Source organism: Rosa rugosa, chromosome 6 (assembly GCF_958449725.1).
Source record: "Rosa rugosa chromosome 6, drRosRugo1.1, whole genome shotgun sequence".
NCBI lineage: Eukaryota > Viridiplantae > Streptophyta > Magnoliopsida > Rosales > Rosaceae > Rosa > Rosa rugosa.
In genome coordinates, this window is record NC_084825.1 from 35,399,112 (window position 1) to 35,457,086 (window position 57,975).

Genomic DNA, 57,975 nt, shown 5'->3' on the forward strand with positions numbered 1-57,975 from the left:
CCATTATTCTTTTGGTCATGCATGCAGCATTTGGTAGGTCGGTTCATGATCTTAGCTAATATTTTTGAAAGAATAGATGAAGATACTTGAAGATTTTCTGGCTTTATACTCCAAACAAAATCAAATAAAAAATACGGATTAGGATATATCATATATACCTGTAGCCAGCTGGATCTTCAGCCAATCAAATTCTATGATTAATTTTAAATGGTGCAGAACTTTGCAGTTTTGCTCATCATTTTCATTTGAAATGTAAATGTAGTTTCTATAAGAGAAAAATTGCACCCTTTTTTTTTTTTTTTGAGGGGAAGGCAGGGGAACTCACTCCCCTAACCAGAATTATTATTCATGAGCATAGAATTATTATATTCCGGAAGGGACAAATTGCACCCTTTGACGAAGAACCAAACAAGAAAAGAACATTATCTTCGCCTGCTTGCCAAGGAAGAAAGCACCTACCAGCAAAACAGGACAAAGTGTGATCTGTTTAGAAAAAAAAAACCCAGAAATTATAGGAATACGGCCCTACATAGAAACAGAGTGGAATTATATATTCAGAGGCCTGGTTCATACAAGAATCAGATAAAGCAAGCTTTTAGAAAGCCTATCAACAATGGAAGAATCAAGAAAGAGGTAGTTCGTAATGTTTCACTTTTGTTTCTGATGAAGCTTCATACATATACTTTCCCTGCATACAGCCCCACTCTCATCTTCAATCCCTCATCATGTGACCTATTTGTCCGATTAATTTTGTGTAATCAAGGTCTGTATCCAATAATTTCTGCACGATCAGGTACGCGGTTGTTACAGGTTCAAATCAGGGGATTGGATTTGGAACAGTTAAGCAGTTGGCCTCAAATGGGATCATGACAGTGTTAACAGCTTTAGATGAGAAGAAGGGCATTGAAGCGGTTGAAGAATTAAAAGACTCCGGCCTCTCTGACCTTGTTGTTTATCATCAGCTTGATGTAACAGACCCTGCTAGCATTGCTTCCCTTGCAGATTTTGTCAAAACCCGATTTGGGAAACTAGATATCTTGGTATGCATACAAAGAAAACATACATAAGAAGTCGATTTCTCTATATGTAGTTCTATACAAGCTTATGCTGAAAATTTCTTATAAATATAAGCACATAACCTGAAGTAATAATCTATACTTGTATTGGTTCAAACTCCACAGGTAAACAATGCAGGTGTTAGTGGAACCATTACAGATCCTGACGCTTTCAGAAATGCTGTTGCAGCCGCAGGTATGGCTAAGGTGAGTTTAATTATCAATAAGTAATAAAATGTCATTTAGGATGAACAGTTTTGGATATGTGGACTGTGGAGGTGAAATGAAAATTTTTGATACAAATGATGAAAGAATATATGTATATCTCATATTCAAATTTTGAAATGCAAGTCCATTATCGAAATACATCCAAAACCAAGAGAATAAAAGTTCCGTTTCTTTGAGGTAGGATGGTGGAGGAGTCAACTGGAGTGAACTAATGAACCAAACATATGATCTAGCTGAAGTATGTGTCGAAACAAACTACTATGGTGCAAAGCAAGTTACCAAAGCATTCCTTCCTCTCCTCCGTCTATCTGATTCACCAAGAATTGTCAGTCTTACTTCGGGCATGGGGACATTACAGGTATATATGAAGAGTTTTCTTGAAGCTATCTTATTCACCAATAGTTGCCAGTGTTACAATCTATCACTGTAGCCTTAAGCCTTGCAACCAAAGCTACAATGTATACCATGTTAAGGCACTTAATTAAGCAATCACCCAAAAAATTTAAACAGTAGGGAAATGGATGACCAAACATGTACATCAGGTTTACAACTTTTAACCAACTCATGCCATCACCACGGTGGTGCCACTGCAATTTTGTATAATAAATCTTAGCAACTGACTTAATTTCTGCAGGATTACTTTTTTGTTGCATTTGATTTTTTACTTTCCATAATGTCAAGCTGAAGTTATACTGTCATACCTGTTGTTTGATCAGCATATACCAAATGAATGGGCCAAAGCAGTGTTAAGTGATGCCGAAATCGTTACAGAAGAGAAAGTAGAGGAGGTCTTAAGTGAGTTTCTAAAGGACTTCAAAGAAGATATGCTTGAAACCAAAGGCTGGCCTCCTACCCCCTCTGCCTATACACTCTCAAAGGCAGCCTTGAATGCATACACCAGAATTGTGGCCAAGAAGTACCCGAAGGTATGCGTCAATTGTGTTGATCCTGGATTTGTTAAAACAGATATGACCTGCAATGCCGGCATCTTATCCATCGATGAGGGTGCTACAAGTGTTGTGAGGTTGGCAATGGCTCCAAATGGCAGTCCTTCAGGTCTATACTTCTATGTACAAGAAGTCTCACCCTTTTAATTAAGTAACATCAACAGACCCATTTTCAGTTTCATGAATATGATCCTAGAATATATAGTTCATAAGCAAACGGTGTATCAGATTCTGAGTGTAACTAGAAAGGCTCTCTGCTAGTGCTGATGATGCTGGAAACTTGTGCCAAACCATTGTTTCAGTCAGTGAGCCTCTTTTTGTTTTATTTTTTTGGTACAAGAATCCCACGACAACGGTATTTCTTTTTTATGAGAAAATTTGGCGACGGACAAGGCGTTGGCACAGTATCCTCTGCCCGACGAAATTTCATTGCCAATTTCTTTTTATTTCAATTTGGAGAGAAAATATCCCGCATTGGAAAAATGAAAAAAGAAAACATAACTTATAAGTGGGTGGTTCTTACCTAATTGTAGTGAGGTTTTTTGTAATTAAAACTCAACACCTTAACGAGTGGTTAGGTTGAGACATTATCGATACAATAGTGAGCCAGGAGGCACACTTATCGTTGTTTAACAAATTCTCCTAATTTGTTGTCAATGTTGTACCTACGTCAAGTTTCTGTCACGGCTCCGTCAATTTTGACCACGTGTGAGGCACGTGAGGCTGAAAATGAGGGCAAAAAGGACATTTTCACTCCATCAAATTTTAAATGAATAAATTAAAAATTGAAAATAAAAGAAGAATAAATTATTATATTGAAAATAAAACTTAAATAACAAAATCCCCCCCCCCCTCCCTCCGCCGCCGCCGTCACTTCAGTAACAACAGTAGCAGAAGCATCAGCAACTGGCGCCGTCTCTCGTTCTCTCCTCCGACGCCCCTATATACACCATTGATCGGAAACTCAGACCCCGCCATCCCCTACTCTCAGATCACAGCTCCAATCCCACCCAGCCATCCCTCTCCGTCGTTTCCAAACACCAGCCCCAATTCAATTTCAAAGAACCAAAAAGAATGAGAAAAGCAAAGTTCCTCCCTTGTTCGATTCACTTCTAAAACACAGAACCAAGTCCAACTTGTTTCTGCAAAATCATTCAACCCATTTCAAGTCCTCTCGATAATGTGTGGAGGTGCTATTATTTCCGATTTCATCCCGCCAACTCGGTCCCGACGAGTCACCGCCGACTTGAGAGCATAAGGATTGAACGCAGAGAAGCCATGCAAGTGTAAATTGGGTTTTGAATTTGTGATCAGAAGTGGTGGTGGTGTTCTGCTGATGGGTTTGAAACCCACAGTTTATGTTTGGTTTCTGCTGCTATCAGTCTCTCCCGTTCTTTCGGTTTCATCATATTTTGGATCTCCCCTCGACTTTCTCACGACCCCCGTCTCCTCCTCCTCTCTTACCAACTTCATCATTGATCTATTCGCTATCCACCATGCCTCCATATCCCTAGTACTTATCTTTTTCAAACCATTCAATTTCTTTTCTCAGCAATACATCGAGCAATTTTCAAAGATTATAAATTTTCACAATTTCGAATTTTTTTTTTAATACTTTGGATTACGGATTTCTTTCTCTGTTCTTAGGATATCAAATCTCATATGGGTCTTGTTCGAATCGATTCATATTCTTGCAAACTTTGTTTTTTGGATTTGTGGGTTTTGTCTCAAAACATGGCAGCGAAGCTGGGAATGCTCCATTATGTACTGGACTATGTGTATGGCGCATTCATACACAGAACCAAGATTAGTCCTCAGTTTTCTTCAAGAGGGTGGGCTGGTAAACAGAGGGCGAGGCAATGTCATGAACAGTACCCGTTGGTTCAATCAGTTGGGCGAGTCAGTTTCCAGCTTGACTCAGTTAACCACCATTTTAGAATGGGGAAGGAGAGAAGAAGAACTGGTCGATGATGAATGAGGAGGAAGAAGAAATTCTTTTTAATTCTTCCAAATATTTCTCTTTCCTTCTTAATTATAGAATTAAGTTAATTATTTATTCATATTAAATCATGGTTAAGATAAAAAAACAATTTGCATTTCAAAAAAAAAAAAAGGAAAAAAAAAAAGCAAGTTGAGGGCATATCGGTCATTTAGCTCTCATTTTCGACCTCACGTGCGTCACACATGGTCAACTTAACGGCGCTATGACGGAAAGTTGACTTAGGTACTATGTTGACAACAAATTATAAGTCCAGGTATCACATTGATACGTTTGAAAGTTTATGTATTATTTTGACAGTCCTCAAAGTCTCCAGACACTGTCTGTGCATTTTTCCCATATATCTTTGATGATTGTTGACCATTGCAATGTGAAGAAAATTTGTGCGAAGAAACTAGATATTCAAAATTTGTGTGCTATAGTAAAGAAGTTTCTGGACGAAAATCATGCTTCAAAACTGACATTCATCTCCCAACGTTGTGAGTCTTAATTGGGATCTCGATGAATGCATTCTAGCAGTTGGGAATTGCCTCTAGTTCTCTATTTACTCAAAAATTACAAAACAATATAATATTAATAGATGGACTCTCATTTCCCAGAAATTATTCGTCGACAAATATCTCATCCTATTTTTTTTTCCTTTTTCTTCTTCTAGATCTTCACTGCTCGATGGACATCGCAGTATGGTTTCTATAGGCTAATGAAACACCGATTCTCACCCGCTCCAGGTGGTTCGAAAAGTTTACAAAATAAATTAATAATAACAAAAAAAAAAAAATTTGAGCGAGAACACACAGTATTTTTAAAAGTTTTCTAAGTCCAAAGACTAATCCATACCAATGGATCTGTTTGGTTTAATCATTTTCCTTTCTCAAAGTGATGTCTTATCTTCTTCTTCTTTCTTTTTTTCCTTACCTAATGATAAAGCTTTGTGTAATATGAACATTGTGCTCAATGATACCTACAATACGGGATCTACTTCGGTACAACATTGGACTATGCTTCGTTACAACATTGATGATAGTCATAGACCACCCTCATGTAATGGTAGACTTACTAGCAGACTAAATCATTGCCGGGTACATTAAGGAGAGATGGCCTATATATCAATATAACTGTTGCAATTTATCAATTGATACATCGGTACAATATCGTACGGTTTATGCTCAAAACTATATTTTTGGAAGGAAGTTGCGAGTATGTTTGTAACTTACTACACAAGATAATAATGAAGTGAGGTCTGCTTCTCGGAAGCTACCTTTCAATAGGTTCATACTTCATACTATGTACAAACTACAAAGAAAGGAAGAAGTTTCCCACCAAGACTAAACAGATAGTACTGAAAGTGATAAAATGCTTAAATGCTGCATGTAACATGACTGCCATCTAACAGATAGTGCTGAAAGTGATCAAATGCTGCATGCACCATGACTGCTATCTTCACTTTTCTTGTTCATTTCGAAGGGTGAGCAAGTTGGAACATTAATTATCAATAAAATGATAACTTAATTATATTCTCCACCACTATAGTATCCTGAGGAAATTAAAACATGTTAATGAAAATTCAATATAAATACTCATAATCATGCACGAAATATATTTAAAGGTTAAACGAACAATGATGTATAATACAATCTAACGGTTAAGAAGGCTCATGTTCTAACCAAACAAACAAATTCCTCTGAAGAACACAAAACCGAATAATCTTATGCGCCACCAGATTACATGACTTATGAGTAGTGACTTCGGGCCCAGACTTGTAACTACACCATCAAAGTCATTCTCTTCTAAAATAATATATTTTGCCGCAAAGATATGTGAATAAATAAGACAACTCTTAATCAGATTCCACTCCTAACAAATGTAGGCAAGCATCAAACGTTAACTCCTAACCCGCTTTAACAGGAAGAAGCTCAATGGCAACACAGTGATATTACTAGTTTCTTATTTCAAATGAATCAGGATTGAAATATGTCGACTATTCAATCGTGTTACCATTGTGTTATTGTTTTCGATGGCCGAGGCATGCAGTCATGCACACCATCATTCATGCATGTAGGCTAATCTTTAGGTTAAACTAAAGAGTTGGACCACTAGCATTTAAATTTGGTAATGAGGAATTTTTCTACAAAATGTAAGAAGAGTATCCTAATTAAGTTCAACCCTCCCATCCTCCAATTATAGAACAAAATCGGAAAAATAAAAGCTATTTATTGATTTTCATAATAGATTTCCATGTCAGATTCTATAGCATATTCCCTGCTAAATAAACACACCCTATAATATCTTCTTCTCTTCTGCTTAGATCTGAAACCAGATCCAGTGCACCCTTTGACCAGTCTACCTTCAACTCTCGAGTTACCTCTCAAAAAAGAAGAGGGAAGAGTAATTCTCCATCAAAGGACACGTGTCCAGCCATCACTGGCCCTCTTCATTTGTTCAGTCCAATTGGGTTACTGCATGATCCTCTATATAAACAACTCTCACAAGTGATTCCAGCACTGCAAAGGATCTGCTTCACATTCTCTTTCGCATTGACCCAATTACAAGGTGAATCCCAACATCCTTTGAACTTTTAAATCTCATTAAGTCTGAATCTTAAAGTTCAAATCTTTTTTGTTTTTCTCATTGGGTTTGATATAAAGTTGGGTTCTTTGGTTTCTTCAGTTTATGGTGGTTGATGGGTTTAAGGGTGCTCTAGTTCACGGTGTAGGCCTCAATGCAGTGTTAAATCTTTAGTAAAATCTTACTGGGTTTGGGGTTTTAATGCTTAATTCATCGGTTTTCAACATCTGGGTGGATAATTGTTTGCTGTTTTCTTGCTTAGTTTTCTGGGCATTGGTTCTTCATAATTGCATAATGTTGTTTTCCAAAGTCAAATTCTAGTTTTCGATTCAAAGGGTTCATTTTGGACAAGCTGAAGCTCAGTTCTTTGATCAAAAGATCTAAACTTTAAGTTGAGCATTGTGTTATTCTGAATTTGGTTTGCAGGAAAAGTAGCAGACTGTAAATGGCTGTTATGAAGCCTGGAGTGATTGCCTTGTTTGATGTTGATGGGACTCTCACTGCTCCCCGAAAGGTACGATATCTCTGGTTTTAGTTTCCTCTAAGTCTCTTTTGTTTTTAAGTAGGGATCTTAAACAATAATTTACTGATTCAATATGGATGTACTCATATGTATGTTCACACACTTTAAAACATCTCTAATTCATACATTTCGTTGGAATGCTAGGATGTTACTCCGCAAATGTTAGGATTCATGCGAGAACTCAGGAAGGTACATAACTTATTCGTCTGGAAGTTTACATATATGCAGGGGCTCTTTTTTCATGAGGGGTTGGGCGGTGCGTGTCTCAGTGGATGATTATATCCTTGTTGGATTTCAGGTTGTTACAGTGGGCATTGTGGGAGGATCCAACCTTTCTAAGATAACAGAGCAGCTTGGAAAGACAGGTATATATTTCTTCATTTTTAATGTAATCAACAACTTTAGATGTATTATAATTTATTTGTATGTAATGGAGAACTGACTTCAAACTATAGTAGCAGTCAAGTATGGATATATAGTACTTGTTCATTGTTTGAATTCTGATCTTTGTTTTTACTGGACCTTGATGATCAAAAAGTTTCAATGGTTGTAGCTTTCCTCCCCATACCTAAGGATCTATGCAAAACTTATATCTCTGTGTCTTTTAAGTACAATTGCAATTGTTTTGTTCCATATATGATTAGCGTTTAGAATGTCTTACAACACAATTTGCTATAGGTTGGTACTCTTTTCCTTTTCCTCTTACTCTTAAACATCTTATTGATATTAGATTTGAGGGCTATTGTGGCTAAATAAATAGCTATGTTTTTACTGTTTTCAAATTCCATTGACTATATATCTAGTAACTGTACCGTTGTCTTTGCAGTTATGGGTGACTATGATTATGTATTTTCCGAGAATGGTCTTGTGGCTCACAAAGATGGGAAGCTCATTGGCACCCAGGTATGACAAAACTTAGTGGTGATAATAGAACACAAGTTCTCACATTCATGGTGTGTGCTGTTTAAGTGATTTTTCTTTGAAATATAAATCAACTATGTGAAAGTTGGTTGATATTCTTAAGCATCATGTGTCAAAAAAGATGTTTTAATTGTAACTCATGATCCTTTGCTAGATAAATGTATGGCTGAGAACAGAAAGAAACAAAATCTACTGATCTGATACCCCAAATTTGAGCAATGTATGTATTGTTAACATAAAAACCTTTTCTCAGAGAAAAAAGAACAAAAAGAAAGTGGATACCCTTCTAGCAAAGATAAATATATCCATGTTACAATCTTATTGTATGGATTCTTTTGAGTTTCATTAAGAGAGGAAATGTGATTATCTATGGCCAATAGAAGGTCAGGTAGCCTATTAGATTGAAGTAATCATGTGCTGTAACCTGTAGGTTCTTTATGGTCCATACTTATGTTTCACTTCTTCATTGTCCTCGTCAATTTTGTTTCTATTTGTCAGAAATTCTGCACTTTCCGAGACGGAAAAGCCTTTAGCTAGGTTTAGATGCTCATTAATGATTATTGGTTTATGATAGGATCCACGACAGTGTTGTATTCTTTTTCCATTTCCTCCATGTATTTGATAAATACCAGACTGATGGGTTTTGCGTTTTTCATTTTTAGAGCTTGAAGTCACATCTTGGAGATGATAAGCTCAAGGTAAAGCATATCCTCTGTTGTATTGTACTGGTTTCTGTACTTGGAAGAGACCTAAGGAAGTCTGAAGCACTGTTTTGAAATAGATTTGTTTACAATTGTGCAGGAATTTATCAATTTTACACTTCACTATATTGCTGACTTGGACATACCGATAAAGAGGTTAGTGGAGTGGGGAACCTTTGCTAATGCTTAACCTGTGTATGGCAAAACTTATACTTATTTTTAATTACAACTGTAGGGGTACATTTATTGAGTTCCGAAGTGGGATGATTAATGTATCACCGATTGGGCGAAACTGTAGTCAAGAGGAAAGAGATGAATTTGAAAGATATGACAAGGTTAGATACTTATGCAACAAAATAGTTAAACTGTTATTTCATTTAATTCTTTATAAATCATCTTATTTAATAAATCATCATATTGGTTTGCAGGTTCACAACGTACGCCCCAAAATGATTTCTATCCTTCGTGAGAAGTTTGCTCACTTTAACCTGACATTTTCCATTGGAGGACAGATAAGCTTTGATGTCAGTGATAGTTGATATTCATTTATGCTTTGATGAATCTTGGAATAAGTGCTTAGCTAATTGCTTATGTATTTTTTACTTGGCAATCCTTAGAATAGACTAGTAAGTAGTAACAGGTGGTTGACGTTTTTGTTGAAACTGAATTTGTATGGTTAACATTTAACAATGCTTGCTACAGGTTTTTCCTCAAGGTTGGGACAAGACATACTGCTTGAGATACCTAGAGGAATTTCAAGAAATCCATTTCTTCGGTGACAAAACTTACAAGGTTAGTCCATACTCCATAGTTCTTAGGGTCCATTCTTCTTCCACCACAGTTGCTCGTTACCATTTTGACACCTTCTCTATAAATTCCTAAGTTCCAGCCTCATGTTTTATCCTTTACATTTGAACCTTCCTTTGTTCGGGTGCTAAGAATTGCGAGTTGCATTTCTGCAGGGAGGAAATGACCATGAAATTTATGAATCTGAACGAACTGTGGGTCATACAGGTAAAGTCTACATCTCAAGTTTTGGCTACTTACAGCCGTCTCCTCATTGATTAGCTATATTTAATTAGGGCTAAGCTCGTAGCCGTCTACCCTTTTGCAGTTACCAGCCCTGAGGATACAGTCGAGCAGTGTAAAGCTCTCTTCTTCAGTCACTGATACGAAACCAGTCTTTCAGTTTTCAATCATATGCCATTTTTTAAAACAAGAAGCAAAAGTTGTATGTCATTTGTAATTCTATATTTTATGAGAGTAAATGTTGAGCAGAAGTCGGAAATGTGTAATATTTATTGACACAAATATGTTGGTTGAGACATGCCTTTCTGCATTGTATTTTTTGTACCATTTGTTTCCATATATCAATCTAAGAAGGTATTTTCTTCTTTGCATCTACATTGCTTCCGCTAAGGTTTGTTGCCTAATGCCCTGTGTAGATTTGTTCTCGCCTCCAACAAGTCATTTGAGCGATTTGGAATTTTTTGACAAAAATGAGGTCATGACTCATGAGTCGATCAGCTCTATCCACTGACAATTAGGTAAACTAAAGGTCGGCTCTATACACTAACCCAAAAAAAGCACCCTTAAACTATAAGAATGAACTCAATCAATCAAACAAACATCATGTATACAACATTATAGGTAATTATTCGCGTGATTGAAAGTCGGATGTGTCATGTGACATACAGAGCCATACTAGACACCAGGTTTGTTCTATTGATGGACCGGCTTTGGATTATATATATATATATATATATATATATATATATATATATATATATATATCTAATCCAGAGCGGAGCTCCGCTTTGAAATTAACGTGTGAAGTTCGAGTTTTCGGTCACTTTTCGGTCGCATATCCACATCTCGACCGTTCAGTGTTTAGGTACTACTGTATAGATCATCTCTGCAAATTTTCAGCCAAATTGATGATCATTAAGGCATCTAACTCGTTTAAACTAATGGACAGACTGAATCTGTCAACTTGAACCGTACTAGCTTTAAAGCACTTATTAATGCCTTAACGATCATCATTTTGGCTGAAAATTTGCAGAGACGATCTATACACTAGTACCTAAAAGGGTCCTTGACCAAAAGCCCCAAAATGAGCCAAAGTTATCCCACTTACCCCAGCAAGAGATTTTTATTCCCACTTACCTAATTTAAAGCGAAATAACAATTTTATCCTTCGTATAATTAACAAATTGCATCCATGCCACTCTACTCTCTCTCTGTCTCCCCAATCTCCACGCTGCCGGCCGACTCTCTCTCTCTCTCCCCGATCTGCAATCTCCACGCCTGAAGACGACGAAGAAACTCCGGTCGGAGCTACCTCGCCGGTGTCGAACTGCATCCAGAATGCAGAACTCAAACTCCGATCGAAGCTACCTCGCCGGAGTCCTCGATGTCGTCCGATTGATTGCCGATCTTGAGGGCCTTCTCCGCCTCTGGAAGCAGCAATGAACATCTCAGCCGGTGCTTTCTCTCTCTCTCTCTGAGTTCGACGACGACGTCGGCGGTGTGCTGCGACGTGATTTCTCTCTCCTCCCTCTCTCTCTCCCCTCGTCTCCGACTTCAAACTTGGTGACAGATTTCGATCCAGAAAGGATTGGCGAAGGTGAGGACCTTGGAGTTGGGGGCGGCGTCGTTGTTGGCGGCGCCGGAGACGAGTTTGCAGCAACGCAATCCACGTTCACTCTGTATCTCCCGGACACCCAAGTTCCTACCTTCCACCTTAGTCGTCCGAGCACTTAGAGATTCAAAACCAATCTCCCAGCCGTCTGATCACGACCCACTTCATAACCGAAAGAGGGAGCCACCGGCAAACCATTTCCAATCAAAGAAGCCGTCAAGACATTGCTGTCTTCGTGTCCTTGGTAGAAAGGAGGCAGAGATGTGTAAACTGTGATCTGTTGGCCTTTGTATTGAGCATAGATTTGAAGCTCGTCGTAGTAAATGCCAACTTTTTGATTGGGATTCTTGGAAAGCAAGGTGAGTTGGACGGAGGAGTTGAGGAGGTTATTGGTTCCTGAGAGGTTGAGCTGGTAGATATCAGCTTCTTTGAGAGAGAACTGAGGCTTGGTGGGGTGTAGTATAAGCCAAACAAGTAATATTAAACAGAGGATTGTGGTGAAAAGTGTAGAGAATACTGCGAATAGAAATCTCTGAGATTGGTGATTGGGTGCCCAGATGAGTTTTTTTTTTTTTTTTTGTGGTAAAATGTGGCAGAAGCCCAGAAAGAAAGAAAAAAGAAAGGAAAAAAAGTTTTATTAAGGGACAATAGACGTCTATTGTTGGGGGGCAATAGACGTCTATTGTAGATATTTTAAATTAATGTAATCTCCTCTTTTTTTTCTTTAATTAAAGTTATATTTGTGTAATTTTGGAAAAATTAGTTCTCATTTCGGTAATCGAAACGTCTATTGGGGGGCAATAGACGTTTTAAAATTGATATAATTTCTTCGTTTTTTTCTTTAATCAAAGTTTTATCTGTCAAATTTTAGGAAGATTAGTTCCTATTTCGGCTACCGAAAGTTCTATTGGGGGGCAATAGACGTCTATTGAGGGGCAATACATGACTGATAGTCGTCTATTGGGGGGCAATAGACGTCTATTAGGGGGCAATAGGAGGCAATAGAGGTCTATTGGGGGGCAATAGATGTCTATTGGGGGCCAAAAAATCTTTCCGGTGAGATTTTCAACAAATTCCGGTGACCGGATTCCGGCCGCCGGTGATCGGAATCCGGCGAAAGTTGGCCGGAATCCGGCCGCCGGTGACCGGATTCCGGCGACCGGTGACGGGCTCCGGCGAAGTCTCCTATGGTTTCTCTCTCTTCTATTTTCTCTCTCTCTCTCTTCTATTTTCTCTCTCTCTCTCTAAGTAAATAAGGGGTGAGGGGTAAAATGGTATTAAAAAAAAATTAAAAACACAAAAAAAATCTTAATGGGGTATTAGGGAAGACTCCCTTAGAGTGTATTGGGTAAAGAGAGAATTAAAAAAACTCAATGGGGTTAGTGGGAAAAAAATCCCTAGAAATGGGGTAAATGGACAAAAACCCTACCTAAAAACTGAACGGTCGAGATGTGGATATGCGACCGAAAAGTGACCGAAAACTCGAACTTCACACATTAATTTTCAAAGCGGAGCTCCGCTCTGGATAGGATCTTTATATATAATTCAAAGCGGAGCTCCGCTCCGTTCAGTTTTTAGGTACTAGTGTATAGATCGTCTCTGCAAATTTTCAGCCAAATTGATGATCGTTAAGGCATCTAACTCGTTTAAACCAATGGACGGACTGAATCTGTCAACCTGAACCGTACTAGCTTTAAGACACTTATCAATGCCTTAATGATCATCAATTTGGCTGAAAATTTGCAGAGACGATCTATACACTAATATCTAAAAACTGAACGGTCGAGATGTGGATATGCGACCGAAAAGTGACCGAAAACTCGAACTTCACACATTAATTTTCAAAGCGGAGCTCCGCTCTGGATAGAATCTGTATATATATATATATATATATCAATAAAAAAAATTAAAAAAAAAAAAAAAAAAAAAACAAAGTGCCACGAAGTCTTGAACTCAAGAAGTACAAAAGCATAAGAAGAGTGGAGTAAACGAAAGGAAGCAGTGAAGCAGTTGAGACTTGAGACACATGGCTGCTGCGGCTAAACAAGTACAACAGCAACTACTAGAAGATGAAAACGACAGATTCTTCGTCGCCGTTCATGTCGGCGCTGGATACCACGCGCCTTCCAACGAGAAGGCCCTCAGGTCCGCCATGAAACGCGCTTGCCTCGCCGCCGCTTCAATTCTCCGCCAGGTCTCCCTTGATCAATTCCCATTTTAGAATTTGAGTAATGGGAAGCTTTTGTCTATAACTGATGTTTGGTCTTGTTTTGCTTCAGGGCTCTGGTAGGTGCATAGATGCTGTCACTGCAGCTATTCAAGTGTTGGAGGTATGTTTATATCAAGTGTGATATGTATGCAACTAGTCAGTGTGGGATCGAATAGCCTCGCTTTTTTTCTTATGCAAGAATTACCACTGTGGTTTGGCTTTAACTTTGGTGCTAATGAATGTGTATTCTGGGAGTTGTATAGATTTTTCGGATAACGTTAGGCCAGATCATATAAGAGGAAGGTTACAGTGTCTAAGAAAGATCAGATATTTTGCCTCGTGATTTCAGTTTGTAGATGAAATTGTGGAGGATTTGTTGATAGAAGTATGTTCTCTTTATTTGAGAGCAAGATATGGTGTCTAGCGTATCTTGTAGTGTTTGTTTGAGTCTGTTTTGAATGAAATTGCTTTCCTTTAGGATGATCCAATCACGAACGCGGGCCGGGGGTCTAATCTGACTGAAGATGGTCGTGTAGAATGTGATGCCAGTATTATGGACGGGAATTCTGGAGCATTTGGAGCTGTTGGAGCATTGTCAGGTTTTTTCCTGACTGAAGATTACATAATTAGTAATGATGCCATGATATTGTTTCTCTAGAAACTGCTCATTATCTGATTCTGATTACGTATTAGGACTTCCTTAATTGATTGATACTATGCAGTTTCCCATGTGTTTACTGAAAATCTCTTGCATACGTTGTAGACCAGGTGTCAAAAACCCCATCAAGGTTGCTGCTTTACTGGCCAAGGAGCAAATGATGGGATCCTCCCAGTTGGGCCGAATACCTCCCATGTAATAATCAGTCTCTCCTACTCAGATAATTAGTGTTCTTATTAACAATATCCCTACTTCAATAGTATTTTCTTTCTATTATTTTATCGCTTACATATATGTTGTTTTTAGTAGATTCTTTGCCCATTGCTTTTTGTTTATTTTTCATTTTCCGTCGTGTTCTTTTACTTAATTTACTGATGAAGCAGGCTCTTTGATTTGTAGCTTCCTCGTTGGTGAAGGTGCCCGCATATGGGCGAAGTCCAAGGGCATTGCTTTGTCGGCAAGCACATCAGCTGCTGATGAGGTCATTTCTTGTACTTAGTCTAATACAATTTTAAGCAATTATTCAAAAATCACTAACCTTTATTTAGTTGAATGTGCGATTCACAATTTTTAGGCTCTGATTTCAGCCATGAAGTTCTTTCTTAGAATCTATTGATTAACTTGTGTATTCCAAAACAGTGGCTAGTGACAGAAAGGGCAAAAGCACATTGGAAAAAGTACAAAGCAATGGTAGATGATGCAAAAGCAAAGACAGAAACTTCTGCTGTTGGACTTCCTTGTAGTCCTCAAGAGGCTGCTGGAATTCCAGGTACCTCATCACTTTTTTATGTTAAAAGCACCAGTACTTTCTTTTTCAAAGCTCATATTAGTTACAGCTCATCTTCCCTCGTTTACATATCATTTCTTGGTGATGACACTGATCAATTAGTTCACTTTTCTCTATCCTATATCGTTATCATCGTGACTGTTGTTGCCTTGTTATGCCATAATATGTAGGGATATTTTAAACCAGGGTTCCGAAAGAAACTTTTGAACCATTGATTTACAAATTGAAAATAAACTACCATGACATACTTTGATTCCACTTCATATCAAAATATGTTCTATATTCCTTTTCTTCGTGCCTTGCCCTATCAACAGTCTGATGTGCTTTTAGTTTAGCAGCAAAGTTTTGGACCTAGGTTATTTTCTCCACTAAAGATATTTTGGTAATTTGTTCCTGTTATAAGTATGCGACTTTTAAATTATATACTCTGATTATGCATTTTTCTCAGCCCTCTTGCTCATTCTTATTTTCCATTTGTATGACCATATAATATATTCAGCAAGTATATTTTTCTCTGAGTTATTGCATCTGTGTTTCAGAATTAGAAGCTCAACCATGTGATTCTTTGAAGAATAATGGGGCAGAGGAGGATTGCATCATGGACACTGTTGGAGTTATTTGTGTCGATGCTGACGGACAAATTGCATCTGGTGCCTCAAGTGGGGGCATTGCATTAAAGGTGACTTATAGTAATAAAGTTTTGCCCTTCTCTGTTTGTAGTGACTGATAATCTAACCAGCTGCTTGTATGTGGGAAAATTACAGGTTGGTGGGCGTGTAGGATTAGCAGCAATGCATGGTTCAGGATGTTGGGCATCCTCCAAAGGTCTTTTTGGGGCTCCATGTATAGTTGGCTGTTGTGTAAGTGGTGCTGGAGAATATCTGATGAAAGGATTTGCAGCTCGAGAGTGCTGTGTCTCTTTATCACTGTATGTTTGACCTATATATCATTTTCAATACGTGAAAAATGTAGATAGAGTAACACACACACTCACCAAGAAGACTTCAGTTCTTTGCACTTCCTGCTTTAATGCATGTTGAAGTCCCCAAAGTTGAATTGATCATGATTCTTTAAATTGGAAATTTGGAATTGTAGAACATTAGTTACTTTTATCAATTGCTTAGTTCACATGCCATGCCTATTCTTGTCTGCATAAAGCTCAGTATGTGAACCTGACAGTCATATTCTTTGCTTAGTTCACAGGCAGGTCCTGCCTCTGCTTGCATGAAAGTTTTACGCTCCTTTGTTCAAGTGAGTAATCAAAATTGTACTGATAGAAGTGCTGGATTTCTAGCTGTGCAAGCTGATGCTCCTGTGATGGTGAGTTCCAAGCTTGAACCTTTTTTTCTTTGTGCTGGTTTATGTGAAAAAGTTTTATGTTTATAAGTTTCTTTAGGTTTCAGGAAGTTCTCCAAAGTTAAAAGCTATTGAGATTGCAGCTGCTTACTCTTCCTTATCCTTTGGGATAGGATTTTTCGGAAGCTCTATGGAGCGACCCAAGGTATATCAGTCTGTTTGATCTCATCAGTTCTCTTTCTCTTGGTGTAGTTTTATACTCGAAAGTTCTCATTGTGTGATTATTCTTGATTATTCTTGTGTTGTTCTTTCACAACAATCTCATCCTTACAGGAGAGTAGTCAATTCCTATATCCGGTGCAAAAATGAATTGTAGGAAATGTACTAAAATGGCAACTGAGATAGAGACACCAATAGCATCAATAATTGATTTCCTAAACCTTGTATATACAGAAAAGTTGTATTGAGATTATAAAAACCTTCCATAATAGTAAAAGTGGACTAAAATATGCCCTGGATTTACTGATGTGCCCATTTCATGAGATGTGCAAATGTAGCCTAAAACTAGGAGCTTGACTGCAGAACCTCTAGAATTGAACAGATGCTTTCTTCCATAACACCAATCCTTTCTGTAGAATGGTATTATCTATTATTATTCTTTTAAATAAATGAATGTGCTTGCTAGCAAACTAGTGATGGTGAGTGAGAGATTATATTGTTAATGGCAACTTGAAAACTAAATGCTTCATCCTTCGCCTATCATTATCCATTTATCAGGATTTTTTATTTCTAACATGAATTGTGAATCCCTTGTGAGATGAGTATAAAACTTTTCCGTCTTTCAGGTTTCAATTCTCAGGAGTACAAAATTGCAAACCAAAACTGGAGTAGACCATTTTGAAGCACGAATTGATCTTTCTCCTAAAAGGAAGCTATGACTGCAACCCTGGCATAACAATTTGGATTGTGGCAACCATGTTTGGAGGTGTTAGGTCATCTGTCTCCAGCTGATGACTAGTTGTTTCCCAAAGTACGTGATCAAGTCCGTCCTGATCAATTCTGAAAGAAGTGGAAGAGGCTCAAGGGAAATTTAAATTACTGTATGTTCTCCAGTTAATCACTAGTTGTTTTCCGAAGTGTGTGAACATATTAACTCATGCCTTGTTTATTATCGGTGAATTCTGGCCCCTTTGTCTCTTTCTTATATTAAAAACTCAAGAAGTTGTTTAATTTGGAAGTTGATAATGAAGATCTCTGTATGTTGGTTTCTGCATGCTTTTGTTTAGTGACTAATGGGTAGGATGACCCGACCACCAATGGCAGTCTTTAACTAAATCACTGATAGAGAAAAATCGCAGGCATACGCATTCGATTCTGAAGAATTGGCAGATATACTCAATAGTTAATACGCCCCTAATTCAGGGATCATGCGTGCGCTGTGTGACTATGGTTTGATGATCATTGAAAAGGTCAATGCTTTTAGGTCAAGAGCTAAAAGGTCAACCAAAACAATTACCTACTTAACATGTTCTAGTTGAGTTCTAATGGAGGGCGATGAAGTCAGCAAGTGGAGAAATTCTTAAACATTGGCTGAACAAATCAAAGATGCCATCGCATTGAAAATTTTGAGTTTATTAATTATTGTTGCTTCCTTTGTAGGCAACATTGTAGAAAAATATACAAGTGAGACTTGTGATCAGAACTAAACGTTAGCACGCAACTAGAGACATAGTGTAGGTTGGCTGAGCAAGTCAAAGACATGCTAAAATGTCTCGAGTCTGCAAAATTCTACTCTCTATCTAACCTCTTTCTGGTGATCTGCTCCTAAAGCATCTAACTATTCAGCTATTATTGGATTTTTTTGGTTTGGTTTCTGCAGTTTCTGCTTTCCTTCATATAGTTCCTCACTTGCCTGTTCTTGAGACCTTGTTTTCCTTTTTTGTGGTTTTCAATGGCCTCAAGCTCCCACACAGCCCCTGCACCGCTTCCTTCATCAGTTCGTTGTTGGAAGTATGATGTGTTTCTGAGTTTTAGGGGTGTAGATACTCGGAAGGGTATTACATTTGAATTATATGATCGTCTGCAGAACAAAAGAGGAATTAAAACATTCATCGATGACAAAGACCTGCCACCAGGGGCTGATATTTCTCCCACTCTCCTAACAACAATTGAAGAATCAAGGTTAGCAATTGTTGTTTTCTCCCAAAACTATGCTTCTTCTATTTGGTGTTTGGAGGAACTTGCAAAGATTTGTCAATGCATGAAAGACGAAAACAGAATTCTTCCACTTTTCTATCATGTCGAACCTACTGATGTTCGATATCAGAAAAGGAGTTTCGAAGAAGCTTTCACCAAGCATGAAAACTCTAACCGACACGGATCAGAGAAGGTGCAGGAGTGGAGAGATGCTTTAGCACAAGTGGCAAATTTTTCCGGGTGGCATACAAAAAATTATAAGTAAGCATCACGACACTATCGTCATTAGCAAGAGTTCAAATTGTTCTTTTGAATTTATCATTATTTTCCTGATGATTATTTGACCGTATTTTTCCTTGTAGGACTGAAAGAGAACTTGCCGATGCCATTGTGGACTTTGTGTGCAGTATAGTACAACCAGTTGGAATCATCATGGGAGATTTTGAAGCATTTGAAGCAACAAGGGAAGCCATGGACAAGGTTATGAAAGCGCTAAAAGATGATGAGGTCTCAACTGTCGGGGTCTATGGAATGGGAGGCGTTGGCAAGACAACCATGGTAAAACATGTTGGTGATCAAGCTCGCAAAAATGGGATTTTTCATCATGTGATTATGGCTGTCATGTCCCAAAGCCCTGACTTGACGGAAATTCAGCACACATTGGCAGAGTTGCTGGGGATCGATTTACAAGGGAAGTCACAAAGTGGAAGAGCCTCTAGATTGAACAAAGAGATAATGAGAAAAAATAAAATCCTTATAATCTTGGATGACATTTGGGAGAGAATAGAATTGTCAAGCATAGGGATTCCCAGCTACAAGGAACTTCAAATATGCAATTCCAAAGTCCTACTCACAACAAGGATACAGAATGTTTGTCATGCCATGGAGTGCCAAGAAAAGATCACCCTTAATGTCCTCTCGGAAGAGGATTCTTGGACCTTATTTATGAGAAAAGCAAGAAGGTCTTTCGAAACGACCATTTTCAGGGATATAGCGAGGAAGGTAGCTAGAGAATGTTGCGGTCTACCAATTGCATTGATAGCAGTTGCAAGGGCACTTGGAGATAAAGACCTGCGAGAATGGAAAAAGGCAGCTCAAAGACTAAACAACTCGCAAACTGCCAACCTTGACGATAAGGGAGATGCATCCCAATGTATAAAGTTAAGCTACGATTACTTGAAAGATGAGGATTGCAAGTCATGCTTCTTGGTTTGTGGCCTATTTCCTGAAGACTATGACATCCCAATAGAAGACTTGTTTAGGTATGCAATCGGGAAAGGTGTGTTTCGAGATGCTGACACAATTGAAGAAGCTAGAGAAACACTACATATGGTGGTCACATACCTTAAGAATTCAAGCTTGCTTTTAGATAGTGGCAAAGAACTATGTGTAAGGATGCATGATGTCATTCGGGATACAACCATGAAAATTGCACTATCTGAAGATGGTCATGGGTTTTTTGTAAAAGCTGGCTGCGGTTTGGAGGATGAGGATTGGCCTCGTCAATTACAAGAAGGCTACTCTGCGGTCTCACTAATGGGGAATGACATCCGCACACTACCAGAAGAGTTGGTATGTCCAAAACTCCAGGTTTTATTACTACAAGATAATTGCCATATAGAAAAGTTCCCAGAGGCCTTCTTTCAAAGTTCCAATGAACTAAGGGTCTTAAATCTTAGCAACACTTGCATTTTATTACTACCCCAATCATTCAGTCTTCTAGCCAACCTCCAAGTTTTGCATTTAGATGATCTGAAGATCATAACTGACATTTCCATGCTTGGAAAACTGAAAAAACTTGAGATCCTTAGCATGAGAGAATCACACATTGGGGAATTTCCAAAAGAAATAGGAGATTTAACCAATCTAAGGATGTTGGATTTGACTGGTGGACATATTGTCACAATTCCATCAAAAGTTTTTTCAAAGTTGCATAAACTAGAAGAACTGTACATGCAATGTGGGTTTTGGGACTGGGGGAGTGAAGTTGAGGGAGGAGGAGGAGAAACCAATGCTGGCTTTGATGAGTTGACTAGCTTGCCATATTTAAGATTTTTGAAGGTTTGGATCTCCCATGCAAATTGTATCCCTAAAAATGTTGAACTCAACCCGAATTGGGTTGAGTTTGATATATGTATTGGAAGAGATGACGAGACGGTGGTCTCTCAATATTGTTATAATTCAGTATGCTTGACACTTGACACAGCCATCAGCACATTACCGGATTGGTTTGTCTTCGTGGTAATAAACAAAGCAGAGAAGCTAGAGTGGGTAGAGTGCAAAGGGTTGATTGATTTTTTTGTGGAATATGAGCATAGGAGGTTAGATAGATTGAAGTATCTCTCTATAATTGGTTGCGATGAGAACTTGAAAGAGTTGATGAACACAACAACATGGGTTCCGAAAGAACCTGTGTTTCAGAACTTGGAAGACTTGCATCTCAGTCGAGTAGATTTCATGAAAGAGTTATGTCTTGGTGATTTACCACAAGGGTCTCTATTCAGTCTCAAGTTACTTGAGGTTGACTCTTGTTATAACTGGGGGAACATACTTTTACCATCAAAATTGTTGCAGAGAGTACCAAATCTGGAAACTCTAATTTGTAATGATGTTGATGGAATGGAATATGTATTTGGATGCGAAGGATTTGAGCCGGAAAAATCAAAATTGATAGACTTGTCATTGAGGAGTTTAGATGCAGTAAGAAGCATATGTAATGGTCCTGCTCCACCTGCAATGTTCCAGACTCTTAAAGTTGTGTCCATTGAACAATGCAGCTTTGTAGGAAGTCTTTTCTCTTATGAGGCAGCTCAGTGTCTGTATCAATTGGAAGACCTTTCAGTTGGCAGTTGCCCTCTTTTGGAAAGAGTGATTGAAGCAAACAAGGAAACAATGAACAAGAAGAAGACCGTTTTTCCAAAATTGAAGAACTTAGTTTTGATGAGACTTCCTATGTTGTACAGTGGAAGTGCTACTATTGATTTTGAGTGTCCTTTACTGGAATGCTTGTATTTGAAGGACTGCTCCCAGTTTTTATCTTCAACCTCTGCTTCTGACTTCCACAGTAGGAAAAATGTCCAGTTCAATGATGAGCAACACTACCTGTCTCTACGGGAGAGGTACGTCCCAGTGTCATACACATTCAGTCAGACTAATTTTTGCTCTTTTTTTTTTCTTTGTGAAATTGGCATCTCCTTTTCTGCAAACCACACCCTCCTCTTCTTTTATAATAGTCTTAATACAGAACTTTTGCTCCTTGTTAGATCATGCACTGTGATGTTATCATTAAGACTTATTATATTAATTGCCTTATTTTCTTATGATTTATTTCAAAATTTGTTCACTAGAATGTGGGGAGACAAATAATATAAAGAAGAAAAGCTGATGCGCGGAGAAGAAGCAGGAGGAGATCTTCAATGGCCCAGAAGAGGATACCTCAATTGGCTATTAAATGTATAGTTCTTCAACAATGTGTAAATGTGTTGCTTCATTCTATTGGCACAACTCTTCGAGGTTTTTGGCCCTTCTTTTATAATTCTATTAAATGAATTGGATTTTTAACAGTTTATGCATCAAGATCCTCTCCCAAAGTTTGCTGATGGCATGAAAGTCAAAATCCAGTACATATAGATGAGTAATTATTGGGTGGACCGGGACTATCACGTTTCCATGATCCCGACCACTACCACGTATATAGTTGTATTAGTTACATTATAGGCTTTATCATATGCTTTCTAGGCATCTTGGTTCCAGTTAGTACATCTCTTATTAGACGTAATTCAGATAACACTGCGCCAATCTTCATACGCGCTTTGGGCAACTCTACTGAACAAGCAACTCCTATCCTAGCAATGGAAACCAAGCATTCTTCAACCCTTTGTCTTTGATCATTGTGGATGTGATTCCTGTTGCTCATCTTGGCATTAATGATAGTGCTGTGTTCTTTACTTTGAAGAAGCACCGGATCATATATTTCTTTCACACATTCAGGCAAAGTCAACAGAACATAGTTGTGTAGGTTCAGACCATCTGTAAACATGTCAGCAGTTGGCCTCTTGCCCGTAAACAACTCCAATAACAAGATCCCGAAGCTATACACGTCGCCATATGTTGACACTGGACTTCCCATACCATACTCTGGAATGTATTTATACAAAATCATATAGATTATACACTTATACAGTCAAAAATGCAGTAAGAAAAACATACATTGTATGCAAGGAAGGAGTTGAAGGATAGAGACAGCGTTACCTGGAGCAGTATAGCCGATAGAACCCATTATTGCACTGGGAGCGCTTTCATGTGCATGAAGTGGATTTGGGAGGTACCTTGCTAAACCAAAGTCACCAACACAGGCATTCATGTCATTGTCCAAGAGAATGTTACTAGGCTTCAAATCACAATGAACTATTGGCTTGTGAAAGAAATTGTGCATATAATCCAGAGCAGTAGCTATGTCAATGGCAATGTATACCCTCTGAATAAGATTCAAATACCCTTGCACAAAGGGAGCCCCAGGTAGTCTATCAGCTGAACTGTGCAGCCATTCTTCTAAACTTCCATTCATCATAAACTGATACACCAAAGCTTTGAAATCATTTCCTTTGAAATCAATACTTGCACAAGCAGTTAGTAGTTTGACAAGATTCCGGTGCCTCATGCTTTTCAAGGTTTCACATTCAGCTATAAAACTTTCTCTTGAACTTTGAAGATTGAGTACTTTCACTGCAACAATTCTTTCTTCCTGATGGAGAATTCCCCTATACACAGACCCAAAGCTACCACTACCAATCAAATTCTGGGAAGAGAACCCATTAGTTGCTTTGAGAAGATCTCCATATGACACTTTCAAGTGTGAAACCCCCAATGAGGATGATCTTGATGTTGATTTAACCAATGCTTTTCTTAATTGGTGAAAATGTAAAAGGCACAATGCTTTTCTTGATCTAATAATAAGCACAATGCACAACACTATGATAACAATAATCCCGCCACATGCAATTGAGATAATTATTTTCACCTTGGGAATTGATTCTTCCTCGGAATTATTAGATTCATTGGAGATGCATCTAGGAAGTCTTAAGCTAGGTATACCTCCACAAACCCGTGTGTTTCCTATGATAGAAAACGCACTAGTATTCTGGAAAACTCCTTCCGTTGGTACTGCACCATCAAAATCATTAAATGACAGGTTCAAATAATGCAAAAATGGGAGTCCCTCCACGGCATTAATCTTGCCAGACAATTTGTTGCGAGATAAGTCAAGATATTCAATTCCTCTCATACTCTGGAAGGAGTCATACGGAAGCATCCCTTGCAAAAAGTTCCCTTCCAAATGCAAAGTTGCCAATCTTCTGCAACTCTGCAAGCACGTTGGAATCAAACCTGATAACTTGTTTTCAGAAACATCCAAGGCAACAAGATTCTCTAACCTACCTACTTCAATAGAAATGGGACCAGTAAAATGGTTACTAGACAAATCCAAAACTTGTGACAAGGAGGATAAACTGAGGATTTCAGGTGGAATGAAACCACTAAGATTATTTTGAGAAAGAACCAAAACAAGCAAGTTGTTGCATTCACCGAGACTCCGTGGTATTCCTCCTTGTAACTTGTTTGACGAGAGAACCAATCTGCTTAGTGAAGTTAGATTTCCTAGAGAAGATGGGATAGTACCTGACAGCTGATTGTCATTCAGAAACAGATTATACAGCTTATGTAGTTTACCAATTGAGCTTGGTATAGGGCCTGTTAATAGGTTGGTCTCCAAGCCTAGTATCCCCAAGTTGATGAGATTTCCAATCCCAATTGGAATGCTTCCGCGTATCTGATTTCTTCCCAATCTAATTGCCTTGAGCTTTGTTGAGAGATTGCTTATGGACTCAGGTAGGACTCCTTGAAATTTATTTCCACTAAATCCCAACAGCTCTAATTTAGTGCTGTTGACCAGAGAAGAGACAAAACCCAAATCATCAGCCCCATATCCAAGATTGTTATCATCCATTTCAACACTAGATAGATTTGGCATCCTTGCCATGCTAGGTACTTTGCCAGTAAAATTGTTCTGTAAGATTCCAAATTCTGAGATGTGGGTGGCATTGGTGATTGTAATCGGTATTTCTCCACTGAATTGGTTCATGTGAAAATGAAAGGTTTCGAGTTTTGGAAATATTGAGAGCCCCAATCCAAAAGGAAGAGTTCCATGAAGTTGGTTACCAAGCACTGATATGTGTTTGATTGAAGAGAGGTTGTATATGGAGGAAGGGATAGTACCAGTCAAATAATTTGTACCCAGTGCAAGAAATGTTAAGCTTTTCAATTTCCCAATGCTACTTGGAATAGCTCCAACCAGTTTATTTTGTTCCACAGATAACATATGAAGAAAAGAAAGATTTCCAAAACAAGCTGGGATTTCTCCTATTAAATTGTTCTTACCTAAATTAAGTACCTGAAGCTTGGACAATGAACCAATTTCCTTAGGGATGAACTGGCTGAAGCTATTGTTTTGGAGGTTTAATACCCTGAGAAAGCTCAAGTTTCTGATGTGGTAAGACAGGTGACCCTTCAGCTGTCTTGATTGGAGGTCCAGCACCGTGACTCTCGGGTGTTTTCGACTGCAATGAATGCCTGGCCACTTGCAGACAGGTAGGGATTCATTCCATGAGCTAAGGATGCCAAGGGTATCATTCATTTCAGCTTTCAAGGCTAGCAATGCCAGCTTATCCAATTGACCTCCTCCTAGACCTGAAGAGGCTGAAATAAGGAGAAAGAGATGTAAGATAATCGACCAAATGCTAGTACTGAACCCCCAGAACTCCATTTTTGGCCGCAAATTGAAGGTTTGAAGCTGAATACCAGTGCTGTACGGTAAACATGAAAAGTTTGAAAAGAACAACACAGACTAAATTGTGAAGAGGATGAGAGTCTGAAGTTTACTCGACCCAACAAACATCTTGACATAGACCGGTTAATGCTGACCGAGTATTCGTTTGACTCAAATACGTTTGCGCTATTCTATGCCGTGATTAACTTCTCATTCAAATCGTCCAACACGTGACCAGACTCATCTATATTTTCTTAGACTCTACATATTATTCTTTCTTAAAATCCAGATATTATTCTTGCCAAAAACAAAAAAGACTCGGATATTATTACGAAACAAAGAACATTGCACTTTTTTATGTGAACATGAATTGCACTCACAACTCACAAGAGAATACAACGACAAGGGTAAGAACACTGGACTTTAAATTAGGAATTCAGGAGAGAGATGCCCCAAGACTATCAAATAACATGTCAGAGTAAGTACTTGGTTTCTGCTACATAATTCTCCTGCTGTAAATACATTATACCACATTATACATTAGAACGGTCCGACCAAGATAGATTTGACTGTTTTGACCAGAAAAGAGCTTTAAACTCTGCGAAAAAACTTGACCGAAAAGAACTCTCGACTTCAAATAGTGAACCAATAGGAACAGGACAGAACTGTCCCTGCACTAAAAAGCATTGCTATGGGAGTAACTCTGAAGATCTCACTGGAAGTTGTGTATCCTTTTTGCTGATATGAGTGTATTAGTGAGAAGCATTGCTATAGTCATTGGACCAACTCCTCCTGGTACTGGAGTAATTGCTGAAGCAATTTCTTTGGCCTCCTTATAACAGACATCTCCAACTAGCCGAAAGCCCGAGCGCTTTGTTTTATCCTGTCCAAATATACAAGCACAGAATGAGCACATGAACACGTGTGTAACCTTGAATGAGGGAACAACATGCCATGACCATATCATCAATTTCATTCTTTAAATGCAATAATGCTCCATATATCTCGAACAACCTAGATAATGCTTCATTTCCTGTTCACCGATCTTGAAAGGAGGGATATATTTATTTTATTTTTATTTTTTAGAAGAAACAAAGAGTTCATTACTGAAATTAAGAGATAAAAAACCACAGCCTAGAGAAAAACATAAGACAAAGACACTAGAAACCAGAAACAAGAAGCCAGCCTCACTTCACAACAGCTAATAATATTAAAAGAGAGGGACTAATTCCTGAAATGATTGGTAAGCGAAGCCCATAAAGCAGAGTTGCAGACCAGTACCACAGTCAATCCCAAATCATCATCCCAAAGCCCATAAACTTAAAAAATTCTTCTAGTTCGCTCCATCTCTAAAACATAAAATACTGCCGAAAGCAAACATACCCAAAGGATTTTGGCTTTCTTACCTTCCCAAAAGCCATAAACCAAGTGCCTAAAAGCTCAAGACATCCCTTTTAACTGACCCAGTATCACAAAACATTAGAGAACTTAAGAAATGAATTTCTTAACATTAAACTGAAAGGCCATATTAACACGGTATGATCAATTACCAATTCTGCATCTTTTCAAGAACAAAGATGGTCCAATATATCTGATAATTTAGCCAAAAGATTCATTTTCTGATTACAAACTCAAAAGAGAAATGCTAAATGCATGAGAGAGAGAGAGAGAGACTAAGGAATGAATTGTCAAGGGATGATAAAAAAGACCATCAACAAAGCCGTTCTCACCTCAACTGGATTGATTCCGACATCAATAACTACTGCACCAGGTTTAATCCAGCTACCCCTCACCATATTTGCTTGCCCTACAGCTGCGATTACAATATCTGCTTGTTTTGTTAACTCTTCGGGATTCTTGGTTCGGGAATGGACTATGCTGACTGTAGCATCTTCCCTCTACCATAATTTTGAATTTTCAAGTTAGTTTAAGAAGACAAAGAAAGAACTCCCTAGTTTAGAAAATGAATCTCACCTGCAGCAACAAAGCAACTGGCATCCCAACAATATTGCTCCGGCCAATTACAACAGCTCTCTTTCCTTTGATAGGGATGTCATATCTATGCAACAGCTCTATGCAGCCTTTGGGAGTACAGGGAACAAAGAAGGGTTCCCTACCTCGCATGGCAAGACAGCCAATATTTAGCGGGTGAAATCCATCCACATCTTTCTCAATGCTAACAGCATTTAAAATGTTTTGTTCATCCATATGCTGGTATAACAAGCACATGAAAACAGTTAGAAGGTTGAACATATCATGGAAGAATAAATGCAATGTTTATATTTTGAAAATCCTTACACATTTACATGGTCATGAAAAGTAACTGAGATCTCCAAATGTTGTATGAAAAAAAAGGGGCTGAAAAAGATCCAATCGGGATACTAACCATGCCCTTTTGATCTAAGTCATACAAAAGATGCGTGAACCATTTCCCCGAATCATAGGATAAGTAGATGAAAACATATATATAATGAAGACTTGAAACCATGTAGCAATATAACCTGGAGTCGCATCATTTGGAACAGATCATTTCCTCAGATTATAAAGCAGGAACCTATATGTCCAATAGTTCTCTATCCACTAATCAGTATAAGTGCCTAAATTATATTTACTCTAAGAACTAGCAAAAAATGTATAATCTTTGAAACATTAACTCATACTTGTATTCTTATTGTAGCAATATATCACCAAGAGGAAAAATAAATTCAAAATTTAGCCACACACCCTAGGCAGAGGTAGCTGAACAAGGATGCCATGAACTGAGGGATCCTCATTGAAGCCGGAGATGGAGTCGAGCACTTCTTGTTCCGTGGCATCCTCCGGCAAATGCACTTCAAAAGAAGTAATCCCCACAACCTCACAAGCCTCCTTCTTCTTGCTAACATAAGTGGCAGATTCTTCCCTATCTCCAACCAAAATAACAGCCAAACCCGGAACAACCCCAATTGCATCCTTCATCCTTGACACTTCCTCAGCTATCTCCCCTCTAATTTTCTCTGCCACTTTCTTCCCATCAAGCCTTTTATTCACTATTTCCAGTTTCGTATCCGATTTTTCGTGCTTCTCATTTTCGGAAACAATTGAAGCTGTAATACACAACACACAATGCACAAACTCACTAACTAAATTGTAACAACCAATACCCATCAAACAAAATCACAGCTATTACACAACACTTACAACAAAGCTATGATTTTGATAATAAAGGTGTGATTTTGATGATAAAGTTTTGATTTTGATGATAAAGTTTTGATTTTTGATATGAATTGAGAGAAATGAGAGGCGTACCGGTGGACAATTGGGAGGGGGAAGAAGAAGAGGAGTGGATTGAGAGGGTTCTGGGAGGGTGGATGAGGCGGCGAGGGAAAACGACGGCGTATTGGGTGGTGCGGAGGAGGAGAGGGGTGGTACGTGTGAAGGGGAGGAGGCGAGCGGCGGCGGTGGTGGAGGAGCAGTCCGTGAATACCATCGACGCTGCCGCCATCGGATGATTTACCAGACAACAGAGTAGGCCTCTTCTTCTGTACGTTATGATCGGATTTCAGAACCCTCAGAAAAGGGTTTAGGGTTTTAGGAGAGAGAGAGCAGAGCAGAGCAGAGAGAGAGAGACTGTGAAGTAGGCAAAACGGCGCGGCTTCAAAAGAATCAAACTTTTTGGATTTTTTTTTTTTTTTTTTTTTTCAGAAAATTTAATTTTTACTTAAATTATATTAATTTACAAATTACAATTTTCAAAAATAAAATTAAAAAGGTATCCTCGTACATTAGTCAGAATGAAATATACGAGGAATGCATTTATTCAAAAAAAAAAAATATACGAGGAATGTATGATATTGGGAAAATAATAATTTGAACTATGTTAAACAAGATTTGAGAACTTGAGATCATTTCCTTAATTACTAGAGCTGTAAACCCACACCAATGAAACTGGAGATCCAGTTTTATCCCCAATCTTGAATACTTTTGAAGCTTCATTCGATCCACGACGTTGTTGTATGTAGCTAGGAGGAGGAAGCGTTCTGATAAGACCTCCCGACTACAGATTAGTCCTTAGTTGGAAATTTTGATTGAAATACCGCAGGACTCCGTATAAGAAATAAAAATAAAAAAATTGTGGGATAACCAGAATTTCTGGAAACTGAGTTTGATGCTTGAATCTATGCTTCATAGGATTGAAACAGGCATTCAACTCATGAATCGGAAAAGAACAAAAAAAAAATACAGAGCATTCAACATCTCAGATTTGAGCATGAATGCTAAATAAAAGGATGGAATGGTCTTCCAATAGGAATGCCCATTCCATCTGAACTGCTATTTTCACTTCATTGAAGCAGGCTCTGGTCTCATGAGGTAGAAACATCCAATTTAATAAAGAAACAAATAAGAAGATTGGAGCATTATGATCTTTCCTTCATCTTAGAGCCAAGAAGAGCCCAAAAACCAAAAATGTTAGGAGACTTCTGTTTAGAGACTTCAGCCTCATTAGACATAAGAATAAATTTTAAAAAAATGGTCCAAAAAAGTTCTTCGAACAAAAAAGCTTGTCAAACAAGTGTTTTCCATTGATGTCTCTTCAGTGTATTTTCTGTACAGTTTACCCAATGGAAGATAATCTCTTTCCTTTCTTTTGGGTCCAAAATTGAAGGAGTAATCTGCTATACAGTTATTGAGCTGTTTCTACAGTTTCCCTTTATCCTTTACTGTGTCATCTGGCATCTTTTATATTGCCAGTGTTCCTTCAGTGAATTGGTTATCGTCTGTGGGATCCAAAGGCGGAAGTTTGGGTTTGCTCATCATTCGAGAAAATCCATAGCCAAGAGAGCTTCCACTAGTTTCACATAACTGCATGCAGAAACATATGTTTAGGACCCCATCTCAAATCTGAAGCATAAGGGAGATAAGTAAGGCAATATCTGGTGAGAAGAAAAAATGTAAAACTAAAGCCAAATAGGGATTACCTCAGTTAGCTCAGCAAGATGCCGGGATCTATACTCATTGATGGCTGCTGCAATCTCTGACGTGGGAAGTTTAGCCTGAAAGAGGACAAAGTTAACCAGGAGAAACCATATTACCATCATCTTCTGGAGAAAATAAATAAAAACTGAAACTGCAACCTCAAGTTGAAATAAAAGAGAAAGCTACTGATTCTATTTTGACCATGATACTAACCTACTGAACAATCAGAACCTTATGAAACTTTCAAATTTATTGAATCAAATCAAGCTTACTCCAGTCACGAGACCCATTTACAGACTCAGTGTGTTTTGGATGATACCATATTTGACATAATATTTTGTCGCTTACTCATGTTATACAATTGGAAAGTCATGATTTTTTTTTTTTTGAGAAAGACATGGATTTACCACCATGCAGCTAATAATAGATGCAATCGCAGTACACCAAGGCCCAATTGAAATGTCTCATAAACTTTGGTGGTACTCAAAAGAGGTTCGACTGAACAGAAATTTGATCAAGAGTAGGAATTAGAATTTCTATTACAAATACAAGAAATTATCATGATATCATACAGTCCAGGACAGGTACACATAAGTATAACAAACATGACAAATGTAGCCAGCACTTACGACAAGAGTCACAAGACACAATTTATGAAACATAACGCATTAAAGAGAAACGAAAACCAGCATCTCCATCATGTTGTGACATATGCCGCAGTGATAGTTATATCAGACACTGACAATAAACCATTTACCTGAGCAAGAACAGCAGCTGCCAACTGTAGACTCGGTTCCAAGGTCTCTGGGACAACCTGTAAGTTTCTCACGATTAGGTCAAATTCTCGTGTATGCAATGTAATAGCTAATAAGAAGATATATGAGATAAGCATTCCAATTTTTAAGTCAGCCAATGACACTAGTTCAACTTTTTCTCAAGTAACGGAAAAATGCAGTGTTAGATATTTATAAGTTATAACCCAATAAATATTGGGTTACTTCAGACAGCTGCAGTAACAGGTAGTATAATAAGAAAAGGTATAGGAGTATTACCGCTGTGGCCCCAGCCTTCTCCAAATTAAGACCGTGGTCAACATCATGAGCACGGACAAAAGTTTTCACGTTGGGGAAATACTTGCTCAGAGCCCAAACAGTTCTATAGTTTGCACCAGGGGAATCTAACGTTATTGCTGCAGCGCATGCTCTGTGAGCACCAACTTTGTGGAGCACCTACTCGTAGTAAAAAGCATGTCAGATCAGAATCCTGCATGGCTGCATGTAACTATAGTTTCAACTAATTATACATACCTCTCGACTACCGGCGTCTCCAAAATAGACCGGAATGTCCAGGGAACGTCCAACTGTCACTCTATCACTGAACAATAGAACACAGGATGATTAGTTATTATAAGTTCCGATATATTGCAGAAAGATATCGTCAAAAATCTGGAAAATAACAATTCCAAACTTAATTAATCCTCAGAATATTTGTTTTCTTTTTTCTTGATCCAAAAAGACTTTCAATAATACTTTGCACAACCACAAAATCAAGGGTACAATTAGTGGTAAAACCTTGCTCGGATCTAGGCAAAGGAAAGAGTACCACACCCCATAGTAACTTGGAACACAAACATCTTCAATAATAGAAAACGGCCAAGATGGCTCAGTATCCATTCACAATAAGAAGTGATCAACAAGAGACAAAGCAAATCTAGCTACCTTGTGATTAGCCTTATTACAATCTTGATAATCATAATAATTTAATTAATAACTTTAACAATCATCATATTATTGGTAATGGCTAAGAGAAATTAAATTACTGCAAGAACCATTCTGAGACGTATATACTAACTAGACAAACCTACACTAGTATAACATACAGGAGAGTAACCTGAACTATGATGGAAGAACTGTAGAAATACTAATTACTACAAAAAGTTTAACATAGTTTTAGACATCAAGATTACCTCCTCACATCAAGAGCTACAAATGGAATTAGGCGCTCTGAAAGAAGCTGTGCAATTATCTGCGGAGAAAATGGGAGACACCACAAATTGTTACAAATCCATGCGTAGGTAAGACTGAATTTAAATCAATTTGTACAATAAACTATTTCACAACCTGACCAACTCGTCCAAATCCGCAAATGATTATATGATCTTGTAAATCATCTGTCTGGAAATATTATCAAGCCAAGAGAACCCGAGATTATCAGTAAATAATAATTCCTAGAAAATACAGGATCAATAAGTGCAAACAAATTTGTATCCATCCTAACAAAAGCAAGCTACCTAATTTGAAGATAGCAATTAAAAGATACTATATGGACAGCTAAAATTATACTCATGATATACCAACCAAATTTTTCACATAAAAGGAAACTATGGTTGCATAGATTCATACTAGCAAGAATTTTAGTGGAAACCAATACATGTCAACAATTGTTCATGGCCTTCCGAAAAAAAACAATTGGTCGTGGCAGAACATCAAGAATAATAGTCATGCATTCACTGCAGGTATTTTTACCTCACTCTCATCGGGCAGTAAACTTCGAACATCATGCAGCTCAAAACGAGATGCAATTAACTGTCCTCCAGCAGCTAGCCATGGTGTGAGGGCCATTGAAACTCCAACGACAAGAAAGAGCAAAGAAGATAGTTGATGAGACATTATTCCCTACAGATGACAGAATAAGCATGGTATGACAGAAATGAGTATGGTAATTCTACAAACATCGAAGACTAGCTAAGAGGGTATTAAGCTGCAGATGCACCAACTAAACCAAAGTAATTGATCAATATTTAATAGCAATTACATAGACAACTGATATTTTGTTTCCACCATTGCGTTTACCCTGTCTACTTAATTTAGCAGAGCAGAACCTCTTTTTTCATTGGTTAACAACTACAAGAAATTTCTTTTGAAATAAAAAAATTAAAAAAAAAACTATAAGAATATTAAATGCATTAAGGAAGCAAAAAGGCCAGATGAAAAAAAAAATATATAGCAAACAAGAAATGGGAAATATATATATATAAACTGTATAGCTGCTAATAATATAGCAAACAAGCAATGGGAAATATATATATATATATATATATATATATATATATAGGATTTTTCTCAGGTAAGGATGTCCTTAGTTTTTCTTATAGAACGGATTTACTGTTTTCACCCACTTTCCGATCACATTTTCACATCTTAACCGTTCAGTTTTTAGGTCCTAATGTATGGATCACCTCTGCAAAATTTCAGTCAATTTGGTGATCGTTAAGGCGTCCAAAACTGCAATTTACACGAACGAACCGAATCTGTCGAACCGGAACCGTTCGTTTACATTGTTGTAATTTGCAGTTTTGGATGCCTTAATGATCACCAATTTGGCTGAAATTTTTCAGAGGTGATCTATACATTAGGACCTAAAAACTGAACGGTTAAGATGTGAAAATTTGATCGGAAAGTGGGTGAAAACCGGAAATCCGTACCTAAGAAAAACTAAGGACGTCCTTAGTGTAGCCGGACTGTATATATATATATATATATATATATATATATATAAACTGTATAGCTGCTAATAATATAGCAAACAAGCAATTTTCCCACATAGTAGTTAATAAAGAAGCAAACCTGATTAACAGCTTCACCAAAAGCAACAAATGCAAATTCTCCACCAGGGGCAAGAAGAAGACCAACTCTTATTGCAGATATTATTGAAATGCCAGATAGTTTGCCTATTAAAGCAACCAATAAGCATTTGCCAACAAGTAGAAGTCCTAATGATCCAATTATAATGGGGAAGTTCGAAACAAGAAGTTTTGGATCAATAGACATTCCAACCTGAAAAACCACAAACAGTTGTTAATAAAAAAAAACATTATACATATTAATAGACTGACAGTTGACTACATGTGTTATTTATAAGATGCACATAAAAGAAAGGAAAAAAAATGGAAGACTGGAGTTGGGTTATAAGATTTTATTCAGAAATGGAATTGAGATCACATTGAACAGAAGGCCAGTCACGTGGGTTGGGGGTCTCAATACACATCAACTCATTTTGAGACTCTCTTTCTCTCTCTAACCCAAACCCCCAACCCCCCCCCCCCCTTCTTTTCCCTCCGTCCATTAACTCTGCTCACAATTTAACCACAACAAGTACATACCGTCATGAAAAAGAGACCCAATAGAAGGCCACGATATGGAGCAATATCCGACTCAACCTGTAAGGAAAATTCAGTTTCTGCAAGAAGCAAACCAGCCAAAAATGCTCCCAATGCCATGGATAGTCCAGCCTGTACATAAGAGGAAAAGATTAAGAGCTTTACAGCACTAGAAAATGATTATTAAAAAGCAAATAACGCAGGACCTACCCTGGCAGTGAGAAGACTTGTTCCCAGAATAACAAGCAATGTATTGGCAGAAAATATTTCTGCGTTTTGATTTTCTGCAATTTGCCTATAAATTGGTCGAAGCAACTGCAAAACCACACCAAACAACATTAGGTTCAAGACACAAGTTTGACTTTTATAGAAGAACCTGATGAGATCAAAAGCAGAGCTTGCAGAATACATGAACCCATTCCAAAACTGTCCTAATAAGCAGTAAAGAAAAACAAATAAGTTTCCCTTCCTCCTAGCTACATTATTATTCTAAGAGAAGCATCAGGATTTTGACCCACAATATCAGTAATGCCAGGTAATGACCTTAAGCAGTTAACAATTTGTCACTTTCTGCTCTTAATAGAAGCTTTAACAAGATTTCCCCCCTAACATAAAATCTATTATGAAATTGATACATACATTGTCAAAATTTCTTCCAAGGTTACTTAGTTCTTCACACTAGAGAGTTTCTTAATCAGGCCAAACACTATTCAAGGTTAACATTTTGAGAGGCAGCAACAGCCACCAAAGGCAGATGTGGCCATGTTGGATCATCATGAAATGGTCTAGAGAATTTTGATAACAAGGACTTCTATGAAAATCAGCTACATAATACTATTAGTGAGTCAGAACAATTTATAGACATTCAGATATCATCATACATTGCCACATATAGAAAACTGCCTTTGCCTAATAACACCTGCATTAATTTTAATCAAGATCATAACAGTTGAAAATAAATAGTCTATTGGGGCATTGGGAGCTACAACATGAATGTGTAAAAACATGCATTACTCGTTTACCTATTCAATGGCGTTATTGAAGAACTCTGCAAAATATTTTATATACACAAGGCTTACCAAGCGTCCACCAGCAATAATGGCTGTGATGGCAACTGCTGCCTTTACAGCAGCAAGTCCAAGAGCTTCAGCAATAGCTTGGAAACCAATCTGAAATGTAGCAGACAAAGTTATTCAGTATGTACCTAAAAACATACAGCAAGAGAGTTCCCAGTATTTCTTGATTTATGTTCAAAGATACAAACTAGGTCTTTATTTCTCATGGTTTTTTTTTTTATTAGGGTGTGAGAAAACTAAGAAACTAATTAGAATGTGAGAGCAGTCATCTCTATTCTCAGGGAACATAAACATTCTGTTTAGGGAAGAGGAAGAATCATTACTGTGTAAATTATAAGCAGGTCAGCAGCTATAGTCAGTATAGATCAAATTTAATAGAAAGAAATATATTTTATTATCAACCTATTAATTGTTGTACTAGTATATGAGTTTGGTCATCAGTCCTTGCTATTTAAAGTGGAACAGAGACAGTGCTGCGTTTCATTCACGCCTAGTAATCAGCATATGCACATTGAAATTCAAATTAAACAAAATGAAACTGAAAGCTCATGTTTAGCCTAGAGAGAGAGAGAGAGAGAGAGATTGCATTGCATTGCATTCGAGCATTTGACATCCCAAAAAAAGTTGTATCCAAACATAGAAAAAGGTAACAGGAAAGCATAAGAAATATTACCCCTCCTTTGGATGAATTTGGTGAAATGAGAGGTATAAGTATTAGCAAAACCACAACAGCCAAATCCTGAAAAATATTAAAAAGAATCAGGAATATACCAAATTTAGGTTCAAGATGTGCAAGAACGACATAAAACATGAAAGTTCAAACAAAAGGCTAACTACATTTTTCCCCCTTCTTTCTTCCAAGGTTAACCACTTAACCACATGTCAATAAATTCAAATGTATTGACACCTATTTACTGATTTACCAGCACTAAAGGTGGAAGGTTTCCGGGGGGCACTATAATATGTATACGGATGCTGATCACATAACAATACTTGCTTTACTAAAAATACATAAGCAAGCACGCACAAAATCATCGAAATGTTGGCACGACAAATTCACTTGAATAAGGATGCTGATCACATTACAATACTTGCTTTACAAAATATACATAAGCAAGCACACACAAAATCATCGAAATGTCGGCACAACAAATTCAGTTGAATATGTGCAAGATGACCCTAACTCTTAGTTTGATATTCAATTCATTGGAATATGCCCTTACTATATTCAATAAACGGATTCCGTGTTTCAAAAAGTTATTCTGTCAAAAGCAAGGGACTTAATATATGTTGGAATTTCAGAATAGCCTGGAAAAGCTCTTATAAGAAAGCAAAACCTGGAACAGTAAAACAGAAAAGGTTGCACGACCATGGCGTGACGTGCTCTCACCCCGCTCTTGCAAGACCTGAAAAATAAGTTGATGAGAATTAACTTCTCTGTCGGAAAAAGATGAAAGAAAAAAATATATATGTATATATACATCCATTAGAAGGTTTTTGCCTTCATATAAAAATTGAATAAAAATGTTGAGAAAAACCACTAAGAGGGTGCAGCCCAGCATCATTAACCATATACCATGCAGAGTCAGAGACATACATAAAACAAAAGAAAAGAAAATGAAAATTTCACCCTGCTAAAGAACAACAAACTACCAAACGAAGATCCGATAAAACCCTGAAGCCACTGAAAATTTCAGAAGGTGATAAGCTATTTGTGCTACCCCTGTGCATTAATCATGCCTATTCACTATTCTGCCTCTGATCCACAAATTAGGAACAACTAAAAGTTTATAGTAATCTCTTTCCCAATGAAGAATGCTTTTAGTGACGCATTCACATCTGACATTCCTTTCTAAGGAACAGAACCTGCTTTGACCTCACAAGACCAGAGAAGAAGAATTACATTTCAAACTTCTTACGTCTATGTAGTCTCCACGCCACCATATTGCCACCCTTGCCATACATAGAGATTTAAGAAAGTAAAGTACCTCTTGCAGTTGCTCAGCATCCTATAGGCTAATAAAAATTGGGTACCAGGTTATGTTATCTACCAGAATCTACATTCACCAAGTAGAAATTCCCTCTCCAACTGTCAAACTAAAAAGACCTGAGAAAGTATCCTTAAAGGGAGCTCTTCCACCCCAAAATTGCCAGACCAGCATTGCAAAACCATACCATCTTGTACCTGAAAAACCAAGTCCATCCAACCATTCCTAGTGCTCCTCCATACACTGTTGACTATAGCATTGTTGGATGGGATATATAAAATCTAAGATTTTTCCACCCATTGTCAATTGGTTTTGGGTTGCATTACAACTTCAATATTCAAAGCGGGAAATTCATCTGTGCGTCAGACCTATTTTGGCCAAATGGCTCCATCTACCAAATAAAATGATCCACATTCTTGGCTGAATCCAGCCACATGTACAAAAGTCAATAAAATGATCCCTAAACCCTAAACTGTTTATTTAAGTTTTGGATAATCAAATCAATTGAATTAAAGATGCCTATATACAAAAGTCATATACTATGATTGCTCATAACCATTACCTGCAGCACAACTGCAGTGGATGATAAAGCTAGACCATTGCCAATTACAATTGCAGCAGGGCCTGGCAGCCCACAAGCAAAATGAGCAACCAAGCCAACTACAACAGCTGTGACTAGAACCTGCATTTAAATATCAAGAACCTTGTAAATTTATTTATCAATAGCATACGGAAATTGTTGTTGTGGCCCAGCAGAAAAACTAGGAGATAATCACCTGAGCAGAGCCTAATCCAAATACATATTTCTTCATGGAACTCAACCTTTCAACAGAGAGCTAAAATGTAAACCAAAGTCCTGTTAGTTTTCCATTGTTCTTCACATAGAATTCATCATAGTGAATGTAAAGTGCATAAATAGAATAGAAATCTTCAATTGATAGACTCACCTCAAGGCCAATGTTGAACAGTAAGAAAACAACACCAAATTCGGCAATTGCCTTTGTTCCATGTACATGACGAATAATCGAGAGGCCATAAGGCCCAATTAAGATACCTGCTGCCAAGTACCCAAGAACAGGACTACCTAAATATAGCAGCAGAGAGAGAACACCCGTTAGTGAGTGACACCATTAATCTCAGATGTACAGCAATATGTAGGCCGCAACAGATGATGCCTTGAAATCCATAGGATTTTCAAAGAATAATAAGGGTCAGTGGCCCACGTTTATGTAGTATAGGGATTGGACAAGTGTAGGTGTAGATTATAGTAACTAAGAAAAGATGACCAGCAAGTGAAAGAAAACATATTCACAAAAATCGACAGCTTATCTATGTACTAACAGCCCATTTAGGAATATGGAGGCACCATGTACTTTATGGACTAATAGACTAAAATCCTGTACAGCAAGGCAGTCCTCTGACCAAAATAGATGACACTACGCACCTATTTACATTCAAAATGACAAAAGAAAGACAACCAAGTGTGCAATTAGGTATTGAATTACCTCCAGGAATCTTCTGGAATACAGGCACAAATATCACACTTGCTAGCAATAACCATAACATGTCAAAGAGGGAAGCTTCCTCCTCATTCACCTAAAGAAAAGAATAGATCAGACCTGAAAGTGAAAACAACAACCTATGATGGACTGAGAACAAAGAACATTTAAGTTAGGGGATATAACCACATACCTCTTGATGAGGCAACATATCAATTAGACTTTTAATTCTCTTAGGAAGTTTACGTAATTGTTGAACTAGAGGCCTCGCAGTTGAGGAAACTTCTTCAAAACTAGTGGTAATTACATCTGGCTGTTGTATCAGTTGAGTGGCTCTTTCTGCCCGATTAGTGTAAAAGGTGAGCCTGTGATAAATCTCAGCAATTTGAGATCAAAGGAAGTAAAGACTACACGCCATGTAATTATTCAATAATAACAGCAAAGCAAAAATACAGAGAGCTATCTGACGAACAAAGAAGAAGAATTATAGTGAAAAAATAAAAAATAAAAATAGTGCTACATCATGGCAACAATGTAGTCGTTGCCTCCATGACTTTTCAGTAGAGAGAAACACCTGCAGAAGCTGTGAACCAATACCTCATTATACCATCTTGTTGGCTTGCCAATTTGTACTTGATTAACCAAAGAGGGAGAACTTTTACTGGTCAAATTTTGGAAATTTCATATTCGCTCGCATATTACAGGTTGTCTAGTTTATCTCAGTCCTGATATATATTTTATGTCTCTCATAAAACAAAGTAGATCCACAGCATTCTTGAACGTGTGGGTTGTTTTCCGTCAAAGTTTAACCCAGAATGCAGACATGTCATGACACTTATTATTCATAAACCAAGTACTCATTAGCTACACCTTATAAATTTTTCTGCAAGAAATTCTTCCAAGAAGCGATAAAATAAATGAAACGCAAGTAGAAACAATTATACGTACCCTATGCCACATAGGAATATCCCAACAACCAACTTGGGCCACTGCTTCCTTGCATACTCCAACAGACCCTGGAACACTGATGATGGTGTGAATTCAGTCCCATCTTCAGAAGAAAAGAAAGATGCAGGAATGAAACGAGAAGATTTCTTCACTATTGTCTTGGGTGCATTTGAGGTTGAACTCTCCCTACTCGATTCCTTCTGAGTTTCCTGCTTTTTAGTTTGAACCACATTCTTTGACTTTTCAGTCTCTACTTCAGCTTCTTTAAAAGAATCTACGCCTATCTTTTGTTTCTCATGATCACTTAGATCAGCAGTTTGGGTTGTTTCTTCAACACTCTGAGTGATTCTGTCTGAAGGGCTATCTGGTAAGGGCTTGATAGCAGACGAATCACCATCAATTAACAGATCTTTATCCTTTTCAGTAATGATATTAGCAGAACTTCCTTGAACTACCTTCTCCTCCTCCTCGACAGCAGCATCATCATTCAACACCTGTCCCTGGTTGTTTTCTATGGTATCAAGAGTTGAATTGGAGAGAGATTTCTCTGCTCTTTGTAATGCAATCTCTGCATCATTTACACATTGTGCTGCCTCAAGTTCAAAAGCAACAGCTTGCTCTGCTAATAGCATTATATTTGTTACATCCTCCTCTGCTTTCAAAGCATTCAGCTGTGCTTTCTCTGCAACTTCATTCAACCTGTTCACTTGCTTCTGCAACTCCTCTTTTTTACTCTGTAAGCGCCTTAATTCTGACTCACAGCTGGCCAAATTCGCCTGGCATTCCCGAATTTCTTCTTGCACAACCAAAAATGCTTTTTCATCGTCTTCAGAATCATGTTCCCCATCACTCTCTCGTGAAGCATCCAGCGAACCGGTCCCCTTTTTTGCAACCTCCAAAGATTCTGCTCCCACCTGAAGCCTTGCCTCTGCTAATGAAAGAGTCATTGTTGCTTTCTGAACAGCTTCTTTTGCAATCCCCTCTTCATTCACAATCTCTTGAATAGTGTCAAGGGCTGAATTAACATCATTCCAAGCAGTTGCTGCTTCATCCTGCAGGGAAATCGCAGCTTCTGATATTTTCTGAGCCTTTTCTTCAAATATGGCACTATTACAACGTGCAACTTCCAATTCTTTCATGGCATTCTGCAGCAACTCCCTCAATTCATCCACAGTACATGCCTCTGATTCATCTATTTTGTCTTTATCACCCTCCTCTTTTGTGGAACTGCTCAATTCATCATCATGGATGGGCGCAACTCCTGAGCTCTCATCATGACCTTCCACAAACTCTACATTCCGACCATTCCCATTGACATACGCTAATGAGTCGTTACTCTGACACCGTGACCACCAAACCACTCTCGACCCTTTAAGAACATTACCAGAGCTACGAAACAAAGGCGTTTTCAGATTCAAACTCCAGCAACGATCATCAGCATTTTCTCTAGAGCCCAAACGCGAAACCCTACAACCATTAAAACACACACTCCTCTTCACCTTCTTCCCCAAACACGCTTTCACAACAACTCTCGAATTACCCCGAAAGCTACACCCACCATCTCTACTCCCAAACAAAACATACGAATCAACCCCATTCAACTTCCTAGAACTCCCCCCTTCACTTCCACACAACACCTTCGGCTGCCGAAAACTACACGCAAGATCCATACTTGTTCAACAAACCCTCCACAAAACCACTCAAATATCTCCAACAACAATCACCCTCACATTTCCCACACTCTCATTTTCTCAATAACTCTCACAAAACCCACCTGGCCAAACAAAACCCAACAATCAAAAACTAAACAACTTCAATACCACTCAATCCAATCAAAGATTCAAACTTTTTATCTCTAACCCTAAACCCATCAACCAATCCAATCAAAGATTCAAACTTTAACAAATTCCCACCCACAAAAAAAAAAAAACGAACATTTATTCAAAACCAAAATCAACATACTAACAAGTTTCGATGAACACAAACCAAAAACCCAGAAAGAGTGAATGTAAATGGTTGCATGAGAGGCGGACTAACCGATCAAATTGAACAGCCGAGCAATCCAAAGGCGGAGTTTTTGAAACGAAGAAAATGACTCAACTGATAGCCTATGAACGTCGTCGTTTCGGATACCAGTTGGGCTCTGAGAATGAGTTGGAGGCTCTACTCTCTACTCTCTACTCTCTACTACAAATTGACTCTCTCTCTCTCTCACTGTGGTTGGGAAGTGGGAAAATGTTTCCAAAATGGCTCACTTTATTTTTCTTTTGGTTCTGAGTTTCCCAACTAGCCTCGTCCGTCCTAACGACCAAATGAATATTCTTCTTTTTCTTTTTTTCCTTTTTCTGGGGTAAGGAAAATAAAAAATTTCTACTTGCAGCCTTCTTCTTTTTTTATTTTCTCCCTATATCCACAGTTCCACATACGGATACCTACCACGTCCCTCACTAAGATCCAAAGGAATCTGCCATGGCTAATTACTTCTTTTTGGCTTGTCTCGTTATGAAAATTGTGATTTTGTGGGGAACAAAATTAAGTTTCATGAATAATTTACGTTTATAGAAAGGCTAATTAAAACTCAGAAAATTGAAACGGTTATCTACACTCACTTATAACATATTACATTTTATGGTTGATTTATTTTCTTTGATATTTCTAGGTTTCCCTTGTGCAAACTTTCATCGCTAGTCGATGAACTCTCTATGTTCGGAGACGTGAGTCTTACCTTTCTCTCATTTCCGTATTTTTCTCATTCTCTTCCACTTATATAACCCAGAATGATGATTCATATATAATTATCATCTCTAATCTTATTTGTATGAATATGAATATGTGAACTAAACTTCAATTGTGTGTCAATGTCCATTTTCAGATCATTAATTTTGTAGTGAATGAATGGTGCATATGTACGTAAGTACTATTTCAAAATATATAACATTACTCATGACTTCTTATTGATGACATATGAAACAACTAACTCCTCATATGTTTTTTTTTTCTTTTTCTTTTTTTAAAATAACTTCATGGCAGGTGCTCAGTCTTGATAATCTTGGTCACTCTGCGAGATCAGGTAGGAACTAGGAAGTTTGTCTACCTCTTCAACCTCTTAAAGGTCATGATCCTTTAAAACAAAAATAATTGAGATCATGATCCTGTGACGTTTTGCTTATTGACACATGATAATGATCTACAAATTTAGAGTTTGTTATCATTACGAGAAAGACCTACAGACCTAATCAAATACTGGTTAACACCAAAAAGGCCACAAAATACTCATCTGCTTTAAATTCCCTTGAACTCCTCAATAATCTGACCACATGGTACATGTTGGATTGTTGGCATTGGGTGCTGATGGCTAGTTTGGGAAATTCACTACCCTGATATTATTTATGCCTGGGGATATTCTACATAAGCACGAAGATGCAGAGTCTAAAACTCGAAAGGATCCAAATCCATCGGTTCATGTCGTTTGGCATTTGCTCAGCTTCACTCTCTTTCTCTTCTAAAGCGTCACGACTAGTTCCAACTCCTAATGATAGGCAAACCTACATCATCTTTTCTGTCGTTTTATTCAAGCAAATAAAATCGTCAACGACACTAATCCTATCGCTTTCCAAGCTACAATTTACCCTAAAATTAATTAAAGTTTTTGACTATATTCATATACATATTGTCTGTCAAATTTATGGACATATTTAGTTTATAGATATTGCGATATGATGTCATAGATGTTAAAAAGCTTATTTATAGAATTTATATATTATGATGTATGAGTCGTAACATATCACTTACTATCGCTATGTATTATGTAAGTATGTATGATATGCTCTCTCAAAAAAAAAAAAAAAAAAAGAGTATGTATGATGTGCCTTTAATCTAATATTTTCTTGCTTCATGTGAGTTCTATAAGTTTATTGGAGAGTGTAACCTATTATATATAAGGGGTCGGGACCACTTACCCAATTTTAACCTAAAAATTGCTCACTTGCTTCACTAAGAGTTTTTTGACCCCATTTACCCAATCTAACTTCTACTGACATAATTACCCTCATTTTAATCTCTCTCTCTCTCCCCCTCACCGATTTCTCTCTCTCTCTCTCCCCCTTCCCCCCCAGCCGGACGGCCAGATGCCGAGCCACGACGCCTTCAGCACCATCTTCTCCGAGATCGGTGCCGGCAAGCATGTCCCAGGCGTAATCTTCGCCGAACTCGATCCCACCATCTTCTTCTCCGAGATCGGTGCCGTCAAGCATATCCCAGGCGTAATCTTCGCCGACCTCGAGCCCACCGTCAAAGCCCATCGTCCCAGTCGCTGCTGCTCGTGCTGGAAGCTCCCGGAGGCGCTGGTCTCGATGTGGGAATTCGGGTCGGATAGGAACGTCGGCGTCCACCCCCGACTTGTAAGAATTCTTCCTCACCTCGGTTCTTGTGCTCGGCCACAGAGACATTGCACCTCTCTTTGCATATCCCAGGCGCTGCAGGTCCTCGTTCGTCTGGGCCGAGCGACGGCGCTGCTGGTGTCGCCGGAGTAGTGACATGGATTACTCCGGTTGCTGCGTTTTTTTTTTTTTTTTTAAGTATTGTTGTTCAGTTTTTTTTTTTGCAAGGAATAGCATTTTTTTTTTTTTTAAATGTCTATTGGATTGGAGGCCAATGATCTACTATCTGTTCAACAATGTAAGTAATCTGACATTGCAATGTAACTGTGGGGTTTGTTTAATGGTCTACTGGGGGGCAGTAGACACATTATTGGCCCCCAGTAGACTTTGATACGAGGGACAGGGATCACTATAGTGTGGTGTTTTGATAAGTTACATGTTGTTTTCTGTGTATTAAAGTCAAATTATCTGTGAATGCTACAAAAAGGTGCATTTTTGGTGGTCTATTGGGAGGCAGTAGAGACATTGGACTTTGTATTGGGGGGCAATAATATAATTATTGGGAGGCAATAATATGATTATTGGGAGCCAATAATATGATTATAAATTGATCAATTGTGCCTGTAGTGTATTCATTTTGGTTTTGGGAGTTCATACAATTCACTGGACGACAATAATATGATTTTTGGGAGGCAATAATATGATTATTGGGGGGCAATAATATGATTACTGGGGGGCAATAATATGGTTACTGGATATTATTAGGGACCGGTCGCCGGATTCCGGTCACCGGTCGTCGGATTTCGGTCAGCGTTCGCCGGATTCCGGTCGCCGGCGCCCTGCCACTGGTCACCAGAGGCCGGCAAGGTGGAGGATGACTTCTCCCTCTAAGTGAAAAAGAAGGAGAGGGCAAAAAATTCTCAAAAAAAAATAAAAAAGAATTAATTGGGTAAAGGGGAAATAATCCCTTAGAGTGTTTTGGGTAAATGGGGTTAAAAAACAGTTGGTGAAGCAAGTGGGCAATTTTTAGCCTAAAATCGGGTAAATGATCATTTCCCCTATATATAATATGTAATATTACTTTGCTTCAGCGTCTTGAATGTCGATAAGGTTTGAATGTTTGATCATGCATTAACTTGTTTTCGAAGCCACCTTCTATTAATTTGTTCTGTTAGCATGGGTAAGAGCTGCAAGCTTGGAAAATTTGATGACTAATATTGACGAGATGTCAGTTAGCAGCATCACTTGCTCTCTCGTCGGAAATGATAAGTCCAAGCTTATGGAGATTGTTTCAATTCCTATTCGAATTCCAATGGCATTTCAATCAATAATAGAGATGATCCTCGTTGGCTCCTAAGAATTCTTGAAGATGATGGAGACGTTTAACAAGATCAAAGGTGATCAACGAGAGTTGAGACATGTTTTTGAACGAAATGTGGATTTCATTAACGCATATCAAGAAGGTCATTACATATCTTTTTGCTGCCTTCAGCTAGACAGATTAAGAAGTTGTAGTAAGAGAACTACTGTGATACATAGAGACAGACCATCTATATTCAAACTAATCGCTCACTTATTAAAGTGAGTCTACAAACTATGGAAAATAGTAAGACATAGTATATAGGCCCCTACCACGTAGTTCCTTGCCCTTCAAGCTAGGGCAGGGATATTTGGTGGTCAACAGCACCACTCTATATTGGCCAACATCCGCAAGTTGCCGGTGCCGGAAAAGAGAAGGCACCCTAGCACTCCAGCTTGAAATGGACCTCCAGATCCAAAGTTCCCAAATTCCAAGGGTCCAAAAACCAGAAGCCCAATATTGGACCCAAAGTTTTGCAAAACCCAAAAACAAGGAACTCCAATTTACTATGGACACCCCAAGAAGAGATGCCCACAACCTTTCACCAGAGGCTGGACCGTTGACACCCATCTGCATCTCCTCCATCATAGATTCCGGCCAGCCCAACAGCCATCGTCCAACCCACTCTGGCCAAATTGTAGGTACTCTCGTCGTCACCCTCACTACTGAAGTTATCAAGAACTTGGCATCAATTGGAGTCCGAGTACAACCCAACCACCCCACTGATCTGGGCACCCAGACATCCGGTGTTCTTTGCATCTCTAGCCACGACTAGAACCACTCCGACCAAAGCACATCCCGAGTATTGTTCTTCATGAGTCCATGAGACGCAGCATCCATCGAAACAAGCACATATATTGTAGGCTTCATCCCTGCAATGCGACTGTCAATTCGAGTTTGTAATGAGCGATCCAGATCAACCGCAGCAAAGCCACCCCCATGAAATATGTGGAGGTTGGCGTAGAGGCCGTGCTTGGTTAGATCGAGATTGATGTTCTCAGAGAAGTGAGTAATATCGACGGTGAAGTCGCCGGCAAAGTAAAAGGCTTTGCCCCCGGCTTTGGCATCGTCGTTGAATTCTTGGTGATTGATGTTTGGGCGACTATCAAGGACGCCATAGATGCCAGCACATAGCCCATGCCCATGAAATAGGAGGATGGTGATAGTAAGGATCAGAGGAGCCGATGGTGATCAACGTTGAAAAGCAGTAGCGGCGGAGCAGAAGACTCGGTTAGGGTTTAGAGGAGCCATCTTCCGTTTTTCTAATGTACAGTTAAGACATGTTGATGATTAGAGGCAACAACTTAATGAAAAAAAAAATAACTAACTCAAGGAAAAAAAAAATTCACGAGGGCATCAATATCTCCAAAACACTGACATTTAGTATTGTTGTCATGTCGCGTATCCGACACAGCTCTCCGAGATGCCTCTGACGCGTATGATCCAAAATTGTGTCGATTGGCTTAACTTTTCAATATTTTCAGAGGACTCGTCATCGACACAAGTGTTGCCACAATCAACTCTCGTTCGACACTTATTTGGCTCTAAAAAAAAATCATGTCATTATGTATGGAGCAATAAGGGTAAGGAAAATGTGTGTGCGCATATATATATATTGTTTTAGGGAATCAGAATTTGAGAGAAATTCGCTGTGTATTCTCATTGATAATAGATGCCTCTTTATATAGAGAATTACAATGCATAGAATCTCAATCATACAAGGAAAGTAATCTTACATTGAATAGGAATCTAGATCCTTCTAATGTAACCTTATTACCACTAGGTCAAGTAACCTAGAGTTTGGGTCAAACACAAATTAGGGTTTACTTGAACACTCCTCCTTGTGTTGCCCAAACGCGGTGATTCTCTCGTTGCCTCGTTAAAAACCTTGTCGAGTAACAAAAACCCAGTGGGACAAAAATAACCTCGGTCGAAGGGGAAAAAAAGCACAACACACCCTTCACGTTTCGAGACCATACATGTAGACATATCCCCTTGATGACTGCATCTCCCCCTGATGACTACGGTCATGGGAGTTCGGATAACTTCCGCAAACGATGCTACCAACATGTTTCTCGAAATTGGAATTTAGACAATGACTTAGTGAGCAAGTCTGCCATACTAACCTCAGATTGAACCTACACTACGCCAATAATGGCATCAGACAACATGCATCAGACAACTGCGCACATTTTAACTGTCGTCTGAATTTATTAGACGACAGCAAGAATTATTCTATTGTGTATGGTTCAATCATACAACAGTTATTGTAAAATAGGTGTGATGTTGTCCGCATTTTTTAAAGAGACAATAGATTTTCAGATTGCTGTTGTCCAAATAGCTAGTTTCAGACAACATAATAACTGTTGATGTTGTTTCATTGTTATTCAGACAATGGTTGAAATTTGATGTCGTCAGAATAAATCTATTCAGACAACTCTTTTTACATTGCTATTGTGCAATTTATTATCAGACAATCACTATATTTTGATGTTGTCTGACTCGTTTGGTTCAGACAACAGTCATTTATTGCTACTTTATTATGTTGTGCAAAATTCCTTTAAACAAATGGATTCAGACAACAGTTATTTGTTGCTTTTATAGTCTGTTGTGCAACTCTTTTTCAGACAATGAATGTGAATTTATGTTGTGTGAGTTTTCACACTTGACCAAAACTCAATTTTTCTACTCAATCCCTCCATCGACCAACAAAACTTTCATTTTGCCCGCCCATTTTTTGGCCAAAAATTAAATTTCCCCCTTTTTACAAAATCCCTTTTCACACTCTCTTACCACTAAATTCGACTCTTGTTCTCTCAAACCCAGTCATTTGACCTCTGTCTCAGCCCCCTACTCCCCTTGAGACAAAACTGAAAACCCAGGGACCAGGCCTCAACGCACTCTGATCTCTGTCCAAATTTCCGATCTCGAACTCCCACCCTAGGCTCACCTCCCCATCGTCTCCTCCTCACCGCGCTAACGGCTATCTTCTCACGCGTATCCGCTAAGGCCAAGCCGGCTTCTACCCATGTTTGCAGAGCAAGCCAGCCATAGTCGCCAAAGCACCACGGTCGAAGCTCCAATCCCCGATCGATATCAACGCTCCTCCGCCGCTACTCCCCGCGTTGTGGAGAAGGAAGAAGACGAATTTCCCAATGGAATGTTCCTTATATAAAAACCCCTCACTCACGCTCTCCTCTATGACTCTCTCTCTTTGAGGTATGGTTTATCTCCCTGCTTTAATTCGTGTTTTGAGTTTTGATTACTATCTATTTTGAATGGGTTTTTGAAAAAAAGTGGGTTATTTGCACAAATCGAACTGAGAAAATTATGAAAAGCGGTTGAGATTTTGCCCGGTTCTGAATTGTTATTTTAAGTTTCCGGATGGAGTGGGCTGGGTTTTTAATTTCAATTGCAAAATCTAGGGTTTTTGAAATTGAATCTGCAGATTGTGGTTGTTGCTAAGGTAGGAAGTGCTGAATTTTGGCTAAAAAGAGTACAAGAGTACATCATTGAATAGCCAACAAGTGCTGAATGGCTTATATATGTTACTCCCCCTGAACACAAGGATCATTTCAATACGGTTTTTAAGATATGTGGTGATTGTATTATAGCATACTGTTTTTGGTTGTTGTGGTGTTCCCTGTTAATATCATTGTAGCATATAAGCCTAGTTACTCATGATTTTGTTTTACAGTGTGCTAAATGTGCTCGTTGGCTGCCAGATGATAATGGCTATCCAAAAGCTAGCCATATATCAGCTGAAAAGCTATCTAACAATAGCCGAGCCCTGCAGTTCATTAATTTGATCCAAGAAGCCAAGATACGAAGCAAAAATCTTGTTAAGTTTGTGGAATCTCATAATCAGCTTGAGTACCGGATGGAGTGGGCTGGGTTTTTAATTTCAATTGCAAAAATCTGCAGATCTTGGCTGTTGCTAAGGTAGGAAGTGTTCAATTTTCCAAATATGCAACCTATTCTATGTTTCAATAATTCCTACCTCCAGCTTATGACTTTATGTTTCTCTTATTGGATTCTTGTTCTTTGACCTATCATTTTGTTACATACGTGGTCAATGAAAAAGATCACCGTCAGTTCTAACCCTTTTCCAGAAGGTAATTGCTTTTGCTTAGCTCATCATTTATTTTTACAGATCTGTTAGTATTAGTCGAGTCCAATATGTGCATATGAGGTACTTATTGCTCATGAAGTCATGTTTTTTTTTTTTCATTGTGTAATGAGAATTTGAGGCCTATTGATTTCTTGTCTTTTAAACTATCACATTTTGTAGGTTTATTTATCGATTCTGAAAAATTTTATGTTTGCGTTCTGTTAATTTAGAGGGATTAGAAGTCAAACTGTTATCACAAGGAAGGGCATTAGGTGTCATGTACATATAGGGATACTCTGTATGTGCTGATACTTTGAGCCATCCAGATTGTTGTGTCACAAATACCATATTTCCATAACATGCATGTAATGGCTTTCAGTTATTGCAGCAATCATGTCCTTTGCCAAAGTAATAGGTAATTCTTCCATTATGAGTTTGTGCCATATTTCTCCTCTCTGCTTCCTAGCTTCTTCTTTCCTTCCTTTTTGTTTAAGGTCAAGTGGAAAAATAGACTAGTGTTTCAATGAGGTACTTAATGAGTTTGCTCTATTTGTGTTTTCAGATTTGGTCAACAATCTTGGTACCATTGCAAGGTCTGGCACCAAGAAATTCATGGAAACCTTGGCTACTAGATCTGATGTTAGCATGATTGGTCAGTTTGGTGTTGGATTCTACTTTGCATATCATGTTGTTGAGAAGGAAGAGGAAGTTGATGAAGAGAAGGAAGTGGGCATGTTTCTGGCCTTGATTTTTTTGACATTTATGTTTAGGCAGGGTTAGTATGTTCATGTTAATGTTGGGATATGAATACTGCTGATGGAATTTGTATGTTTTGGAATCAATGGAAAGTTTTTGGAATCAATGTTGGATGAGTTTGTGGATATTTTGATCAATAGGTTTTTGTATTAGATGCAATGTCCAGAATGCATGTCCTATGATCCTATCTCAGACAATTCAATTATGACTAAAAACTATTGTCTAATAACTGAACTTCAAAAAATTGAAATGAAAAAACTGTTGTGTGTAAAACCTAACTACAATATCCCTCAAACAAGTGTAGTTGCCCAACTGTACGAAACACAACTGCAAAACTACATATTCTGTTGTTCAACTACTAACAAAACAATAGTTATCTTGGAAAATGATGCACTATGATACATTAACAGACTGATATTTCCAAACATATGTTGTGTTAATAAAATCCACTCAACAGTTAACAACTATTCCTCGATGTTGAAAATTCATAAAGACAACACTTTTTCTAAAAGCAATGTTCTCTGACTTGTCCTCACAAGTCTCCAGTCTTCATCTTCTGCTGACTTAATTTGCTTTGCACAACCGCAATGGTTTTCTACTATTGTCTTTTCTGGTGTTCAGACAATATATATTTAGACACTTGCTCTTGTACTATCCTTCTTCAGACGACAGTTTTGTGCTGTTGTCTGACCACCCCCATCAGACGGCACAGGCTTTAACAACAGCACCCAACCTCATCAGACGACAGTTTTGGACTGTCGTCTGATGCCATTATTGACGTAGTGCTAGTTCACTTTGATCTTGAGGAGAGTCTGTTGTTGCTGATTATCCTTGGTGTTGTCGCTTTTGATGTAGCCTTTGCTTCAAACCAAGCAGCATTATCCTATATGCTCGTAGGCTCATCTGTGGTAGACTTCAAACCACAATTGTTCGAACATGCGTAACTATGGATCCAATCCATATACATTCACGAATCACTTCGTGAAGAGCAATAATCTTTACATTGTTCGAAGATATAGCGACTAGGGTCTGCTCTGTAGACCTCCAAGATATCACGGTCTTTACCCATGGTGAACACTTAACCAGTTTGGGAATGACCTTTGTGTGGGTCAGAGACATACCCAACATCAGCAAAACCTTCCAAAACACATGTCGTTTTGGGATGGGGATAGAGGACGCAGGCCAGTGTTGGCGGCGTTCTTGGTGTGTGATGGGTCTGAATCCATCATCTCTCTATAGGGATAAAACATGCCCATATCAGTCGTACATTTAGTATGGAAAGATATCTTTTACACCAATCCAATGGCGTCGCGTTGGCGCAGAGCTATATCTTAGCTAACAAGTTCATGGCAAATGAGATGTCCGGTCTTGTGCATTGAGCTAAGTACAATAATGCGCCTATTGTACTAAGTAAGGCACTCCTGCCTCTAGCACATCTTCGTCATCATCCTTTGGACGAAGAGGATCATTTTCAGGATCAAGACTACGGACGATCATGAGGGTGCTTGAAGGTTTGACATTGTCAAAATGCCTAAGCATCTATCGACACGATGCTCAAGTTCCAAACCGAGTCATAATCGTGTTCTCCCAAAATCCTTCATCTCAAACTCGAATTTCAAGTGTTCAGCGGTTTCCCTTAACTCTTTAAGGGCTTCTAATGAAGATCATGTCCAACATGAACCGCGATAGAATCCGAAACTTGTTATGGAAACGCGTGGGCATATCCCTTCCCAATTAAGTAGTCACTTTAGTGAGCGTTTCAACCTTATTGCAAACGTGCTCCGTGGTCTAGAGCCACTTGACTTGGGTAAATGAAGTTCACCATGAACCTTCATGTATATTCCGTATCTAGATCCCCATAGAGATACGTAGTGATCACATTTGTAAGCTGCATGTTCAGTTATTTGGAAACTACCAAACTGACAAGGTAGTGGAGTGCAATGACATCCATTACGAGAGAATATGTCTCATCGTAGTCGATTCCAGGGCGTTTTTATGAGAAGCCTTGCCCCATAAGGCGAGATTGCCATCTCTTTTTCTCATCACGCTTTCTAACGAAGACCCATTAGTCAATAGGTTTTATGTTAGGAGGTGTTGGCATCACTGGCTCGTTAGAGAATCCAACTTAAACCTGGATCGCATCTTTCCATTTAGGTAAAATCTCTCTACGTTGGCATTAATTCATCAACGAAGTGTGGTTCGATATCATCTGACTCAACAAACTCATGCGCAACGAAATGCGCAACTACATCATCAATTATGATGGAGTTTCTATCCCACGTCTCATGTACACTAGTGTAAGTTTCATAGAGCTCTATATTCTCAGGAATAGGTTCTGACGTTGAGGCGTCCCCCAACGATAACCATAATCCGGAAGATTCTCATGAGACGGATTTTGAGTCTTGATGATCAAAGGATTGGAATGTGCCAAAGTATCCTTCGAACGCACGGGCCTCCCACGCATCCTAGCTGGGGCCATGGCCTGTAACGCCAAAGTGCCACTCTCTTTGGCGTTGGCGCCATGCCTACCTCCGTGTAGGGTGGCGCTACGTCCTCTTATAAGGACGTACTTCCTTGCAGGCATATTTGTAGCATATGTGTGTGATCTCGTCACTTTAGTAGGGATCGAGATGAGACATAGTGGGAACAGACTACGACAATTCCTGTCGTTCATGCTGAACATTCGTGTTCTTATCTCCCCCTAACGAAGGGAATACTGTCTCATCAAAGTGACATCCGCAAATCTAGCGGTAAGGAGATCGCCTAGCGAGGGCATAAAGTGGCGGACGATTGTTGGAATCTCAAATCCAACGTAGTTGGCCATTCGTCTGTAAGGACCCATCATAGAGCGCTGTGGCGGCGCAATTGGCACAGAAGTGGCACACTCAAAGATGCGTAAGTACGATACTTGTACCCAGTCACTAGCTGTAATGCAGAGGTAGATTGAGTGGCGGTGGGTCGTAGACGAATTAGCATAGCTGCATGCGATATTGCATTATCCCAAGTGGATATAAGAAAATTGGTGCGCATTACCAATGTCCTGACTACCATCGTAGTCGTTTCCGCGAGACCATTGGGGTGGGAATATGATGTCCAACATCAGTCCCATTGCAATAACCATCGAAAGTCTTCGATGTAAACTCTCTAGCATCGTCAAGTCCAATTGACGGAATAGGATGATCCGGGGAGTGAGCCCGTTGTCATATGATATGTGCTAAGAGTGTAGCATAGGCAGCATTTTCAGGTGGACAATGGCACAACACGTGACCAGCGTGTTTGCGTGTCAACCAACATTATGAGATATTTAAACGTCCGCAAGTTGGTTGAACTAGTCCACAGAATCCCTATGGATTCTATGTAAGAACATAATGAGTATTGTCATATCCTTTGCATAGGACGGTCTCAGTCCTAATTTCCCTAAGGAACGGGCTTTGTAAAAAGAGCGAGAGGCTGTAGAATCAACCAATGAGGATTTTGGTTGGGCCTAAGCATTTGAAACGCTATTTGAAGCAAAGTTGGTGATTGCAACATCACCTGGGGCGCCATCACCATGATGGACGCCATCCATGGTGTCATGGATAGGGACTGTGCTAGTCCTAGGCTGGTGGTGGACGTCGGCGGTGCCAAGGGCAGCGGCGGCGGTCACACTTAGTCTAAGAATCAACCTTTGATTCATGCTTCATTTCGCTCGAGAGAATGGATGTCCGTGTGAAGTCTTTTGTAGACGGATCATCATATCATGACTAGGATGATCTATCCTGTCGTGACAAAGCCAATATGTGTCTAAATCCACGAGATCTTCTCTCATAACTTTTATTGGATTAATAGCTCGAATAGTGACATAAAGTCCACTAGAGAGACACATAAACTTCTCTAAGATGCGCCTTTATTTGCAATCATTAGAGGTATTGCAAAGGAACTCATTTTTGTTCTCCTCATGCATTTCTGCATGGAATCCGTTGGCTATTCATAGGGTGTGATTTGCCCTAGGAGCGTAGAGAGTTTTGTGAGAATAATCAAGGTGCCATTTGGCAAGGGGAACTTGGGCTATTCCATGTCCTTGAATTAATACTGATGGCCCAGCCATCGTAGTCACAAAGTAACATGCTCATGAATCAAAATGGAGTCATAATGAAGAGAACTCGAAATTTTATTCATAAGCCAACGGAGTACATCATTGTCTCTTAACCATTAGGAGAATCTAATTCAAATGCTAGCTAATGCAAAACAATGGTAGTCGTCTAACTTCTTTCGGTAATTCCAACGCAAATGTGACCAGGTGAGTAGAGAGATGTCGGTGGAGCACAGTTCGCTTAATTACCACTTATCTCAAAACCTTCCTAGACATCACATTTACATTGAGTACGCCTACTTTGAAGAAAGACTAAACCATAGACATCTACAACAAAAAAAATATGGCAATTGCCTACATCTCTTGGAAAATAAAGACTTAAACAGAATTGGCGATCTATTGATCCCAGCTAGATTTGTAGTCTTTAACCCTTCACTCTAGATCATCTTCTTGATCTTCTTGTTCCACATAGTGAGCTTCTCTTGCTTCACAATATGTTTTGTAGGCGGTGACAAGTTCTTCACGAGCTCTACAAATGTGTGCCCAATGATCAGACACTCCACATCGAGAACATACATCTCTTTGCTCAAACTCCATTGATTGAGGCACTTTGAAAGCGTCATTTAGATGGCTCTTAGTGTTAGTGGCGCCACCAACATGGCCAGAGGCGTTGCCTCCCTCTCTCTTTCCACGTTGACCTCTTCGGTTCTGTGTTTGCTTATTTTGGCAATTACCTTCCCAAGTAGAGCGATTATATGGACCAGAAAGTCCATAAGTATCCCTAAGGTTAGGGTTTCGCTCTTGGCGCATTCTCTTAGGGGCACGACTATAATTGGATTCCGGAATATGCTCTATTTCCACGGATCTCGAATTATAGTTCTTCACAAGGATGTTGTCATGCTTTTCAGCGACATTCATAGCTCCAATGAGCTCATGAAACCTTGTGATTCGTCTTGCAGTAACATCGATTCGATAGTTCTTAGCAACCATCAATGCAGAGACGGGGAAAGTAGAGAGAGTCTTCTCAATCAACATCGCATCTGTGATCTCTTTACCACAGAATTCCATTAAGGATTTAATGCGAAGTGATTCCGAGTTGTAGTCAAGAACTGACTTGAAATCACAGAAGTGGAGGCTATGCCATCTCACTTCTAGGTCAGGAAACAGGGAGTCACGGACATTGCCAAATCTTTCTTCGAGTGAGGCCCACAGCTTTCTGGGGTCTTCTTCATTCATACACTCGTACTGGAGCGAATCATCCATATGACGAGTCATTAGGATGATGGCTTTCGCCTTATTTGCCTATAAGGCTGCTCTATTTGCTTCCAAAGCTTGAGCTTGCTCAACAGTTAGCACGTCCTGGCTAGGCTCAAGAATCGTATCCAGAATTCCATTGGCCTTGAGATGCTGGCGGATATCACGAACCCACCTGTGATATCCAGAGCTAGTTGTTCCTAATGGAGCAAAGTCCAATTTGTTCAGGTTACTCATCCTGAAAGAGAACAAGAAATTAGGGTTAGTTTCGGAGCGAAGAAGGCTACCACGAAAAGCTATAAAATTTCTGAGCGTAGTCGCTTCCAAGAAATTAGGGATTTTCTAAGCGTAGTCGCTTCCAAGAAAATCTGATTCCAAGAAGGGTTTTGGATTAGATCGAAACAATGATGTATGTGGTCGATCGTTTTTCTTCTCAACAAACTCTAAGTTTGGAGGACTCTACAAGCTCCAAGCTTGGAGTGAGCACGAACCCCCACAGTTCGGCTATTGGTCTCCCCTATGAAGAAGAAAGAGGGGTAGAAGAAGGGATGTTGGAAGTCCCCGAGAAAAAGAAAAGAAATTGAAATAAAAACTCAAAAACGGGAACTTTTAGAAAAGTTTACCTTGAAAAGATCGCTGGAAATCTGGCCGAAAAGTCGCCGGAAATTTTCCTGAAAAGTCGCCGGCGGCTAACGGCTGAGGGTGGCCGGAGTTGGTTGACCGGAAGGGTTGACTGATGGGCTGCCTCCCCCCTTTTTGTTTTCTTTTCTTCTTTAGGCCGTGGGCCTTCCTCCTTTTTTTTTTTCCTGGGCTGGTCCCTTTTTCTTTCTGGTCTTTCTTGGCCGCGGGGCCCTCTCTTTTCTCCTTCTTTTCTTCTTTCTTCTGGGCTCATCTGGAAACAGAGGAATTAGACCGGTTCCAGAATAATTTTTTTGGTTCCAGCAATCTGGGATCAGGTTGCAGCTTCTGGTGGAGTATGGCAGCTAGGGCTGTCAATGGGTTTTGTATTCGGATTCAAGGTTTTTAGCTTCTTGAATCAGGGTTTGGCTATTTGTTTCAGGGTTAAGGTTTCGTGCTGATAACGTGTTTTAGGGAATCAGAATTTGAGAGAAATTCGTTGTGTATTCTCATTGATAATAGGGGCCTCTTTATATAGAGAATTACAATGCATAGAATCTCAATCATACAAGGAAAGTAATCTTACATTGAATAGGAATCTAGATCCTTCTAATGTAACTCTATTACCACTAGGTCAAGTAACCTAGAGTTTGGGCCAAACACAAATTAGGGTTTACTTGAACATATATATAGAGGCCGGATCGAGAGCGGACGTCCGCAACCCAGAAAAAGTGCGGACGTCGCTCCTCCGGCGTCGGGAAGGCGACGATCGCTGCGCTGCAGGTGCCGGACGCACCCTCTGGACATCCCGGACGACCTCGAGCAAGCGGCGAAGGCGAAGGTGATCGGAAACTCAGCGATGTGCTACGAGCTCGCCGGAAACCATGGAAGCCCATCGAGCTCGACGTCGATCCCTTCGTCGACGACTCCAGCCGCTTCTGAACTGCTCCACGTCGTGGCCTGGTTCCGTCCGGCAGCAGAAACGCCGCCGTCGCTGCTCGATCGAGGCCGGAGGAGCGACGTCCGCACTTTTTCTGGGTTGCGGACGTCCGCTCTCGAACGGTTTTGCATATATATATATATATATATAAAGCTTTTCTCTTATACAATTTATACACATATCATGTTTGAATGTTATTTGTATATTTAGTCATTTAGTGTCATGATTTTCTTACAACTACTGTCTTTATATCTTTTGGAATTTTTTATCTTCAACTTAATTATTATGATAGAATTGGTAATTCCAATTC

The 57,975-nt window shown here is 38.9% G+C and overlaps 7 protein-coding genes, 1 long non-coding RNA gene and 1 pseudogene across 15 annotated transcripts; 5 read left to right on the forward strand and 4 right to left on the reverse strand.

Annotated features, from left to right (window-relative positions):
* The first annotated feature begins 399 nt into the window (after positions 1–399).
* On the forward strand, positions 400–2,607 carry LOC133714884 (short-chain dehydrogenase/reductase 2b-like). 3 transcript variants are annotated; one of them, XM_062141152.1, is made up of 5 exons: positions 400–633; positions 764–1,040; positions 1,182–1,262; positions 1,465–1,641; positions 2,000–2,607. In XM_062141152.1, the coding sequence occupies exons 1-5, from the start codon at positions 614–616 to the stop codon at positions 2,375–2,377; spliced, it is 933 nt and encodes a 310-aa protein (XP_061997136.1). In that variant the 5' UTR covers positions 400–613; the 3' UTR covers positions 2,378–2,607. The 3 variants fall into 3 exon arrangements, with proteins under 3 accessions (XP_061997136.1, XP_061997137.1, XP_061997138.1); XM_062141153.1 differs by having other exon boundaries at positions 402–633; positions 794–1,040; XM_062141154.1 differs by having other exon boundaries at positions 617–636; positions 794–1,040.
* Positions 2,608–6,549: 3,942 nt separating this feature from the next.
* Positions 6,550–10,339, forward strand: LOC133714903 (phosphomannomutase). Its single transcript, XM_062141174.1, has 12 exons — positions 6,550–6,779; positions 7,221–7,308; positions 7,462–7,506; positions 7,616–7,682; positions 8,144–8,220; positions 8,901–8,936; positions 9,040–9,095; positions 9,175–9,274; positions 9,368–9,463; positions 9,642–9,731; positions 9,902–9,953; positions 10,054–10,339. Exons 2-12 carry the CDS (start codon positions 7,240–7,242, stop codon positions 10,107–10,109), a joined length of 744 nt encoding a protein of 247 aa, XP_061997158.1. The 5' UTR covers positions 6,550–6,779; positions 7,221–7,239; the 3' UTR covers positions 10,110–10,339.
* A 1,077-nt stretch (positions 10,340–11,416) lies between these two features.
* LOC133716667 (NDR1/HIN1-like protein 26) lies at positions 11,417–13,608 on the reverse strand (annotated as a pseudogene).
* LOC133714736 (putative threonine aspartase) lies at positions 13,529–17,767 on the forward strand. 3 transcript variants are annotated; one of them, XR_009848807.1, is made up of 11 exons: positions 13,529–13,774; positions 13,860–13,910; positions 14,268–14,388; positions 14,558–14,642; positions 14,847–14,928; positions 15,087–15,216; positions 15,774–15,913; positions 15,999–16,162; positions 16,431–16,554; positions 16,638–16,735; positions 17,376–17,767. XR_009848807.1 is itself a non-coding variant. In XM_062140983.1 (11 exons), the coding sequence occupies exons 1-11, from the start codon at positions 13,607–13,609 to the stop codon at positions 17,466–17,468; spliced, it is 1,263 nt and encodes a 420-aa protein (XP_061996967.1). In that variant the 5' UTR covers positions 13,530–13,606; the 3' UTR covers positions 17,469–17,767. The 3 variants fall into 3 exon arrangements, 2 of the variants coding, with proteins under 2 accessions (XP_061996967.1, XP_061996968.1); XM_062140983.1 differs by having other exon boundaries at positions 13,530–13,774; positions 14,268–14,383; positions 14,553–14,642; positions 16,631–16,735; XM_062140984.1 differs by having other exon boundaries at positions 13,531–13,774; positions 16,631–16,735.
* A 484-nt stretch (positions 17,768–18,251) lies between these two features.
* LOC133714734 (probable disease resistance protein At4g27220) lies at positions 18,252–22,230 on the forward strand. The gene is made up of 3 exons (XM_062140981.1): positions 18,252–18,987; positions 19,089–21,845; positions 22,074–22,230. The coding sequence occupies exons 1-3, from the start codon at positions 18,482–18,484 to the stop codon at positions 22,090–22,092; spliced, it is 3,282 nt and encodes a 1,093-aa protein (XP_061996965.1). The 5' UTR covers positions 18,252–18,481; the 3' UTR covers positions 22,093–22,230.
* Positions 22,231–22,330: 100 nt separating this feature from the next.
* On the reverse strand, positions 22,331–25,847 carry LOC133714735 (putative receptor-like protein kinase At3g47110). Its single transcript, XM_062140982.1, has 2 exons — positions 22,978–25,847; positions 22,331–22,863 (listed from the first exon to the last, which is right to left on the reverse strand). Exons 1-2 carry the CDS (start codon positions 25,544–25,546, stop codon positions 22,433–22,435), a joined length of 3,000 nt encoding a protein of 999 aa, XP_061996966.1. The 5' UTR covers positions 25,547–25,847; the 3' UTR covers positions 22,331–22,432.
* A 98-nt stretch (positions 25,848–25,945) lies between these two features.
* Positions 25,946–29,168, reverse strand: LOC133714737 (bifunctional protein FolD 4, chloroplastic). Its single transcript, XM_062140985.1, has 5 exons — positions 28,838–29,168; positions 28,274–28,635; positions 27,524–27,760; positions 27,280–27,447; positions 25,946–26,432 (listed from the first exon to the last, which is right to left on the reverse strand). Exons 1-5 carry the CDS (start codon positions 29,031–29,033, stop codon positions 26,262–26,264), a joined length of 1,134 nt encoding a protein of 377 aa, XP_061996969.1. The 5' UTR covers positions 29,034–29,168; the 3' UTR covers positions 25,946–26,261.
* Positions 29,169–30,090: 922 nt separating this feature from the next.
* LOC133713362 (K(+) efflux antiporter 2, chloroplastic) lies at positions 30,091–42,487 on the reverse strand. Of its 2 annotated transcripts, none has more exons than XM_062139360.1 (21): positions 42,213–42,485; positions 40,176–41,949; positions 39,421–39,592; positions 39,234–39,324; positions 38,676–38,812; positions 38,505–38,564; positions 38,291–38,410; positions 37,078–37,146; positions 36,414–36,479; positions 35,744–35,833; positions 34,875–34,979; positions 34,668–34,796; positions 34,132–34,341; positions 33,031–33,180; positions 32,626–32,679; positions 32,472–32,530; positions 31,813–31,879; positions 31,558–31,734; positions 31,263–31,319; positions 30,508–30,582; positions 30,091–30,391 (listed from the first exon to the last, which is right to left on the reverse strand). In XM_062139360.1, exons 2-21 carry the CDS (start codon positions 41,843–41,845, stop codon positions 30,269–30,271), a joined length of 3,681 nt encoding a protein of 1,226 aa, XP_061995344.1. In that variant the 5' UTR covers positions 41,846–41,949; positions 42,213–42,485; the 3' UTR covers positions 30,091–30,268. The 2 variants fall into 2 exon arrangements, with proteins under 2 accessions (XP_061995344.1, XP_061995345.1); XM_062139361.1 differs by having other exon boundaries at positions 30,291–30,430; positions 42,213–42,487.
* A 6,231-nt stretch (positions 42,488–48,718) lies between these two features.
* LOC133717254 (uncharacterized) lies at positions 48,719–50,887 on the forward strand. 3 transcript variants are annotated; one of them, XR_009849479.1, is made up of 3 exons: positions 48,719–49,133; positions 49,612–50,440; positions 50,588–50,887. It is a non-coding gene; the product is annotated as an uncharacterized LOC133717254 (long non-coding RNA). The 3 variants fall into 3 exon arrangements; XR_009849481.1 differs by having other exon boundaries at positions 49,612–50,029; XR_009849480.1 differs by having other exon boundaries at positions 49,612–49,856.
* Positions 50,888–57,975: the final 7,088 nt, after the last annotated feature.

What these genes read in the sequence shown, in the direction of transcription:
- LOC133714734 (XM_062140981.1), top strand. Translation starts at nt 18,482, where the DNA reads ATGGCCTCAAGCTCCCACACAGCCCCTGCACCGCTTCCTTCATCAGTT. An exon ending in TGGCATACAAAAAATTATAA is followed by an intron (nt 18,988 to 19,088) that starts GTAAGCATCACG and finishes TTTTCCTTGTAG; the next exon opens with GACTGAAAGAGAACTTGCCG.
- LOC133713362 (XM_062139360.1), bottom strand. Translation starts at nt 41,845, where the DNA reads ATGGATCTTGCGTGTAGTTTTCGGCAGCCGAAGGTGTTGTGTGGAAGT. An exon ending in ATATGTTGCCTCATCAAGAG is followed by an intron (nt 39,325 to 39,420) that starts GTATGTGGTTAT and finishes TCTTTTCTTTAG; the next exon opens with GTGAATGAGGAGGAAGCTTC. An exon ending in GAGACGCCGGTAGTCGAGAG is followed by an intron (nt 31,735 to 31,812) that starts GTATGTATAATT and finishes TACTACGAGTAG; the next exon opens with GTGCTCCACAAAGTTGGTGC.
- LOC133714884 (XM_062141152.1), top strand. Translation starts at nt 614, where the DNA reads ATGGAAGAATCAAGAAAGAG. An exon ending in ATGGAAGAATCAAGAAAGAG is followed by an intron (nt 634 to 763) that starts GTAGTTCGTAAT and finishes TGTGTAATCAAG; the next exon opens with GTCTGTATCCAATAATTTCT. An exon ending in CAGCCGCAGGTATGGCTAAG is followed by an intron (nt 1,263 to 1,464) that starts GTGAGTTTAATT and finishes TCTTTGAGGTAG; the next exon opens with GATGGTGGAGGAGTCAACTG.
- LOC133714903 (XM_062141174.1), top strand. Translation starts at nt 7,240, where the DNA reads ATGGCTGTTATGAAGCCTGGAGTGATTGCCTTGTTTGATGTTGATGGG. An exon ending in CTCTCACTGCTCCCCGAAAG is followed by an intron (nt 7,309 to 7,461) that starts GTACGATATCTC and finishes TTGGAATGCTAG; the next exon opens with GATGTTACTCCGCAAATGTT. An exon ending in AGAGCAGCTTGGAAAGACAG is followed by an intron (nt 7,683 to 8,143) that starts GTATATATTTCT and finishes TTGTCTTTGCAG; the next exon opens with TTATGGGTGACTATGATTAT.
- LOC133714735 (XM_062140982.1), bottom strand. Translation starts at nt 25,546, where the DNA reads ATGGAGTTCTGGGGGTTCAGTACTAGCATTTGGTCGATTATCTTACAT. An exon ending in TATCGGCTATACTGCTCCAG is followed by an intron (nt 22,864 to 22,977) that starts GTAACGCTGTCT and finishes AATACATTCCAG; the next exon opens with AGTATGGTATGGGAAGTCCA.
- LOC133714736 (XM_062140983.1), top strand. Translation starts at nt 13,607, where the DNA reads ATGGCTGCTGCGGCTAAACAAGTACAACAGCAACTACTAGAAGATGAA. An exon ending in CCGCTTCAATTCTCCGCCAG is followed by an intron (nt 13,775 to 13,859) that starts GTCTCCCTTGAT and finishes GTTTTGCTTCAG; the next exon opens with GGCTCTGGTAGGTGCATAGA. An exon ending in TTTGGAGCTGTTGGAGCATT is followed by an intron (nt 14,384 to 14,552) that starts GTCAGGTTTTTT and finishes CATACGTTGTAG; the next exon opens with ACCAGGTGTCAAAAACCCCA.
- LOC133714737 (XM_062140985.1), bottom strand. Translation starts at nt 29,033, where the DNA reads ATGGCGGCAGCGTCGATGGTATTCACGGACTGCTCCTCCACCACCGCC. An exon ending in CCCCTCCCAATTGTCCACCG is followed by an intron (nt 28,636 to 28,837) that starts GTACGCCTCTCA and finishes TGTGTATTACAG; the next exon opens with CTTCAATTGTTTCCGAAAAT. An exon ending in TTCAGCTACCTCTGCCTAGG is followed by an intron (nt 27,761 to 28,273) that starts GTGTGTGGCTAA and finishes TTGTTATACCAG; the next exon opens with CATATGGATGAACAAAACAT.